Consider the following 71565-nt stretch of genomic DNA (forward strand, 5'->3'; position numbering starts at 1 on the left):
CTATGGTGAACTCCTTTATATTTTAAAAAAAATTATCTACATTTACACCCACCCACCCTCCTGCCCCCAGGAATTCCTGAGTAGAGGGCCTGTGAGCCCGCCCCCTTGCAGGCAGGCTTGACCACATTGAGGGTTGGGGCTCCAGCTCTCAGGCCAGGTTGAGCCGGAGTATTTTGTCGTCTCGTCCCCCTTAAACTCCTGGCCTTTCGCTGCAGCCAGGCGGCGGGAAAAGGGGGCTTTCGCCGGCCCGAAGAGGCGGCGCACGTGGCTCTGCTGGAAGCGCGCTGCTCGGCCCCCACGCCGCTTGCGCTCCCCCCTGGCCAAGCTGCAGCCTGGGCGGAGCCGCTGGTGGCGGGGGCTGGGGCTGAAGCGAGGGCTCCCTCCCCGGAAGGCGGCGGCGGGCCATGGCGCTGGAGGCGCGGCTGAACTGCGCCGAGTACAAGAACTGGCTGAAGGCCGGGCACTGCCTGCTGGTGCTGCGGGACGCGCTCAGGCGCTTCGCCGGGGAGCAGCTCCAAGCTTTCCACCGCCAGCTGCTCGCCCGCCTGGCGCCCCTGGGCTGCTGCCGCGGCCGCTGCCGTCCGCGGAGCAAGCAGGTGAGAGGCGGCGCCCGGCAGCTCGGGGGGGTGGGAGGCCGCGGAGCGGCTGCTTGCGCCGGGCGGGGGGCAGCGCCCCGTGTTTCGGTCTCAGCCCCTGGGCGGCCGTGACACGTGCTCGCAGCCAGGGCCAGCCTGCTGCCCTAGAGGTTCCTCTTTGGGTTGGACGTATTCGTGGAGGCGCCCTCCCCTGCCAACCTTTAAAGATGGATTCCCGGAGAGGAGGAAACTCCTGAAAAGTTGGCATCCTGCCACCGGGGAGTGCACCAGCCTTACATTGGCCATAGGAAATCAGCAGGGTGATGTCACTGTAGGTTTAGCAATGACAGTTTATTCAAGTCCTAATTTCTGCAGTGGGGTGATTAGGGATGCCAGCGTGCAGACGACTACATGATTAACCTGATCTTATTGGCTAATGTGGTAGAGACTACCCACATTTTCCTCCCTTCCCCTGCTGCCTCTGCCCCTAGAGACTACTGAATCAGACTATTAAAACTGGAAGGGACCTTGAGAAATCACCAAGCCTGTCCCCAGGGCCGGCTTTAGGAAGTGCGGGGGCCCAATTCGAACCATTTTGGTGGGCTCTCCCTCCCCCCCAGATTTTTTGTTGAGCAAAAAACAAACCAAAAAAAAAAAAACCCCAGACAAACCCCACAACCCACACAAATATCACATCAAGTAGATCTGATCAAAATGTATATCTATATAATTGAACATTTTCAAAAAAAAGTGCCATCCTTTATTAAGCAAAATTTTACACAAAATTAAATCCGTTCCTTTAAGCATAGGTCAAATATTTTCAATTGCAAACTATCCAATTTTTTCAATAAAGTTTGATTTTCAAAAATTTACCAGAGAGCGTTGCAGTTTTCTGTTACGTTAATTTACTTTTTAAAAATTGAGTCTTTGTTAAGAAAGTGTCAGTTCTGTGGTCAAATTCCAGTCCTTAATGATTTCAGCACCAATGAGTTCACCAGGTAATATGGTACTTCACCACCATTACCTCCTTTTTACCTTGTGGTCTATTATGATCCCTAGATCTCTTTCTTCAGTACTCCTTCCTAGACAGTCACTTCCCATTCTGCATGTGTGAAATTGACTGTTTGACTTCATTTGTCCTTATTAAAGGTCATCCTGTTTACCTCAGACCATTTCTCTAGTTTGTCCATTTTGAATTATGACCCTATGCTCCAAAGCACTTGCGCAACCCCTCCCAGCGTGGTCTCATCTGCAAACTTAATAAGCATACTCTCTATGCCAATATCTAAATCATTGATGATGGTATTGAACAGAATCAGTCCCAACATAGATCCCTGCAAAACCCCACTAGTCATGCCCTTCCAGAATGATTGTGAACTTTTAATAACTACTCTCTCAGAGAACAATTATCCAGTCAGTTATGAATAGTTGTGTAACTGCTAAAATTTGATGCAGTTACACAACTATTCAATTATGCTGAGAGATTTTGGACTGTGATTTGAAGTAAGTTTTAGCTCCCTTGGTTGTGGAAAAAACCTTGAAAGCATGATCTGAGAGTAGCCTAAAGGCTGCAGAACCAGCAGGCAACTAACCCTCCTCTCTCCAAGCATATTACTTTTTAAAATTATTATAATTTTTAGATGGCTGATTAATGAATTTTGAGCAGTCACCGTCAACAGTGTTATAAATGGCACTGCTGCTTAAAAGAAATGTAGGAACAGGGCTTCTTTGGGAACAGATGTTTGGGAGAAGTGTTGAAAGGCTTAGGAGAGAGCACAGGGTTGTGAGAAATGTGTCATGTCATCATCCTTTTCTATTTCATTCATTTTTTGATTACCTTAATTCTTGAAGTGAATATGAAATTGAAATTCTTTTTCCACTGGTGGTGGTGGGGAACTGCTTCTTTTTTCTAGCACTATCTTCAACTAGACCAGAGCTAGACAATAAGCAGCCTGCGGGCTGGACACTGTTTGCCAGGCTTGGCCCCTAGTGGGTTGCCAGACAGTTTATTTACCTGCGTGTTTGCAGGTATGGCCGCTTGCAGTTCCTCTTGGCCACGGTTCACCCTTACCAGCCAATGGGAACTGTGTGAAGTGGTGTGGGCTGCCACTGCTTCCTACGGTGAACTGCGGCTAATAGGAGCTGCGAACAGCCATACCTGTGAATGTGCAGGTAAATCAGGTGTCTGGTAACCTGCCAGAGGCCAAACTTAGCTAATGTGCCTGGCTCACTTACTGTCCCTCCCTAAACTAGATGCACTTGAGAGACCTCAGAGTTTTTCTAGCTGCAAAAATCTATTTACTTAATCTCAACAACAGTCACAAGAGGGCTGCAGGATTGGGTCCTCCTGCCTTTCTTCACATTAGAGTTCCCTTATTGTTAGTCCAGAAAACAAGTTGTAGGTGGGATGTTAGGAAAAAAATTAGAAGATAGAGAATTTTTTTCTGATTAACAGCTTTGTGGCCCATTATTATTCCAGCCATTCAATTTCCGAGTCTAATATTGGCTCAGAAGAGGGTGCTATGGGACTTACTGGATTTCAGCTCTGCTCCTTCTGCAGCTTACTTTGTGTCTTCTACAAGGCACTTAACTGCCTGCCGTGACTCCTGTATTTGCTCTCAAACTCCTGTCTCTTTGCATGGCATACATAGCAGTTATAAATACATAGGTGTCATTTTGTTGTATGAAAATCAGTTATGATTGGGTTATCAGTTAATTACAGTTAACTGTGCAATTAACTCAAAATGAATCATGATTAAAAAATTAATTGTGATTTATCTGCATTTTAATCACACTTAATTTCAATTGGTATTCTATTGTTTAAATGTTTCGGATATTTTTCTACAGTTTCAAATGTATTTATTTCAGCTAAACAGAATACAAAGTGTACAGTAATATTACTTTTATTTTGTGTTTACTGTGAAAATTATAAAATGGCATTTTTCAATCCACAGCATACAAGTACTATAGTGCAATCTCTTTATCGTGGAAATACAATTTACAAATGTAGATTGTTTTGGGTGCAGTTCTGTAACAATGTAAAACTTTAGACCCTACAAGTCCTTTAGTCCTGCTTCTTGTTCCTTGTTCAGTCACTCAAACAAGTTTGTTACATTTATGGGAGATCATGCTGCCCACTTCTTATTTACAATATCAGCTGAAAGTAACAACAGGTGTTTACATGTCACTGTTGTAGCTGGCATTGTAAGGTATTTGTGCCAGATATGTGAGATTTCTGAAGATAGGTACTGTACTGCATTTGACCCAAGGTTTAAGAATCTGAAGTGCCTTTCAGAATTTGAGGGACAAGGTGTGGAGCATGCTTTCAGAAGATTTAAAAGAGCAACACTGTGATGCTGAAACTATAGAACCTAAACCACGAGAAAAGAAAACTAGCCTTCTGGTGGTAGCATCTAGGGATGTTAAATATCGATTAACTGAATAGTCAATTAATCTCATGAATTCTTATTGGTTACTCGACTATTCTATAGTCCCTAGGGGTGAGGACAGCAGCCAGTGCGTTCCAGCCTCACCTCATTCCCAAGGAGCCCCCTGATACAGAGGCAGCAGTGTGATGAGGTGCCAGGTGGGAGCTGGTCCATGATGGGAGCCAGTTTAAAAACCAGCTCCCCTCATGGACTAGCTGCCTGCCACCCAATGCTGCTGCCTCTGATACAGAGGCAGCAGCACAGGGTGGCAGCAGCCCTTGTCTGGGGGCATGTCTGAGCTCTCGGACCCGGCATGAGCTGGAACTGAGCCAGCTTGCCTGCCTGCCTGGCTCCTAATACGCTTCAAATGCAGAGCCACAGAGGGAGTAGGTCCTGGACCTGGCGCAAGCCGGGACTGAGCTGCACTACTGGTCAGCCTGGTAAAAAATTTACTGGAGGTGGGGAAGGGGGAGAATGTGTGTAGTTTATAGCATTAACCTATAAGCTTTTGCTTATCGGTTTATCGACTATACTATTACATCCATAGTGGCATCTGATTCAGATGATTAAAATTAACATATCGATCTATACTGCTCTGCATCATTATTGAGCAGAACCTGTCGTCAGCATGGGCACCAGTCTTGCTTTCAAGTGACATTTTAAATTAAAAACCTGTAGAATTAGTTCTTGCAAATGTAAACAAACTTGTTTGAATGATTGGCTGAACAAGAAGTAGGATTGTGTGGATTTATAGGTTCTAAAATAGGGGTCTCAAACTCCCAAGTCCTCTTCCTCCCCGTCTCCCCTCCCATCCCTGGGGTGGACAGGTCGGGCGGGCAATACCTGTGAATCCCAGGCCAGATTGCATAATTGCTCTGGCTGGTACTGGCCCATAGGCTAGGAGTTTGAAATCTCTGTTCTAAAGATTTAAATTGGTTTGGCTTTGAGTGCAGTTATTTTTTGTGCATAGTTCTGTATTTGTAAGTTCAGCTTTCATGATCAGGAGATTGCACAACTGTACTTGTATTAGAGAAATTGAAAAATACTAGTTCTTTTGTCTTTAAAGTGCAAATATTTGTAATTAAAAATAAAGCGAATGCTCTAAAGTTTGTGTTGTGTTGTAATTGAAATCAATATATTTGAAAAAGCAGAAAACAGCCAAAAATACTTAAATAAATGTTCTGTTATTTCACAGTGCAGTTAATCACAATTAATTTGGCAGCCTTACTTGTGATAAAACTGTTTCAGTTTATATGTAGGAGAAAGTAGAGTGAATACAGTAGAACTTCAAGAGTTATAAACACCAAAGCTGTAGACTAACCAATCAACCACAGAATACATGTGGAACCAGAAGTACGCCATCAGGCAGCAGCAGAGGTGACCCAAATCAAAAAAGCAAATACAACACAGTACTGTGTTGTAAACAAAAGTGAAAGGAACATTTTTCTTCTGCCCAGAATAGTTTCAAAACTATATTAAATCAGTGTTCAACTGTAAACTCTTTGAAATAACAACCATAATGGGTAGGGTTTTTGGGGGGTTTTTTGCTTAGAGTTATGAACAACTTCTCTTCCAGAGGTGTTTGTAACTCTGAGGATTTACTGTAATAAGTGTTATTGCACCATGAAAGTGAATGTTTAATAGCACTGGACAGATTTGAACATAGTGAAGTCTTCTTGCAAGGCTTCTTTATAGTCGTCTCATGAGGAAAAATTGATGCTTGTACCAATCTATGTATAGTAGTTTAAAATAAAGCTTTCCCTAAGCACCATAATGTGATTTCTAATCTCATTTTCACTAATGTTAATTTATTGTAACAGTAACATTAAAATATGACTATTGTGTTAATTATGATATATCCACAACTGTGTTATATTTAAAAATAAGCACGATCAATCCAGGAAATTCAGAGTTCTGCTTAGTTTTAAAAGAAGTACAGATGAAGGTATGGAAATTCAGTAACTACACCCCAAAGTAGCTTGACTGCTCTGTAGTAACACCATGAAGAAGCTAAATAAATTAAAATGCCTTTAAAAATCAGTTTAGTCTAATCTGGGACAATATTCTGAAATGTGTTAATAATGACCCTAATGTTTACGAGGGTGTTTACATTATTCTGTTAGTAAGCATATAGGTTCAGTAAGGACTGACTCAGAATGGTAGCTGTTAGTCTGTAACTGAAAAAACCTAAACAATTAATTTTTGTTGTTTAAGTTTGACAGAATGACTATCTTAAAGGACCTATTTTAATTAACAAAAACTAGTGAATGGGTTTACTTGTACGTTCTCAGAAAACTCATTCTGTGCTCAGAATAAATTCAGTAGTCTTGTAGAGGGTATCCTGTATTTTTCATAGATAACAAAGAGTTTGAAACTTTGCATTAGGTACAAAGCTAAATTCAATCTCAACTGTGGAGGCATGACCTCTAACTCGATAAAATACAGTAGTAATAGTAATAATTAATTAATATTATTATTTTATTATATACTAGAAACAATGTATTGAGAGCTGGCAGCTCACTGATCCTCCTCAGAGTACATTTAAAAACAAACCATGTAACATAATTCAAGATGATAAACATTCTCGTTAGTGTTCTTCAGTATCACCCACAATTATTTATTTGTGCAGCCCTATAAGAATGCTGGGCACTACATGAGACCTAGAAAATAAAATAAAGATTCTGTCTTGGGGAGTTAGTCTAATTCACATGCACATTTAATCCCTGCACCCCACAAATTAATGGTAGGTTGTTGGAGTATTTGTATGCACACGGAGAAAGAACAATCGGAAAAGTTAAATTGGAATATTTAGTTAAATGTGTTAGCTGTTAGGACCTCCTTCGCAGTGAAAATTCCCTAAGGTTTCAGCCATGTTAAGATATGTGTTTCATTAACCCTACCGTAAACTGTGAAGAAAAAATGCCTGACTGCTAAAGTATTCTACTCTTTCATCATGGAGTTGTCAGGCATGCCTCATTTGAGACATCTGTTTAGTAGTGGCATCAACTCCTGATAAAAGAAGCTTTAGACACCTTTCCATTTGAGTCCTGACTTACACTTGAACCCAGGTCTCTAGAGGCGAGAGGCTACTGACCTAATATTATACCTAAAGTCTCAGTTACACCTTTGTGTAACAGTTCAGCACTGCTGCATACAAGAATCTGTGCATTTGATAGGTTTTTCTGAATGAATAGCCCTTGAATCCTTTTTCTAGCCTCTACTTAAATGTAGGAAACTTTTTAAAGTGTAATTTAAAGGATGCAAATACGAAGATAAATTACTTAGGTTTCTTCCCCTTTTTTCCCTTTTAGTTTCAGTCTAACTGTTCAGTGTGTGCAGAGTGGAAAAAGGAAATTTTGAAACATCACACCAACAAGAATGGAGAAATTCACTGGGAAAATTGCAAACCCGAGCTCTGGCCTTCTGATTCCTGGGAACTTGCAAAGGTAATAACGCAATTAAAATAATTTGTTTAGAATAATCAGGCTTGGGGTCAGCTCCTGTCCCCACTTTCATCCACATGTAGTTCCATGCAGAATTCAGTTTGGCTGCATAAGAGTCTGTCATGGTGGGATTTGGATCTATGGGGAGATCCTGGCCCTGTGGAAGATAATGGTGAAACTCCCATTGTCTTCAGTGGGGGCCGAATACCATCATCAGAGAACAACCTGTTGCACACGTATTGTCCATTTTTCTTACAAATGACAAAAGGGAAGATTGCAGGGGCTAATTGTACGTTTTCATGATCTGAACATTGAAGTCACTACCCTTTTGGGCTTGACTAATTTGATTTTAACTCTTCTTTTATCCTGGATTTGAATACACATTGACTTGGCTTAAATCCAAGTGTATAACAATTTTTCTTTGGGACGAACTAAGAAATACAGTGGAAAATTTATTAGGAGTAGTATTTGGTGGTAATTGCAGCGTTGTAAAGTTCAATGGTACCATGCAAAATTGCTGGCATTTCTATTCTGCTTCATGATTTGTTGAACAGCCTCTGCAGACCATGTTTCAGTTAGTGTTTGTATTAAAGTATTCAGTAATGTGTTTGTACATTCTCAATTAAATAACTACTTGTCTCACAAATCTCTTTAAACTAATTAAAAAAGAAAACCCCCTTCAGAGTAGCAATATAACACACAATTTTACACTAAATAGACTTTTCATCTTTGTGAACCAATGGCTTAGAGCTGATGGTCTGTGCAGGCAGGTGAGTTGACTAAGGGTTCAGTCCACTTATAATCCTGGTGCTTCATTCTAGAGAATAGTATAGCTGGGTAGTGTTCAGGGGACAATGGTGGTATGTTGTGCTGGTACATATGATCTGCAGTGCCCCTGAAGCGAAAAGTGATGCTCCTCCCCACTTCCTAATTTTGTCTAGCATTGCAAATGTGTATTTAAAATATGCTTTGCTCTTCTCTCACTCACTCACCTCCCACCTGAATGGCTGAACTTGTGCAGCCCTATGTTCAGCTCAATGGGATTTGTTTGTAAGATGATAAGGCATTGGTGGGGAGAACATTGATTTGGGTGAAAATCTGTCCTGTCCACTTGGAAAAGTGGGAGTACCATGGCTGCTTAGCTTCCCCTGTTCTGGCTCCCCTTAAGTGGGGCACAGAGTACCTAGTAGGGGTGGGGGGAAATGGGAAACATAGAAGGTAGGAGGGAACACCGAACCTTTGACATGATGAAGGGAGTTGGAGGTGTGGGGTGTCCCTGAAATAGAGGGAGATAGGAGGGTGGCATAAGAAGCTTTTGTGGGGTATGGCGAGAAGAGCAGAGTTGACATAAGCTGCAAAGTAGGCAGTGAGGTAAGGAAGTCATGTGTATAACTATACATTATAGTGTGCATACCATTGTGACTTCATTGCAGAATCGAATAATTCAATTGGGGACGATTCAACGATTGTGAAGGAAATAACCATTTGCTTGAACTCATTGTTAACTGGCAAATGTAGCAAGTGGAGCTGTGGAAGACTGTTCTAGTTTATTGCATTTACTTAAGGCAATATCATTTTGAAACATTAACAACGCTTATAAGCAGATAAGGAAATGACATAGTTCTGTACTTCCTGAAACCAAAAATGACATTGGTATTATGCACTTTTGTTATGCAGGCTTATATGCCCCGTGGGCAGATGAATATTTCTGGACCAGAGAAGTGTGATGCATCTGCTCTTCTAAACCTTTTCAACTTTTGTAATCACTTCAAAGGTATTGACCAAAAGAAAGTCAGAGAGGTACAATCTACCATACCATTTCTAATTAATTTTAATTAATATATGTTCTGAAAAATTGTGCTATGGGATGGGCATGATGGTAATGTGGCAGTGCTGTTTTTCTTTATATTCTCATGTTTAGGTGATTAGGTGTCGCAATGAATTAATGCATTCTTCAGAAATGAAAGCTTCTTCTTTATGGATGGAAGAGTTTGGAAAGAAGGTTGAGAATTTATTAAAGGAATTCCAGAATGTTCCAGAAGTTATGGAAGCTAGTAGGAAGATAGAAAAGGTAAAAGAAACATTTCTGATGTATAGTGTTGTAATAAATTGCAAGTATAATCCAGTATAATAGAGATCTGCAAGGACTTTTTAAAAGTGTGTGGAATTTCACTGGAGATTTAATTTTTCTACTTTGTGTCCAGTCTCATTGCAAGGTACAGAGAGTCAAATACCTTATGTCAATGGGACTATGAATTGTAGGAAGCACTAAGCTCTAATGTTCTCAGGTTTGGGTCAATGGTAGCAGCCATGGTACTGCCTTTCCCCTGCCCTCAGCTAGCCTTGGAACAGGGAGAGGGATAGATGCTCTGGCCAGGGGACCCATAAAATGTGAGCCCTCCATAACAATCTGCCCTGCGCCCTCCACCAACTTTACTGCCCCTTGCTCTCCTTCCAGGAATGGGGATCAAGGAAAGGGCTTGCCCCTGTTTGCCTGCCTGCCTGCCTGCTGCTCCAGGGGAGTGGGGTCAGGAGCTTGTTCTGTTCCACCAACTAGCACTCCTATCAGGGAAGTTGGGTTGGTGCACAGAGTCTTGCAAGTCCCTGACTCTGCTCTCTGTCGGGAGTGCTGAATGTGGACTGAAATGTGGGTGCTGTTGCTGGACCACATGGGGACTAAACATGCAGTTGTCTTCAACCATGACAAAGCCCAAAACGAGTTTCTAAAAGCCCCAAGCTTTAGAGCCGGGGTCAGCAACCTTTCAGAGGGGGAGTGCCAAGATTTGACTTATTCACCTCTATGTATGGGTCCGAGTGCTGGTGATACTTTTTATAGTGAATGGTAGTCCAATTTGCAGCAGCTTCATTAATAAAGAAAGATGCGGATCTTACCTTTTAGTGCAGGGGTTGGCAACCTTTCAGAAGCAGCGCACCAAGATTTAACTTATTCACGGATCAGTGGGCGGGGGGGAGGAGAGGGAAGAGGAGGCAAGAGCAGGCTGGGTAGGGTGACCATATTTTCTGAATCAGTTGCAGCTAGGGAAAATGATTTAATTATTAAACAGATTAAGCGTTTTAACTTTCTCATGTTAGTTTAGCAAACTTCATTTTAAATGAAGTAAATTATAATGTACAACATACAAGATATCCATGTTTTCTTTATGTATGTCAGGGGTGGGGAATCTTTTTTGAGTTGAGGGGTCATTGACCCACAAAAAAATCAGTTGGGGATCACATAAGTGAGAAGCAAAAAAACTCCTCCAAAACCCCCCAACCCTCAGTAATGTGGCCCCCAACTGAGACACCTCACTCCTCTGGTGCCCCAGCCTCAGAGGGTGAGGGGAAGGTACAGGGAGGACTAAGGTTGAGGGTTTCCCATGGGCCAGATTTACTCTTCTGGCATGCTGGAGTTACTGGATTTTATGGACCCCCTTAGACTCTGGGGTGGGGACAAAAATGAGGGGTACAGTGTGTGAGACTGTGCTGCCAGGAAGTAGGATAGGGTTGGGGGTACAGGATCTGGGAGGGAGGTGGGGTGCAGAAGAGGGAAAGATTGCAAAGTCTGGATGGGAGGTAAGTGCAGAAGCAGGCTGGGAGTAGGATGTCTGGCCAGGTGGAGGGGGCAGGAGTAAGGGAGGGGGCAGTGTGGCCAGGGAAGAAGGTGCAGCAGCAACTGTGGCTGCAGGAGCAGGGTGGGAATGTGTGGCCGGGCCAAGGGGGAAAGGAGCAGGGTGGGGTGCCCCGGCAGGAAGGAGGGAGCAGGAGCAAGAGAAGGTGTCAGAGCAAGCTGGGGGTGTAGGGTCTTGGCGAGGGAAAGGGTGAGAGGTCTGGGCACGAAGGGGGACCTTACCTGGCTTTGCGCCCCTTGTAACAATGGCTGCAGCCATGCTGTCCTGGGCTGCCCTGAAGGTGGTCCAGGCCCAGCCCCGGAGGCCCCACTGTCACAGCCACATGGTCTAGGGCTGGCCCTGGAGGTTCCGCTGCTGTGGCCACGTGGTCTGGGGCCAGCCCTGGAGGTCCCGCTGCCATGCGATTTTTGGTCTGTGCCTGGACCAGGTGGCTATGGCAGAAGCACCTCCGGTCTCAGCTGAGGAGCCTCAGCCCCAGTGCTGTTTCCTTCCACTGAAGCCTAACCTGCTGCTGGGAGGTGGGGGTGCTCTCCAGCAGCTGTGCAGGGGAAAGGGGCAGGGCTGAGCTTCCTCCCGCATACCACTGAAAATCAGCTCACGTGCCATAAGTTGCCGACTCTGCTCCAGAAAGAACAAATGAATTTTCTTTCCTTCATCCTTGTAAGGGCTGTATGTAAAATCCAAAACTGTCACCACAGCAAGCAGGTAACTTCTGATACTCGGTAGGCTGAACCTCCTAAATGTCTGAGACAGCCCTTGTCTCTCCTGTGTTTTTGGACTGAGGCTATAGATTGAGAACGATTCTGAGCTGTTCACTTAAAGGACAATATAGCTTTTGTAGATTCTTCCTTTTGTTTATGATATCGCCAGAAATCCCCAGCAGACCAGGGAGACGTGGAGCAAAGCTGCGGAGGACCCGGGCCGAACTGTGGCGCTTCCAGATCAGCGCCGCGGTCCGGCCCGGGTCCTCCGCGGCTTTACTCAGCGTCTCCCTGGTCTTCAGACCAGGGAGACGCTGAGCAAAGCCATGGAGGACCCGGGCGGACCCGCGGCTTCCAGATCAGCTGAAAGCGCTGCGGGTCCGGCCCGGGTCCTCCCCCGCTCTGCTCAGCGTCTCCCTGGTCTGCAGACCAGGGAGACGCTGAACAAAGCGGCGGAGCATCCGGCCGGATCCGCGCCGCTTCCAGCTGATCTGGAAGCGGCCGCGGGTCCGGCCCCCGGTGCTCTGCTGCTTTGTTCCTGTCTCCCTGGTCTGCTGGCTCCGCCAGCAGACCAGGGAGATGGGGAGCAGCTTTTCTCGCCCCGGAGAAGGCGGGCGGCGGGACTAGGCGTCCCGCTGCTCTAGTTCTCCGGGGCGAGAAATCCCCGTTCGTAACTGCGGATCCGACATAAGTTGGATCCGCGTAACTCGGGGACTGCCTGTATTTTGTAACCAAATACAGTCTTTATACTAAACGTGGTACATGTTCTTTGCTAATCAAGATCATATGTTTTATTTATATACATTTTATTCAGATTCTTAACTTTTACATTTTTTATTTTTAGAAAATGGTGAATGATACATTTCTTATTTACTGGATTACTGATTTTTTTTTAAACTTGTGACTTGTATCAAGCTCTATTTAGATAGAAATTCAATTAAAATGCACAAAATAGCATTTTAGGAATTTTCTGTGCTGGCTGCATGAGAAGAGTTTATCAATAAAGTTATCAAAATAGGTTTACAATTAAAATGACTGATTTATTAAATGAAGGAAGTTTTATATGTATTTAGAGAACTGAATTGATTTTGTTTCTGATCACCATGTCCTTCAATATTTTAAAACTGCAGGTTTAATCTCTCTAGCCCGGGACTCTCTGGTCTGACAACATCCATGGTCTGGAATAGTCAGGGATTCTGTGTGCACTCGGGGTTGCAGTGCTCATGGGGGGAGGGGCAGGGGGAGGAAAACTGGGCAGCAGGACCACAGATGTTGCTGGGAGCAGAACCTGGGGGCTGGCAGCCTGTGGCTGTAGTTGGAGCTTAGTAGCCATCGGGTGGAGCCTGCTGGCTGGGAGCGGGAGCAGGAGCCGGGGACAAAGGCCGGCAGCAGAGGGCCACCCCTGGTCTGGACTAGCCTGTAGTGTATCCCATCCTCTCACATCTAACTTTTATTCATAGATCTTGAAAAAAGAAAACAAGCTCTTATGCTTTTTCAACTCCTATTGTTTCCCTAACTTTGAATGAACTAGTTCAGTTCAATTACTAGCTGAATAAACTTGAAGTGAAAAAATATTCTTTCTGCACCTGCTGTTGTCAAAAGCTGGTTTAACACTTCAACGAAATTAGATTACAGCGGCTTAGACAGAAACTACTATTATTTCAGTGGTTTGGCTTTCATTAAAACCTGGCAGCAATGTGGACTGCTTCTTGTTGTTGGTTTCTTTTTTTTAACTTAATTGATTTTAATAGATTCTAGTAAATGTAGACATTAACACAGGTTTCATAATTTCAAATTTTAAAGGTTTATTTTTAAAAAATAAACCTGCATTTAATGCAAACTTTTAAAATAGGATTTAAATAATTCTTTTTCTATCAGATTTTTTTTTTTTAAACTAGCCTGTTTCTTTTACTTCTCCCTTTGTTCCCCAACTCTCCCATCCTGTTTCTTACAATGGAATATGAGAGCAAGCACCACATGATCCGACAGCTGTTTAAGAATATCTACATTTGATTGCATATGTATGTTGGAACAAATTAGCTAAAATCCTGAACACAAATTTCATACGAATCTCCATATATTTTAAATTATGGAGTTGGTGTTCCATACATCAATTCCATATTCTTAGAGCACGAGACCTTTAACCTGGTGCCTGGTGCAATCAAGACATGACACCACAAGTGCTTGCTTTTTGGTGTTGGAGTTGAAAAATTACTCTAAAATTCACTGTGTAGTTACAGAAATGAAGATAGAAGTGTTCAGAAGAGGGATGTGAAAGGATAACCAGTTACCTTGTAAGCATCACCTATACTGAGTGATGATGTTAACCAGTTTCCCTGCCTGCAGTCTGCCCCAGCGCGGGATCCAGCAGGCGGCAGGCTTGGGAGCTGGAGCCAGTTAGTCACTTAAATGTTAAACTAATGTAAAGTGTAACCCAGGAGTGTGGAACATTCGGGCCCCAGCTTGCCTGGCTCTGGCCCCCGAGGCTCAGGGCTTCCCCCCCACAACAGCAGGGAGCCGGTACTGATACTCCAGCTCTGTGACCCCCATGTGGCTCCTCCCCATGGCATTGGAGTGCCAGTACTGGCTCCCTGCTCGGGGGGGATCTCTGAGCTTCAGGGGCCAGAGTCAGGAAAGCCCAGGGCTGGATCTGACCCATGAGCTCTGTCTGCTGAGGAGGAAGTATCTCCATGTACTGCCACACCCTGTCCATCTGGCAGGGGAGCAACATGTTGCTCATCACCCAGATCCCTTACCCATTGCCTGCTCCTGCACCCTGTTTCCCACCCAGCTCTCACCCCAAACCCCTCCTGTCAAGACCCCACAGCCCACTCCTGCCCCCTCCCTCCTGCCCAGACACCATAACCCAAGCCCTCTTCCCAGAAGCCTCCTCCCACACACTGAACACCTCATTTTTTAGCATCACCCCAAAGCCTGGTGAGACCACAAAATCTAGTAGGCCAGGCCTCCCTAGGCTCTCATGTGCGAGGGGAATGTGGGGAGTGTCTTTCTGCTTCTTAGTTGGGGTCCATGTCAGCGTGAGGTGTGTTGTGGTTTTGCTTCTCACTTGTGTGTGGCCCCTGACCCAAAAAGGGTTCCCCAGCCCTGGTTTAACTGGTTATACCACTGAAACCACAAAATGATTGACTGCTTTCTGACAGTAGCAATAACTGGAGCCCCCTCTGATGCCAAAAGGGTGCCTTACATAATATAATCACTTATTTTATTTTATTTTTCTGAACAAACAGCTTTTGTCATCAGATTGGACTGTTCTTGTAAAAGTGGGAGAAGATCAGCTAGATGGATTGGAAGGAGACATAGAAGTTTGCCTGAGTCAGAGACAAATAAGCGAAATAGAAATGGAGTTAATAAAGGAAAGACTTAAAGAGTTCTGTCTTCTGATAGAAGAGCAGGAGATGCTATCTGAAGAGGTATATTTAAAATTTTAAAAAACCATGAAAGCAGATTTAACATATTAGATATTTAAAGGAAAGCAGTTAATAGTTCATTCTAGGTGGTGAACAGCATCCTTCTTTTGAGTTTAAACCAATGTTTACTGGAAAAGGCTTAGACAAATGAAGGTAGGTTTACAGTTTACTATATGGAAAACTTGAAATCTCTCCAGGAGCACAAGAGATGTTCCAAAAATCTTCCACTCTAGTATTACATCTAGGTAATTTATCACGGAATGAAATGTGATTGCCTGCTGAGAATACTTTTCCAGAGACTCCTAAACTTCAGTATTGAAGACTGGCTAGTTGAGATACAGAAGATGCTTGAAAATGTGAATGATGTATACATACATTGAGTTTCCCTGATCTAACATGGCAGTAATCTACCTACAAGATCTCTGAGATGCATGTGTCTATATAGTCTGCTTTTTAAGATGTTCTCATCCTCTTTTAATATAGTCACGTAATTACCTTTAGCATTAGTAGGTTACATATTTGTACCTAGAATGCATCAGTTTCCTTAAGTAAGCAAAATATCTTTGCTGAATTTTCCCTGCATGTGTTCTGAATTTACTTTAAATGTTTGTCCTAAAATTAGTGTTATGTTTGAGTTATCAGAATTTCTAAAGGTATACAGGCAGTCCCCGGGTTACATGGATCCGACTTACATCGGATCCCTACTTACAAACGTGGTGAACCAACCCCGCACTAGCTACTTCCCCCAGCAGACCAGGGAGATGCGAAGCTAGCGCCTCCCCCCCCCCCCCCCCCCCCCCCAGCAGACCAGGGAGACGCGGAGCGGCTTTTCTCAGCAGACACCTCAGCTTGAGAATAAAGGACTGAGGGAAGTGAGGTGTGGGAGAATAAAACTGAGCTCTGGAGAAATGTTTGGCTAGAGTTTCCCCTACAATATGTACCAGTTCCGACTTACATACAAATTTAACTTAAGAACAAACCTACAGTCCCTATCTTGTACGTAACCCGGGGACTGCCTGTATTTCAGAAAATAACCTTAAAGTTTTTTAGATCAAACTTCTAATTGTCTTAGAACCTGTTTTTTGCATCTGTAGCTAAAAGGGATGCAATTGGGCATTTAAAAAAAAAAGATTTATTTAAACCAAAACATTTTGACAAAATCTAAAATTGATGTATTTAATTTGTATGAAAAGGTTTTATAAACAGAAACATCTCCCTTCCATGTTTGCAAACATGAGCATTGTATTAGCTAACAAAAACTAAATGAAACTGACTAGTATGTTTTCCTTTATTGTTATGTGTGTGAAAATCAGATAGCAAAGACCACAAAAGGAGAAGTAAATTAGTTTGAAATTATTTTGCTTTAAGTACTTCAATCATTTGTAGCAGAGATGAGGGAAGACTTTAAAAAAAAAAAAAAAAAAAAGTCTTACCCTCACCAGTATTTCTGTCAATCTTTAAATCTCTTTTCCATTTAAGTTACAAGAAAATGTTAAAAATGTAACCTTTGTCTCAACATAAAGCTTTGCTTGAGCATGCTGAAAGCTGAGACAAATTCTGCAGATCCTCTCCAGGAATGAGTAGGAAGCAGGTTAACAGTTACTGTAGTCAAGACTACTGGAACTAGCTTGATATTAGTAATTGTCAGAGTAACCAGACTGGGCCAGCTATTCTGTATTAATTTCCCAGGTTACTAAGAGGGAGGTACCCTGAAGGTATTGAGTGCCAGCATCAGGAGCAAAATGTTCCTCTGAGGCAAAAGGAGGAGGACCATGCTATCTAAAAAGTCCTTTATTATTTTAAATTAAGACTGAATTGTTGGCTGCACAAAGCCTTTTGAGCCTTAACTAGGGGAAGAATTGTTTACTTTTTACAAGGCTCTGAACCCAGGGTGAAAAGAAGATTTTTCTCAGTTTAAATTCTGTGGGAAGGTATTAAAATAAACAAAATAATTCCCAAGGCCTGGGAAAACCTGGCTGAACCCTTCTGCCTAGTCAGTGAGACCCTGTGAAACTCCCAAACTTCATCTGACTTGTCACAATAGAAGATAAAAGCTTTGAAGAGGTTTAGTTATTCTAGGGTTGGAACCCAAAGATAGTTGGGTGTCTCTTGAATTTTTTTCCTCCCTTACATATCTTTATATCATTCTTGCATCTTCAGGTTACCTTGAAAGAATCTAAAGTGAAGCCTTAAGCAAAAAGCACTTGTAAAGTAAATGCAACTTTTGGGCCTGACACCTAGACATTGTCCAATACTTATGTAATTTCTAGCATCTCTGTTTTTTCAATGTCTTCTGTGAAAAGCATATTGTCTGGGTCTCCATTTTCAGCTGTAGAAATGCCTCCCCTTTTCAACTCCTGAGTCATGTACAGATCTCATCTCCCATCTCCACTGTAAATTAGGAAATTAAACAAATGTCTAACAAACGTAGCATTTCTTTATCCTCAGTCTTCATTCTCAGTGACATTTTTATTGTGAAAACTCAATTCTACATTTTGCAAGAGTTTTTTGTATGAAGAACTCTCTTGTTCTCTGCAGTTCAGTAGTCCTCTTGGGGAAAATGTCCTTCATTTGGCTTTCTTTTCTGTTTCCGTTTAGCAAGCAATTTTTTTTAAAGTATATAGCACCCATATTTCTCATATAAATTTGGATGCTTCTCATCCTGAGAAGCACACATGATATGCTGAGCATCCATAAGAAAACATTTAAAAAAGAGGGAAAGACTTCTTCTCTTTGCTGGTCATTTCCATGTCACACATTTCATGTTTATACCCCAGTTCTGCTTTGCACCCAAAGTTAAATTGAGACTATCTCTTCAATAATTTTAAATGGTGTCATGTTTTCAGATTCATCTTTCTTTTCGGTCCAGGTGTTTTCCAATTATCATTTGTTCTGGTCCACTTTGAGAGAGATCCTTTCATGGTCAACTTCTTTTCTTCCTCCTCCAGTCACCAAATGTTTGAATACGCGGGTAGAAATGTTGACACCGTTGTTGGTCCATGGATGTACACAGATTCTCTGAATACTGGTGTATGCTCCTCTCCGCCATCATCAGCTGTTTTTAACTTTTAAATTTAGTTCTTTCTGTATTCCAGATGTAAAAATCCCTGTCTTAACCTGATGAGAATTTTTTTAAAGAATTGCACCTTTTCAGATAAACTAAACAATGGTTACATTTTAAAAACTCTTTATATCAGATAATTTAAACGTGTATGCCATGCAAAGATATAGCCATCACAGTGGCTATAATTTGGCTTCCTTGCATATGTGTAGTGTATGCTGCCTGCTGGTTTCTGGCAGAATTGGGAATTGCTTTTCCCAGGATCTTCTTGCTACATGCTTGAGCTTCTCCAAGGCTGCAGTTGCTTGTAACATCTGGAAAGATCTCTTCTGGGATCAGCTACCTCCTGTAGTCTCCCTCTGCTAGAAAGGACAACTTGATTACAAAAGAGTGGATTTTCCTTTCACATGATCATGTAATGAAAGGGGGAAACCTGCCAAAAATTGGAAATATTTTTTTCATTTGAAACTGCAAATAGGCCAGTATTTTAAAAATTAAACTGAACTCATTTCATCCTCTCTTAAAAAAGAACAACCCCACAGTGAGTTTAGATAGGCTTAACAGTCTTTACATTGAATTCTCTTGTGGGAAGAGGAGGAATGAACTTGGAATATACATGTAGCATGTGCTAGAACACATAGATGAGTCGGGATGAACTGAGGTTACTGTAACAACAATAAGCTATAATTTCCTTGGTGTGTGTTAGCATCACTGCAATTTTTAAAAGTACCGGTATATTAATCTACAATTATAGTTTTACGTATGAGATAATAAAAAGTATTGTGCACGTACCATAATAGGTTTGGTAAAACGCACAGTGGATTTGTTCTGCTGTGAAGCTGTTTGACTCAGACAGGTTTACAGTCCAGTCTTCCATCAGCTTTCACTTATCTTTGTAAAATGTTTATCTACTTACATAAAAATACTTTGTTTGGACCATCTTGGTGGACCAGTGTCTTAAAAACAACAAATAGTTCTATGCACCTTAGAGGTATCAAAAATAGATATAGTATCATGAGCTTTCATGGGCAAAACCCACTTTTTCAGATGAGCTGGAGTGGAAAAAAACAAACAGGAACCCAGAATTTATAACTGAAAAAAGGAAGGGGGGGAGGGGGAGAATGTACCTGTCATTTGTTGTACTGGTGCTAATGAGGCTAATTGAGTGTGCTGGAAGTGTCCCATACTTAGCTTTTGATGTAAATGAGGTATTAAATGACCTATCATACCTGAGTTTAAATTCCTTTCTCTGAGAGGACTTAGGCAATCTGTCATCAGCTTCACATGTTTCCCACATCCTTTGTCCTCATTTTGCTAAAGCTACACTCCCACTCACCAGCTTTTACTCTTGAAAAAAAAAATAACCCCACACCTTAAAAAGAATTAGTTCTTAAAATACATACAGAGACAAGGAGAAATTATCTTTTATTGAACCAGCTTACAGAGAGCTCTTTTTCAGGTCAGCTCTGTGTAAACTCAAAAGCCTCTGTCTCTTTTAACAGAAGTTGGTCCAATAAAAATATTACCTCGCCAACCTTGCCTCTCTAATGTCCTTGGACTGATACAGCTACACCAATACTGTATACTTAAAATAAATAAGCATTTAATAGCAGGACTATATTTTTCTGGCCAGAAAATGCAGGAACCCTAAATAAGCCAACAAAAAGCCTTTTATAATTAGAGTTCTCAGAGGGGTAGCTGTGTTAGTGATATCTTTGTTAGCCTATGTGCTTAGTTCCTGTGATGCTGTCACTTGTCTGTAGGCTATGATTGGTTTTGGGAGACAGGCCAGTCCTCGCCTACAACAATCCCTTAACCTGAAGCAAATTCCTTCCAGGAGCCACACATAACACCTCAAATACTCACCCAGGATCCTATCCCTGCAATAAATCCCATTGCCAACTCTATCCACACATCTATACAAGTGACATCACGGACCTAACCACATATGTCACAATGTCAGGGGCTCATACAACTGCGCATTCTCTGATGTGATATATGCCATTAAGTGCCAGCAATGTCCCTTTGCCATGCATATTGGCCAAACTGGACAGTCCCTATGACACACGTCAAATATCATAAATGATAATACACAAAAACCTGTAGCAGCATATTTTAACATACCTGGGCATTCATTAATGGATTTAAAAGTAGCTATTCTTCTAGAAAGAAAAAACAACTAGAGAAACTCCAGAATTGGTCTTCATATGCAAATTTGACACTATCCTCCTCATGGTTGAACAAAGACATGAACTGTATGGGCCATTATAAAACCTGCTTTCCTTACATTCAGCAGCCAATTGACATCAAAAGCTAAGTATGGGACAATTCCAGCCCACTCAATTACCTCATTAGCACTGGCACTAAAATTGAACTTTTTTGCCTCTCCACTCTTCTTATCTGAGGAAGTGGGTTTTGCCCATGAAAACTCATGATACACACGCTTTTGTTAGTCTCTAATGTGCTGCAAGATTACGCTTTTTTTAATAATTAGAGAATGTGAAAATCACATGCTAAAGAGCAAATATAAAGAAAGTGTGATAGGTTAAGCAACTTATATTGTAATGATTTGCTTTCATCAAGATTTGTTTTTGTTTTGCTGTTGCTAAACAACAACAGAACTTAAATAGGATCCAAATGATAAAGGAATTCTTAAAGGACAACAATGATCTCCAAATAAGTCTTCAGGCAGATATGCAGAAGCTAGAAGGTGGCCTTGAAGAAATGGTGTACAACCAAAAAATATCTATGAAAGACAGCAGGAAAGAATCTCCTAATCCGGAGGAAGATGAAGGCAAGTTTACTCATTTAGAAAATGTGCTTTTCCTCTCTGTTAAGCTGCCTTGGGTGTTACAAGGAAAAATTTGTAAAGGAGTTAGAAGAAAAGAGTACTGTTACGCAGAATTGTCTTTATCAGGAGATGCTTTGTTGATACAAATGCTTTAGTGGGGCATCTCCCAGGAGACTAATTAAGCTATGATAAAAATGAATGGCAGATACTACTGCATATAGTGTTTTGTGAAATTTTTGTTTAATAGGGACACGTTTTATCAGTGCCACCAATTGTACTATTTCTGCAGGTGTAGAATTGTTAAGATACATTTGTATTTATAGACATGATCAAACGCAGGTTTAAAGAAGGAATAAAGGTAATCTGTTTAAGGATTTTTCTCCACAGATTGGGAACCATCTAGATAAAAAACATAAAAATGACTGAAGAAATAAACATGCAATGTCTGATTACAAGAAGATTCACTGATGTGTTTTGTTTTAATACAGGTTGTTAAAACGAAGTGTATTTCTAAAGAAGAGTTTCTGTAAAAGTGCCAGTGACTGCATTTTGAAGGGAAGTTCCTGTAAGTGATAGATGTGCCAACAAGTAGTTTGTCCTTCACTTTGAGTGAGGATGCATTCAGTCTCTTTAGTGGCTGGGAAAACAAACTTAAATGGCAAATAATCATGAGATGTTTTTCTAAAATTTCAAAACTTCCTATTGCAGTTTGATTTTTTTTTCTTGGAAGAATGTCATGTACTCCACTCCACGCTACTCCACCCCACCCCAATCCTTTTTCAGTTTCTAGAATGTAGACAAGCATTGGCATTGCAAGAGCTGGGAAATAAACTGTATGTAGGCTTGAAGGTCTTGATCTTGAAAGGCTATGGAAGGCTGAGAGAAGACACTACTGAACCACTGGGGAGTCATTCTTATTGATCCATTAAAGCAATTAACATACATTCCATTCAGTTTGGGCAGCAAAAATACAATTCCTAGCATATACCATGATGCCTTGAGCAGCTGGCAGTAAAAGATAGTTACATTTGTTTCTGTCTCTCATGGCACCTCTGTTCTCAGTTTGACATTGGTTCCCTTGGTGTAAAGCAGCAATACTTAAGGGTGGCAGCAAAGCTGTCTTAAAATAATTAAAATCATTTCTTTACAACAGATTTACACGTAAGCCACTGCTTCCCTGACCATGCCCTGTCTTTCAAGGTTTGCTTACGTGATTCAAAACTGTGTTTGTGTCTCAGTAGTACCACATGCAAATTGCTGCACACTTCTTGAGAAAAATGCTCAACATCTGTTCATGTTTCTTTCTGTGGTTGTTGCAGGGTCAAGTCCTATGTAGTCACTTAACCCTGAGAAGAGTGGATTCCGGATTTCTGTTATGTTGTAGCTGTCCGAATCCTGTAGAATCGATTTTAATGGAGCGAAGTCTTGGCTCTTCTGTTTTAAATCATTTTTTTTGCAAGCACAAGTATAAAATATTAGAAATGGAAGGTACCTCGAGGTCATTAAGTCTTCTGTACTCAGGGCAGGACCAAGCATCATCTAGATCATGCCTGATACACGTTTGTCTAACGTGCTCTTAAAAATCTCCAATGATGGAGATTCACAACCTCTCGGGGCAATTTGTTCCAGCGCTTAACCACTCTGACAGGAAGTTTTTCCTAATGTCGAACCTAAACCTCACATTGTGCAATTTAAGCCCGTTTCTTCTTGTTCTATCATCAGAGATTAAGGAGAATAATTTTTTTCTCTCTCCTGTTTGTAACATCCTTTTAGGTACTTGAAAGCTATTATCAGGTCCCCTCTCAATATTCCCTTTTCTAGACTAAACAAACCCCATCTTCAATCTTCCTTCATAAGTCATGTTTTCTAGATCTTTAATTGTTTTTGTTCCTCTTCTCTGGACTTTCTCCAATTTCTCCACATCATCTTTAAATTTGTGGTACCCAGAACTAGATATAGTTCTGCAGCTGAGACCTAATCAACACAGAGTAGAGCAGAAGAATTACTTCTCGCGTCTTGTTTACAGCACTCCTGTTAATGCATCTCAGAATGTTGCGTCATACTTAGCTTGTGGTCCACTATGACTCCTAGACAGTAGACAGTCACTTTCCATTTTATACATGTGCAACTATTGTTCCTCCTTAAGTGGAGTATTTTGCATTTGTCCTTACTGAACTTTATCCTATTTACCTCAAACCATTCTCTAGTTTATTCTGATCATTTTGAATTGTAATCCTATGCTCCAAAACAGTTGCAACTCCTCCTTGCTTGGTATCATCTACAGACTTAATAAACGTACTCTCTATGCCAATATCTAAACCGTTGATGAAGATATTAAAATGAACCAGTCCCAAAACTGACAGTCACAGAACCCCACTTGTTACGCCCTTCCAACATATCCATGAGCCTTTGATAACTACTTTCTGAGAACAGTAATCCAACCAGTTAGTCACCCACCTTTATATTAGCCTAGTAGTTATATAAATACTACATTGTATTTCCCTAGTTTATTGATAAGGTCATACAAGACTGTATCACATGCTAAAAGTCTAGGTATACCAGGTCTAGTGCTTCTGCCTTATCCACAAGGCTTGCTCTCCTATCAAAGAAGGCTATCAGGTTGATTTAACATGATTTGTTATAGGTGACCGCCTGACTTATGACACCCCCCGCCCCTCCCTGGTGTTTACAACTACCCTGCTCCAGCCCAGTGCGGCCTCTCAAGCCCATCTGCACAGCAAGCCACTGGGTCAGTCAGTCACCGGCTGCCTCTGGGTGCAGCTTGCAGCACTGGCTCCAGGACATGCCAAGCCACCTCCACCCATCACAGTCTCCGGCCAGCTCTGGTGCAGCCCATACAGTGTGGCTGGCTCTGGGACACACAGACCCGCCTCCACAAGGCATAGCCCCCAGCCATCTTTCGGCCCAGCGTGCTTGGGACTACAACTCCCAGGAGGCAGAGCGGGCCAGGAACTGAATGTGGGTAGTAGAGCTGACTACTCACATTGCCCCTCTCCCCACGGTTGCTGCCTCTATATCAGAAGCAGCAAGGGGCGGGAGGAAGTGGGAGTCAGCTTAAAATCTGGTTTCCCCCCCCAGCACCATCTCCATGCTGTGGGGGAGGGGAGGGAATAGATAGCGGAGACGGGTGCAGCAGGGAACCCAGTGTGAGCAGGGACTGAAGCAGTCTCTGCATGTAGTTGGTTCCAACTGTTGCGCCTCTGCCTTTGAAAATGTAACAAGAGCTGTGGGGCAGCTCTAATTACATTTCAAAGGCAGAGGCGCAGTGGGGATAGAGAGTGCCTCCCTCCCCCCTTATTGAATAGTTAATGGAAGTTCCATGGACTACTCAATTAGCTGATTAATTGAAATGTAACAACCCTAGCTCAGATGCCTCCTCCATCAGCTCCTTGAGTATTCTATGATGCATTTCATCAGGCCCTGGTGACTTGAAGACCTCTAACTTTTTTCTAAGTAATCTTTTACTTTTTTCCTATTTTAACTTCTGACCTACCTCCATTTTCTTCAGCATTTCTTATTGTAGGCATCCAGTCACCACCAGTCGCTTTGGTAAAAACTGAAACAAATAAGTCGTTAAGCACGTCTCCACATTTTCTGTTTTCCTTCTTCACTGAGTAATGTTCAACCCTATCTTCTTTATCCACACAAGAGGGTAATCAGAAGGCTGAGCAAGGGGGGAAAAAAAGGCTCAAACAGTCCCAGACACACAATCCCAACTGACACAGTAACTGAAATAACTGAAGTCACTTGAAACAGAAGAAAATGCAAACAGTCAAGCAAAGTCATTCACCCAAAGTTGTTAGTTACATCTTGTTCGTTCATCAGGGGGATCGCCTTCTTTTCCTCTCAAACTCTCCTGTTTGTGGTTCTATATTGGCATAAAAAACCCTGCCAACAGATCTGCCCTTAGTACTGGCACAGCATAATTCTGCTAATGTCGAGATTATCAAAATCACCCAGTTTTTCCCACTAAGAGCAAAAATATTGAAAGTGAGGCACATGGTTGACTAAAATAATCATACATTTATAATTTTTTAATCAATGACATTTCAGATTACTGACACTGATGTATTTATAAAAATAGGCACTTAATCCTTTTTGTTTTTTCTATTTTATTTTCTCTTGAAAATAATGAAAATCAGTTAGATTGTTGGTTTTAATATTGTGCAGTCTATATTACAGTATTATGCTGTTTTTATTTAACTGTTCCCTGCGACTGTTTTCATTAGATTTTATTTTTAATGGAAATAGTTCTATTAGGCTTACGTTTATAAAATCTCATTTTTACAAAATTGGAATGTTAATGTACATTTCATTCGCCAGAACCCTGTAAAGGATTGGCAGCAACATAAATATATTTAATCTCTTAGCATCTACCATTTCTTTTAGAGAAACTGAGCTTCAGGGGGTAGCCGAGTGAGTCTGTTACAGACAAAAACAACAAATGGTCTGGTAGCACTTTATAAACTAACAAAACATGTAGATGGTATCATGAGCTTTCGTGGGCACAGCCCACTTCTTCAGATGACTGGAAGAAGTGGGCTGTGCCCACAAAAGCTCATGATACCATCTACATGTTTTGTTCGTCTATAAAGTGCTACTAGACCATTTGTTGTTTTTTTTAAGAAGGACTTTGTAATCAATAAAAAGAACAAAAATTACATGTTATCAATGTAATGTTTAATATTTTTGTCTCCTTCTCAGATTCATAATGTTTTGTTGGTTTTTATGTGTGTATATATAACTGCTTTTGGGTGTTGCTGAAATTCACCAACCTACCTGTTTGGTTAAAATAGCGGAATAGATGCATGGGAAGCAAAATGAGTAGACTGTACACTTTGTACTCTTAAGGAGATGGTTTAGCCTCATTTCCCTGGAGGGACCAGAGGCCAACGATATCCATTATTACTATAGTTTGCACTACCATAACTGCTCAGTGCAGTGTCAGATTCAGAAAATTATTGGCTATGGTAATAACTAGAGATGTTCACTTTATGGAAGACAGGATCAGGCTCTTTTTCTAAAGTCAATAGAAGTTTAGCAATGGAGATAAATGGAAGACGAATCTAGCTCCCAGTTGCAGTTCCAACTCCTTAAACATTTGATTTTGAGAACAATTGGCACACTTAATTTTTTTTCCTATAGCAGAGAACAGGGATGACAAGTAGATAGTAAGAATCTATTATATATTTTGAAGAGTTTGTGCAAAATAAAGTCCTATTTCGCGATTACCTACAGATGCCAAATTTTGCATAAACAATCCTGCCACTTAAATTACCTGAAAGTACTACTTCTTATACCAGAATATACTGGGTGAAAGGTTTAAATAATTTTTGTTTTTCATTGGGGAAAAAAGTCATGATTATTATTATTAGAGTTCATACAAAATATTTGCTAACAAAATTAAAATTGAGTCGCTCGCTCAACTGTCACTTCAGTGCAAAGAAAATGTTTACTGTTACAAATCACAAAGTAATTCAAATTAGTTATGGAAAGAGTAATGGAAGCTTTGAGTTTCTGATTCAAATGTACTATGTATGGTAATTATTCAATAAAATGAATAATGTTTGAAGTTGAAATCCTGCAAATTTAAAATTGTTTTTACTTCCCTTTTGAAAGCACACTAATAAAATTCTATTTAATATATATTTAATTTCTTGAACTTTCCTATAATGTAATTACGCAAAAATGACTCTGCCTGGTCAATGACAAGCCTCACCTGTTAGTTTGAGAGAGTTGTCTGAGCTATTTAAAGGGTTGTAAGGTTCAGTGCTGAAGTTCTCCATTAGCTAGGTTTTGGATTGACAATATTCTGGGCTTATTTGCTTTCCTGTATGCTATAGTAATAGTTGTCAGTTATGCTGTGTTACAAATGCTGTAATATATTCTACAAATGTAGCAATTGACGTTTTTTCCTGTCTGTTGTTCTCACAAATGACTTTGATTCCAGCATGATAAAGTGAGTACTAACAGGGCAGGGCTTACCATGTAAATAGAAATATAGTAGCATGGGGGTCTTTCAATAAGCAGTAACCTCTTAATGAAGTATAGCTCTTAACCGTGTGCTTTTAATGAAGCACGCAACCTTTACAAAACACGTTTTGGCAAAACACGTTCTAACCAAGAAACGTAACATGACATTCAATGGAGTAAAAAACCATTCTTGTGATTAACTGTATTTTAACAAGAAATCCTGACATCAAAACCTGATGGCAAGAATTAAAGATTCTGATGATTTTTCAGATGCAGTTTATTGCTTTAAATTACCAAAAAGCCAGGGACAGGGACAGGAACGGAAAATATCCTACACCTATAGTCTGATGAAAAGGTATCAACTACCCACCTTTCTTTATGGAATTAGGGCGTCTACTTAAGTGATCAGTTTATAGAATCCTAAGTTTTTTTTCATTAAAAATAAAGATTCATAGCTGTGATGAAAAATAGCCATATCTGAATATTGAAACCTGCTGCAGTATTTAAGTCTGTGGAGTACCTGAAATAATTATTCAGACCTGTGATCTTCCTACCCCACATTCAACTCATTGGGGTTAACACTAAATAGATTATATTTAGACATCAGAATTCACTTTTTCATGTCTGATGATCTTAGCGGAAGGGAAGGGGCAAGAGGTGGGAACTAATGGGCAATGTCTACACTGGAATGATTTTCCGGAAATGCTTTTAATGGAAAAGTTTTCTGTTAAAAGCATTTTCGGAAAAGCGCGTCTAGATTGGCAGGACACTTTTCCGGAAAAGCACTTTTTCCAGAAAAGCGTCCGTGGCCAATCTAGACACGCTTTTCCGCAAAAAAAAGCCCCCCATGTCATTTTTGTGATCCGGGCTTTTTTGCGGAAAACACTACTGTGCTGTCTACACTGGCCCTTTTCCGGAAAAAGACTTTTGCCCGAACGGGAGCAGCATAGTTTTTCTGGAAAAGCACTGATAATTTTACATTAGATTGTCAGTGCTTTTCTGGAAATTCAAGCGGCCAGTGTAGACAGCTGGCAAGTTTTTCTGGAAAAGTGGCTGATTTTCCGGAATAACTTGCCAACATAGACACAGCCATGCAGCGTAGGAAATGAAGAGGGAAGAAAGAGACAGATGTAGGAGGCAGAGAAACTGAGATGGATAAGGACACACACCCATCCACAGGAGCAATGCTGTTTATTTTTATTTACTTAAACAAGTAACTAAGGTAAACTTTTATTTTTATTTAATATTAAACGGCCATAGTCCACCCTTGACTTTGTACAACCCCAGTCCCTGGATGAATATTCATACATTTATGAATTATAATGGATTATAATTCAAAATGAAATATGGCCCCTATGATTGAGTTCGACACACTTGTGCACTTCGTGCTTAAACAGTGTTCTGGAATATTATGAAAAAAATCAGCAGGAAGTAAGTGATGTGATCATAGGTAACAAGATATCTTTGCTGGGTTGCCATACAATCCATCGTTGTGCTGTCAAACTTGAGATTCCTAAACAACAAGATGGTTCTCTTTATCCTCTGGTCCTGTAGCTGATGATCTATCTCCAGGTGTTTGGAAGGGGAGTGCTGATGTTCAGAAAACTGTCATCAGCCAGCATTTGCACATAAATGCACCCTTGTTGTGTCCCCTCCATTATTCCACTCTGTCGCAGAAGGGTTTTCTTAAGATTAATTTGAGATGAGTCATTAACAGATTTTTTTTCCTTAAGCTACATTTCCTATCCAGGTTCAGAGCCCTGTTTATCAGTGTCTTGTTAAGCCATAAGGTGGCGAGCATGTGCCAGAGAGAATCACTCCCTGGGCTGTTGTAAAAATTGATTGATCTCACCAGAGGCTGCCTATAAAAGATGAGGGAGAATGTCTGCAGAAACATCATGTGGGTCTCTGGATTCTGGGAATGAAATGAGTTTCAGCAGCAGCCAGTCTGTCTCCTCTCTTTTTTGTACAAGAGCATTGTTGCACAGAACTTCCACACCATATATCCTGTTCCGAGAGAAGCCCCAAACCAAAACCTAGGCAGCCAAGGTAATTTAACTAAATTCTTCACAAAATCCAGTTTCTCAACATGACACATGTAATGATTTTCTGGTGCCATAAAGGGATTCCTTGAAACCCTGAACAGTAGCCGTGTTCTATGGAACCCCACTCATGATCCTTTCCCCAAATCTTCAGAAGATGGGTGCAAATCTGTCATTGCCACATCAGCTATAGTCACTTTGGCTGTGCCTAGACTAGCAAGTTTTTCTGCAAAAGCAGCTGCTGTTGTGGAAAAACTTGCCAGCTGTCTCCATTGGCCGCTTGAATTTCCACAAGAACACTGACTTCCTACTGTCTGAAATCAGTGCTTCTTGTGGAAATACTATGCTGCTTCTGTTCGAGCAAAAGTCCTTTGCCAGTGTAGACAGCTCAGATTTGTTTTGCGCAAAAAAGCCCTGATTGTGAAAATGGTGATCGGGGCTTTTTTGCAGAAAAGCGCCTCTAGATTGGCATGGACACTTTTCCACAAAAACTGCTTTTGCAGAAAAGCATCTGTGCCAATCTAGACGCTCTTTTCCACAAATGCTTTTAACGGAAAACTTTTCTGTTAAAAGCATTTGTGGAAAATCATGCCAGACTAGACATACGCTGTTGATTTTACTGTAAGGGTAAGTGCTGCGGGGCGACCCAACAACAGAAGTGGAGTGGAGCACAGGAGCTTGTGCCCAGGAGAAGCCTGAAGGTTGGGGAATGCTTGGGTCTTCACTTACAGAGCCAATGGCTTGTGCGTAGGGGTTATTTGAGACTAGAGTGGGCACTAGCTGTGGGAGGCTGCTGAAGAAGTAAGTACTAATGCTTCGGGGTAGGTGTGCTTGTTTTTTGGCTTTTCTTCTGACTTGCTTGAAGTTTACAATGTGGTCTTCGGGGATTGTGTGGGCCAAAGGCTGACTAGCAGCTGAGTGTACATTAGCAGGACTCACCCCCTGGCCTTTGAGCATAGATCACCCTTTCTCAGGGTGTTAATGGTTGGGGAGGAGGGTCCAGAGCTGACTCTGAGAGGGGACCTTAAAAGCCAGATGCTAAATAATGAAGGGTCAGCAAACATAGAAGTTTGAGAAGGATTTTATAAGGGGGAGAGAGAATAAGATCATGGTTTAGACCAGAGCTAACACTGCTCCTGCACCCAGCCAGAGAAAATTATCCAGTGTGAGAGGTACCTACCAGTAGGCATGCTGCCTGCCAGGACCTGTCTCTTATACATTTCAGAGGACTGTCAATGATCAGCCAGTCCTAGGCCCCTATACCATTCATCCCCCTAAGTATTAATACCTGTGAGGTAGGATGCTGAATTCTGGGAGTGTTGATGGAGTTGGACACAGGTGCTGTTCTCATCCTTCTGGTTAAGAGTAGGAGCCAAGGCAGAGAGAGACAGATAGATCCTGGAGGTGAATGCTTGGCTGGTGTCACAAGGAGGTCTTTGGCTTTCTTAACTATGGGCTACTTTTCTGTGACCTACCCATCAAGGAAAGCTTTGAATATAGATTTGTCACCTAGTGAGGCAAGTTTAAAGTAGGCTAGCAGGAAACAAAAGCCCAGGGGTAAGTCCAGAACATGAATTTGTGGTGAACAGAGGTGAGACAACAGCGAACATAAAATAAATCTAACATCTTAAATGTCTATTTGTGATGCAAGTAGTATGGGGAATAAATAGAAAACTTGAAATGCTACTGAACTTAACTGGCATTCAGAGACTTTGAGATAATTCACAGGATAAGAGTCTTTGTCTACACTGCTGACTTACCAGCAGATAGTATGCAAATGAAGCACTGATTAGCATTGTCATGCTTCATTTGCATAATCTGAGCCATTGTTGCACAAAAACAAGCAGTGTGGACATTCTTTTTGCACAAAATCCCCTTTTTGTGTAAGATCCTTATCCCTCTCCAATGAGGGCATGGTGGGGGGCATCCATAGATTATTGTACTACAGTGGCATATTCCTGTGCCTTGACTGTGGAGGATGAGTCCTGGGCTGATTAGAAGAAACAATCAATAGGAGGGGAATTTTTTTTGGGGGGGGGGAGGGGCGGGGGGGGGGCAGGACGACACCAACTTCCTCAGTTGATGGAAAATCTCTCCAGGAGGAGAGCACAAGGTCTCTGTGCTGCATGTACTGGTGCTAGGTGGCAGAGTCAATGCATGGTGGTGCATGTACTGATGCAAGATGGTTTACTCACCCCTGGGGCTAGGTGAGATGCCGGCACAGTAATGTTGGTGCTGAGAAGTGCCATGGCAGATGAACAGGAGGCTTTTGAATGACCCGCTGTGCATCATAGGTACTGAGACACAGTGCTGGTGCTGATCTCAGCACTGTAGGCAGATACCAGTACTTCTGCAATAGTATTTGATAAGTGATATTCCAAACATCCTGGCCCTTTTAGTTAAAAGTAAATTTCTATAGTGGTTATCTAGAGCTGAAGTCACAAACTCAAATCTAACAAAGAACTGACAGGTCCCTCTTTAATTTAATAGATATAAGATTCTCTCTCCACTCCCCTCCCCCCAGCAACTCCTGACCACAACACTATGCCAGCCAAAGGCTTGTTTGCCTGAGGCTTGCAGTTTAGGAAGTATTGCTGCTCCTGTCCCCCCAAAAAACTATGCCCATGTTATAAAGGGGTGTAGCTGGTAACCCACCTTCTTCTAGCACCAGTAGTACCCTTACTGTGATAAATTAGTGAACCTAGTGCATCACTGGCTTTTAAACAAAGTTTTAAAACTTCAGTCTTTTGTATTACAATACAGAACATTTTAGAGTTACATAGCATAAGAGGAGGATAAGGTTAAAGAAACTACATCTCATAAGCCTTCATTCTAAGGCCAGAGGTGAAAGTAATGCAAATGTAAGTGTTCCTGAAACTTTCACTTTATCCCATATTTGGGGTTGTAGGAAATTATAGTTCCACATTTGAAACCCCATTTAAACTTTACATCAGATCCTAACATTTTCCTTTGGGGATGATATATTGGTAATGATGTACAGATATTCAAAAAGGCACAATTTAGTGACTATCAGTGGGGCTAGCTCTGTTAATCTTTCCTAGCAAATATACTGAATTTGAGGTGGAATGCAGTATACAGGATTCCTTTCACATCTGCCCAAGTCAAAAAGCAATCCAAGTTAAACACCTCTAGTACTTATTTCAATTGCTAAGCAGGTTTTGACTGTCAAGTATATTTGACACAATCCTACTGACAAACTGGAGATGTAGTATAACTGAGGTATAGTAATACCAAATGCCTAGTTTTATACTTAAATGATAGCATATTCAATAAATGTCTTAACTGAGTTCAGCTTTGAACAGGTAATGCCTCTAGTTGAGAAAACTGAACAACTGTGCTGTGCCTTCTGGGAGACAAGTATATTTTACTTTTTTCAAGACTACTAAGTAAACTGTCAACCTAAACTCCATTACATAAACTGCTGCTGACTTGTCTGATGGAAGGAGATCCAGTCTCACTAAGCTGCAGAATTTACCTAAGACTCTTTCTCTCATATACTAACTGTTCCACCCAATTTCAGTTTCCAAACAGATGTTGAATAATTTCCTTTGGCTAGTTTGTTTTGGGAAAGTCTCCACTACTGATGGGAGTTAAACAAGTGAAGTGAATCAGTCTGTTATAAAACAGTAATCTACACTGCTGCTCTTGTATTGCAGACAGCAACTGCCACTTTCCTGCTACTACTGAAATAAAAGTAAGCCAGTTCCAGTTGTTTAATTGCAGCATGCTAATGGAGTTATTGGCACAAGCCTCTATGTAATAAGATTTCCCATATGTCACACTGAAGCCTAGAATGGTTGTAGAGGCAAAGTGAAGCAATCAAAACAGCTACAAGCATGGTTGAGGGCTCTTTGGTTAGACTTATCACCAAACTGAATTGTTGCCTTTTACAGCTGGTTATTATTCAATTTGAATTCTCATCCTTTTCTGATTTTAAAGTGTAACTCACTACAGTACATGCATCTACATGAAGGCATATCTCTATCCTATGCCAAGCGTCCAGTTATGGTAATTTCTTTACAGCTAGTTTACAACCAGAGAAATTTGCAGCATGAGAGAGATTGCACAGCTGCTGGATTACTTGGCCAGCTGCCACTGTCTTTCAAAACTATCATCCACACACACTAACAGATAGTCTAGGACTGTCACTCTGAAAAGATGGAAACAGCTATGAACAAGTCTGGGTGCTTTTTGTTTAAAGTATCAGCTAGTTCAATCACACAGGCATGCAAGAACTCAATGGAATATTGGGGGCTAACGGTTGCATGGCAGTTGATCAGTTTACCCACAGTAACACAGCTCACTACAGTTTAGGCAAACAGTGCACAGACACAGACACCCTGCCACAAATAACCTGCTCTATGTACACATGTATGGAGGCACTATTACCAGTACCACTCAGCTTTGACAATACACACTGGCAAGAAAGCAAGCTACCCTCACTGGTCACTGCACCCCCTACGGAAAAATTAACCAGACAGAGCACAGATGGTAAATTACTTGGGCCACTGCTACACCAATATAACAGCACAGGCTTTCAACTACTTGTTACCCAGGTAAAGGTTTTATATCAACAATACAGACAAAATAACTTCAAATACTTAGAGCTTTATTGGCTTGTAAAAGCCTTTCAGTATTAACTTTCAAATCACTCTGAGATCTATGCATGAAATACTCTACTTGAGTGGTCAGTAACATCCCAGTTTTTTTTACATATGGGGAAAACAGAGGCACTCTGATGGGAGTGACTTACTCAAGGTCACCCAGCAGGCCAATAGCAATCAGGAGTAGAAGTTACAGCAAACTTTGTTTAAGGTGGCCTAATGTAATTACACACATCTAGCTGCCTACATTTGCTTGGTTTAGCTTAAGTTCCTCAATAGGAAAATAACTCAAGTGCAAGTGTTACTTGTTTTATTTAGTGAATGGGTTGAAGTAGTAAAAATGGAGTCTGGATGAGTGCCAATTATTGGTCCACTTTCACCACCAAAAGCAGGTGTTTTGAATAGCTACAACACACACAAGAAAAAAAATAAGCATCATACTGTAAGTTTCTACAGTATGACATTCCACTTAACTATTTCTACATTTGTAGTTTCCTGACTATTACAGACCAACCACACCAATGTTTCTAGCTATCATCTCTCCAGAGTCCTTCTAAATGCAGCAGTGAGCTAGTAAGATCTACACCAACCCTCATGTTCCTTAAGGTTAATGGTGGTGGTTGGAATGTTAAAAAACCCAACCCCAAATACGGTTTCAACCCAGAACTGTTTTTGTGGAACTATTCCCATATTGAAGGTTTTTACACAAAGGGCTAATCTGTTTTTCCCTGAACACTTCATGTACCATTAGAAATATTTACATCAACATAAACATTTACATCTGGTTCATAATATACAACACAGCTTAATAGTTTAACTCTCCAGTGTAAAAAGCTTAAATCAGAAAGTTGCTGTCATTTCAGTGCATTTCCCCCCACACATACACACAATATCACAAGCAATACAGGGTATTATTTCTAAAATTCATTTTGCATTACTAAAATGGAATGAAGTTTATCATTTAGTAACTAGTAGACCATGGTTTTATAGCAGACTATAGATTCAGTTTTGTAAGTTCACTCATCTAAAGCCTAAAGAAAACACAAGGGATCGTTAGTGAAATAAAAGCACCTTAAATGTGGACTTCCTTAAATCATGACAAAAATATTAATTTTTGTACACATTTTGGAAGTAGCCATACACTTCTTTCCCTGGACTGAAGTTCAATCCATTCTTATCTTCTGATTTGTCATCCTGTAAATAATGCTGTCATAGCCAGGATCCATGTTCCAGAGGTTGTAGGAGATTACAATCACAGCTAATGCAAGGCCTATCATGAGCCACAGAACTATGTTAAAGACCACAGCGTAGTTGAAGTTGTATGGATATCCTAGGTTATATGAGGTGCTCTGTGGAAAAAGTAGTAAAGTATGGTTTAAGTGAGACAGCTGGAGACCAGCAGTCATAATGCTTCTGAAGTCACCTTCATACAGAACATACTCCAATTACCCTAACATTCAGACTGCCCATACCAAGAGATGGAAACTCTAAATCCCTTAGTACTAGGGATTTAAAATCCCAGTTAATCAGTTAACCAGTTGAAGGTTAAACAGGGATGGGCCCACCTGCGTGCAAGGGTCTGCTCCAGCACCATTTGTTAATTGTAATCATCTTTGCCAAATGATGCTTACTGATGTTACCAATTAACTATCCACATCCCTAGTTTGTACAGGCATCTCTGGAATTGCTGGGACTAATTACTAATGCACTTAAGTAACTGGCATCAAATGGACCCTAGATCAGGATTTTACTTGCTTTTTGTTCATCTAGTGTCTAAACTAAAAGTTTAAAAGATTGCTACTTCATCAAGTTAACATTCTAGTTCAAAAAATGGAGTGATACAGCTGTCACATTTCTAATACCTAATCTGCAGAATGAGAGTTTAAAGCAAGGGTGGGCAAAATCCAGCCCACCAAGCCTTTGGATGCAGCCCAGGCTCCCTGCCTATAGCCCCAGGCTGCCCAAAGGAGCCAGCTGCTTGGGCCTGGTGCCTCCATGTGCCCCTTGCGGGCGGGCAGGCAGTGTCAGAGAGGGACTTCACACAATGCCTCAGGACAATCATCACAGCTCCCACTGGCCAGTAACCAATGGGTTCTGCTGGGCTGTTGGCTGGGAGCCACCTATGTAAGCTCCTCCAAGTCAGAGCTTGAATCTGGCACCCTCCCTCTTGTCCCTCAACTCTCTGCCCCAGGTCACCACTAAAATCCTCTGCAGCCCTTCCCACAGGTCAGAACTCCCTCCCAGACCCTGTGCTCCCTTCCACACCCTTCCCCCAAGTCAGAATCCTCTCCTGCACCCATGCCCTCTCCTGGACCTGGCACCCAAATCCCTTTTCCTAGGTCACTACCTCCTCTTTCACCTGAACCCCCTCATGCCCCACATCATCTTCTGCATCCTAATCCCGATCTCCCTTCTCCACCCAGCCTCCATACCTCCTACACAGAGAAATGCAGCCCTGGCCACTTAATCTTGGAGCGCCCCCGGCAATCAAAAGTTATTTCCCACTCCTAGTTTCAAGTGCACTCACTACCTGTGAAGACTGGAGAATGGATCGACTCTTCCTCACAAGGGGCGTATCAAATGTCTTTGCAGTCACCACCTCTACTACGGCATTCCCACCATAGAGATTATACATCTCATCGGCAAACTGAAAGAGCAAAAATAGCTTAGTTCCAGATAGTTTGTAGCTTCTGATCATCGCATATGAGTATTAGATTTACTAACAAATGAGGCATCAAAGCAGCAGATCTGAACAGTGTGAAGAAATCTCAAGTCTCCAATGGATTTGAGTCTGCTAGGAGTACCAATTGTGGGCTAAAACAGTTCATATCTTTACAGAGCACTGGAAAGTTGCCCAGGATCTTCAGTATCTTCTTGACCACCACTGGATACATATGCTCTCATATGAAAGCTACTATATCCCATTACACTTACTTTGGGCCATCTATTTTCCCAGTTCTATACTTCATCTAAAATTTCTACTCGAGCAATTCTGAGAAAATGTGAACATTTGATATACAAGCTGAACTGCTGTATATGAATGGAAATACTTTACAGAAGAGAGCTGTTTGATTTTGTGAATTAAGACTCTAGAGTTTTGCCTCACTGTATTTTAGCATCAGGCTTTGGATACCAGCAGGATTGGAGTGGTCGGTCTTCTTGATGAAGATTTGTTTAGAAACAAACCACAACTGGCAGCCCGCTCAAGAAGAGGAGTGAAACAGCATGTATTTAGGAGACCTGAAAATGGTAGAGCTGCACAAGGTGGGGAAAAACCCACAGTGTGCAGACACATATTGTGCTGGCTAGCACCAGAGCTATGTGCTTCATATTTTCAGCCAGTTTAAGAAATGATTGCCAACACAAGTATCTGTTTTAAAACCAACTCATCAGGACTGATTTACACACTTAATATCACCCTCTGACTCCTTTACAAATAGCTCTGACCAGCCAAAAAGTCCCTCCAATACTTTTCTTCCTGAGGAGTGACCAAAATACGCAAGTTAGATTTGATACTTGACTAAGGGACATGAGTTTACCCAACCAAGGGATGATGAGGTCAATGAAAAGGAATGGCAATTCACAGCATTGCTGCTGAATGACCAAATGAATGTAGGCGTTCAGCTCTCTTATTAAACCAGTACTGCAGACTTTCTTCCAGAACAATATTGATGGAAGATTTCCTTTTACCTTTTGCAGGGAATCAGCAAGAATCTGAGAGGCATCCTTGAATTGCAGAGAGTCTTCCCCATACCGTTTCCCAATTTCTTCTAACCCAGCCAATTCCAGTGAATAGAGATCTGGAGAGTGATCCTTTGCCAGATGTTTATGTCTTGACAACTTAAGGGGAAAAAAGTGAACCATGGGGGGGGGGAGAGAAGAGTCCAATAGAAAAAAAAAGAGTTAGTTCAAATACTCAGTGTAATAAGATTTAATCACTGACTGAGTCATTTTCCTTTTTGCCTGATATAGTCCATGCAGACTTGGAAGTTTTCCAGAGCTTGCCATCTTGGATCAGATCAGTGTCTACAGCTGGGTATATTGTTGCCAAAATGGGAGGCAGGGTAGCAAATGCCTGGGTAAGCTTATGCCAGAGATCATTTTAAAAAGGCACATGCAACAAGAGTTACAGTTCAACCCAAGGGATCTTATTCATAAACTTAAGGAACACCTATCATTTATATGATAATCCTGATTCTAAGACTTTTATAGTAAGTAGAGAGTTGCATAACAGCATGATGGAAAATGCATAGATTCCATGGATACCCATGGTTTTCTGTGCTATTAATAAAGTTCGCAGCAAAGACCAGTTTAATTTTATTTTTTCTGCTGCCACCTAAATAAGCAGTATTTCTTCAAGATGTGAAAACTAAGGTATTTGATTCTTCTTTCTCCCTCCCCCATCACCACAGAAACAGAGCATTTCACAATTGTAATTAATGTCCCTACGCCCAGAACTCCATGCTCTATCTGGTAGCCCCACTCCTGCCAGGGGCTCTCCCCAGAAGCTCCACTGCAGCCTGGGACTCTGCCCTCTGCCTGCCCCAATTTGGCAATGCTCCTGGCCCCATGGGGTCACCCCAACGATGCCAGACTAGGGAAGTCTGTATTACAGAATATCAACCTGTATCCCACATTTTAAGGCCAGGAGACGTTTAAGACCAAGATCTCTAGCCTGACCACCTGCACATTGCAGGCCACAGAACCTCTAATCACTCCTGCAATAGCCCTCTAATTTCCACCTAAGTTACTGAAGTTCTCAAATCTTGATTTAAGACTGAATGCAGAATCTACTGTTTATACTAATTTTAATCTGCAAGTGACCCACACCCCATGCTGTAGAGAGAGGCTAACCCCTCCCCTCATGGCCCTGATGAAATTTCCTGACCCCAAATACAGTGACCAGTTAGACCCTGAGCATGTTCTCAAGACCCATCAGTCAGAAACCTGGGAAAGTACTCTGTTGCAACTCAGAAGCCTCAGGGGAAAGATGTGGACAAATTGGAGAAAGCCCTGAGAAGACAAACAAAAACAAAAAAATCAAGTTTCGAAAACATGACCTATGAGAGGTCGTGGAGAAGACAGAGGGGACATAACAGTTTTCAAGTATATTAAAAGAGCGAGGGAGAAAGTTTGTTCTTTTTAACCTCTGGAGAGGTGACAAGTAGGAATAGGCTTAAATTTCAGCAAAGGTGTTTTAGATTTGACATTATGAATAACTTCCAGGCAGGGTAGTTAAGCACTGGAATAAACTGCATAGGGAGCTTGTGGAATTCTCCATCATTGGAGATTTTGAAGAGCAGGTTAGACAAAACACCCATCAGAAAATGTCTAGATCAGGTCTACTCAACTTTGGAAGCCCTGGGGGCCACAATGATACTCACAGCACATAACGAGGGCTGCAACTTAAGTGTGGCTGAAAGCAAATATATGCAAATAGCTTCTTTCATACTGACTGGCATGTATACAAAGATTAAGGCAAGACTACACAACACACAGGTCCCATTTAAATCAGTTCTGCTGATATTAATAAAATGCAATATTTACTCAATTTCCACCCACGTGTTAGCACTTTTAATTAGTAACAGCAGCTCAGGAATTTAACTACTAAAACACACATCAACAGAAGACCATTATATTTGGCAGGGGTGGTGCTTGGTCCTGCTGTGAAGGCAGGTGACTGGACTCGATGACCTTTCAAGGTCCCTTCCAGTTCTAGGAGATAGGCAATCTCCATTTAATTAATTAATTAATTAATTGGGCTAGTTTTTTGTTTTAGATCCCACCTGTGGGCCACAGGCTGCATGTTGAGTAGCTCTGGTCTAGATAATACTTAGTCCTACCATGAGTTCAGGGGATTGGGCTAGACGATCTCTCAAGGTCCCTTTCAGTCCTATGATTATATGATAACCCAGGACTGAAATTTAACCTACACGGCCAGCTATGGCTTTTGATTACTAGTTGTAGAAACAGTCACTAAACCTCTTCACCGAAACAGAAGATTATTTCCGTTCACAGAATATTAGAACCAGAAGGGACATTGAGATCATCAAGTCAAGTCCCCTGCCCTCATGTAGGATGGACCAAGCACCATTATATCAGGGTAGACAATTTTAGAAGGGGGGCCACTTCACAAATTTTTGAAGTGGCCTTGGGCCACCCCGTAAGGGACAGGGCCAGGATACTTCCGTGCTCTGCCACTCACAGACTATTGGCCTGGGTATGTGAGAGCATGTAAAGTCTTTGCCCCCTGCCCTCCCAAGAGGAAACTGACAGCTGTTCAGAACAGCTGGCAGTTCTCTTTAGGTGCCCACACCCCTAACGGCAGGAGGAGACTTTGCACTCCCCCATCCCCAGTTCCTGATTGATTGGGGGCGGGGAGTGGCAGGGCATCCACTGGCTGGACCCAGCCCATGGAGACTCTCTTGTCCATCCCTGATAGATGTCTATCCAATCTGCTCTTAAATATCTCCATTGTTGGAGATCCCACAACCTCCCTAGGCAATTTATTCTAGCATTTAACCACCCTAAGAGTTAGGAAGTTTTTCCCCAATGTCCAACCTAAGCCCCCCCTGCTGCAACTTAAGTCCATTGCTTCTTATCCTAGCATCAGAGGCCATGGAGAACAATTTTTCCTCACTCCTCCTTGTAACAGGGACATTAAATTTAGTAAATGAACTAATCGACTAGTCATTGGATTTTCCATTGACTTGACAATTAGTTGATAAGGATGGGAGCCACAGCAGGGTTAGTGCCTGGTCCTTGCAGCTAACCCTGCTGCGGCACTGCCTTTTAATACATTTAAATGGCTGATATGCAGCAGAGGGGACCTGGCCCGAGCCAAGAAAGCTGATTCCTGACTCACACCAGGTCCCCCGCTGCGCTTTAGCCCTTTAAATGTATTAAGAGTCACTTACCTCCCTACCTTGTAACATCCTTTTAGATACCTGAAAACTGCTATAGTGTTATGATAAAATGTTGTGCTTAAACATCTGTACTCTCTTTTCTAAACTAAACAAGCCCAATTTTTTCAGTCTTCCCTCACAGGTCATGTTTTGTTGCTTTTCTCTGGACCTTCTCCAGCTTCTCCACAACATTCTTGAAAATGTGGTACCCAGAACTGGACACAATTCTCCAACTGGGGCTTAATCAATATTGAGTAGAATGGAAAAAATGACTTCTCGTGTCTTGCTCACAACTCTCCTGTTAACGCATCCCAGAATCATATTTGCTTTTTTTGCAAGTGTCACACTGACTCATTTATCCTAGTTGCTTCCCATTCTGTATGTGAGAAACTGATTTTTCCTTCCTAAGTGGAGTACTTTGCATTTGTCCTTATTAAAACGTCATCCTATTTACCCTCAGACTATTTCTCTAGTTTGTCCAGATCATTTTGAATTATGACCCTATCCTCCAAAGCACTTGCAACCCCTTACAGCTTGGTATCATTTGTAAACTTAATAATCATACTGTCTATGCCAATATCTAAATTGTTGATGAAGATATTGAACAGAACCAGTCCTAAAACAAGCTCCTGTGGAACTCTACTTGTTATGCCCTTCTAGTATGACTGTGGACCATTAACAACTAGTCTCTGAGAATGGTTATCAAACCAGTTATGCCCCCACCTTGTCATAACCCCATCTAAGTTGTATTTCCCTAGTTTATTGATAAGATCACGCGAAACTATCAAGATGATCAAGGAAGCAAGGAAACCCTACTCTAGTCTACTCCTATTGCACCATTAGGCAGCATAAAGGAACCACCCACAAATCAAGCAGCTGTTCAATGTCCCAACTCACAACAGGGCTGATGCAGGGAACAAGAAATCATGCCATCTCTCGCCAGTTTAGTGGCAGAGCTGATTCAAACACTTCAGTGTAGAAGCAAAAGGAAGCAGCTCGTGGAACACATTTCCAACCTCTAAATACACCTTTTTAAGTCATTTTTAAGGCCACAGTTCAAATCCCTACAAACTACAACAGGCTTCTGAGAATACAATTTGGACACCACTGTCTTAGAGATCTTTACACATAAGATGTCAGATTTTAATAAAACTGTCTTTCAACTGCTGAGGGAGTTTTCGGGGGGGGGGGGGGGTGGGAGGGGGAGGGGAGAAAAATCACACTTTACCAAGCTGGCGATATCATGCAGGACTTGTAGTTCTGATAGAAAGAGCAGGTCAACCTAGGGAAGAGAAATAGGTATTTTCTGAATACCAATTGAAGATTATGCAGCCTCTTTTTGAAAAACCACATCTCAGCAGACTGCTACTGTAAGTAATAGCTTTATTTTCTGCAGTAATAAAACAATGCCCAAAAGCAAATCACTGTTTTCTAGTACTTCAAGTTAAATATTGACTTGGGGGGGCAACTTCCACCTTAGACAACAAGGAGATGAACAATGCATGAGCATATTTCTTAATATGGTTTGAACTCCTAAGTAGATCAGAGGCAGTTTAATTAAAGCAGTATTCATCAGCCACTGTTTCTTACCTCATTGTTTCTGCTGAGGGAGTTGAGGGGAAGAGAACTGAGAATGGAATTATCCTGGAAAAGGCGGTTCCGTAACTGTCGCAACGTGACGGAAAGGTCTTCAAATACAGAATTTGCCTTTCCCACCATATACACTCTCTGTAAGAACAGCCATTGCATAATATGAGCATAGCTCAGTTTTGGATTTTTCAGACTTCATAAATCAACTCCATCACAGATGGAAGTGCTTTTATAATACAAGATATTCATGCACATCGGTTTCCAATTGCATGATTTAACACTTATTTTAAATGGTTTAGGAGATGAAACAATACTCACTTCTTCACTAGGAGCCAACTGTAAGACTACAGGGGTTTCTTCAGAAAACAAGGTGTGAATAGCATTTGCAACACTGTCAAGACTGAAAGGAACAGCCTGAAAAACAACACCACTCTAATAAGGAATTCTGGCCAAAATGGTGCTAAACCAACATATAGAAAGGAATAGAAATTCCTTGGCACATAAAATATGACTTTGTTTTGTACATTACATACTATGTTTAAACACACAGAGTTATACAACAGCCTGCATGCAGCCAGCCTTAACTGATAAAAGTGCAACACATTTGTCTATATCAGGGTTTCCCAACCTATGGGTCACCATTATATTTCAAAAGGGTCGCCAAGTGTCTCCGCAGGTACCTCTGCCCCCTCTCCTTCCCCTGTTTTTGAATTGCCCTGGGTCACTAAGTCTTCCTGAATTGTCAAAATGGGTCCCCATCTGAAAAAAGGTTGGGAACCACTGATCTATATGTACTGTAGGCATATCAGCATCTTAAAGATTTTCCCCAGAAGATCAAAAATAAAGAACAATTCTAGAGTCCCTTGTTAAATACAAATTAAGTTTATTAACCCTTATTAAAAAGGGAAGATGCATAAAGGAATGCACACTATCCACCCTACATCAAAAGTTTTTTTTTAATTTTAAATCTACAAAGGGTGCTAGGAAATTCAGAGGAATAGTTCCCAAAGCAACCTCACTAGGACAGAGTTCATGAGTTCAACAGTAGGCAACTTGACAAAATATAAACTAGTTAATTATGTCAAGATAAAGACATTCCTTGAGGGATTTGGAGAACTAAGCGGCTTACAAAGCTAGATGGCAAATTTAATGAGGTAGTATTATTTTGTTCCCAAAACCAGCTCAGCTTTTCAAAATTTAAATCGTCATTCACTTTTTGATGACTATGTAAAATATGAACTACTTCAGCATTATGATAAAGGTGAAATAGTAGATTTTCTACCTACTCAATTTCAGTAAGAATTTGCAAAGGCTGACTGCTCTTTTAAGAGTCTAAAGGGATATTCTGAATTGTTTCACTTCCACACCTTCAAAAGGGAAAGTTTTCCAAAGCAGAGGAAAAGTTACCAAAATTGACTGAGGAAAAAAATAGACAGAAATGTTAATGAAAATTCAGAGTTCTTGAAGAATTTATAAGATGGCTCAAAACACCTGATTCTACAATCAAGATGACAATTTTAGCGAAAAAGCCCATCCTGATTCCGTTGCAAAGTGATGGCAACTAATTAGAAATAAAACAGTAATACGTAATAAGTAGAAAAAGGAAGAAAGAAATTAGAAGTCACATGACAATTTATGAAGGATGGTAAAAATACAGAAGAAAAAAATCCATCTAGGAAGGCTAAGAACAAGAAATTAAAGTTTATTAGGAACAAAATAAATTATAACAATGAAATAAGCCCATTACTAGACAGATAGTTAAAATGTTAATGGTGTAAAACAAAATAAACATTTGTTCTGTAGTTGAAAGAAGCACGATGATGTACGCTCATCACATGAGGACGAAGAAGTATTTTCCAGTCTATTAGTAACTAAGGAGGATGGTGAAGTATCATCTACTAGGGACAACACATTTTTAATTGCCATGCCTAGATTATATACATCCAGGAAGCATCAAAGAGTTTGTTGAGGAGATATGGTTTGCGAACGTTAGTTTTTAATAAATCTTGAATTGTGGGGCAATACCACAAAATTTGAAGAGGACTAATGTTGCTCCAATATTCAAAAAGAGCACCAGGGTCATTTGGATAACTATGTACCAGTCAGTCTGACATTAATCCCCAGGAAAAGAATGGAAAAGCTAATACAGAATTCAATTGATAAAGAATTAAAGGCTAGGAATATAATTAATGCCAGTCTCCTTGATTTCATAGAAAACAAACTTCAAACAAACCTAATTTAATTCTTTAATCAAATCACAAGATCAGTTGATAAAGTTAAACTACACATTTGTAATAAGGTGTTAAAATGCAGATAATTGACTAGTCAGATCAGCTGTGCTGTGGCTGTCCCTTTGAAACACCGCCTCTGGCATTTCAAAGGGGCAGCAGTGGAGCCAGGGTCAGCAGGGGAGCTGGGATCAGCTTTCCCCAGCTCCACTGCTGCCCCTTTGAAATATGGAGACAGCATTTTAAAAGGGCAGCCTCTGCACAGCTGATCTGTGGATCAGCTGTGCAGTGACTACCCTTGTGAAATACCCCTTTGGGATTTCAAAGCAGCAGCGCCACACCACTGTGCAGTGCTGCCACTTTGAAGTATCTGCTCCCCCCCCTTTGCAGCAAAGGGGCTGGGGGGGAGGGGGGAAGGAGAAATCAATTAGTCTAAATACTATCCTATAAGCAAATGCTCGTCAGATAGTCAACTAGTCTTTAACATCCCTAATTTGTAACATACTTTTGGTAAAGCAGATTTTGGTAATGCGTTTGACTTAGTACCATGTAACATTTTGAGTACTAAAAGCATCATTTTTTTAAAGCACATGCTGAATGGATTAAGAACCAGCTAACTGATCTCTGAGTATTTGACAATGGGGAAAATAATCATTGAATGGGAGTGATTCTAATTGTGTCACGATCAGTATTAAGTCCAATGCTATTCAACATTTTCATCAATGGACATAAGTAAACATTAAAATCATTGCTGAAAAAAGGGGACACAAACATTGTCAGAGTGGCAAACAATGAAGATGGATAATCATATAGAGCAATCTAGATTGTTTTGTATACTCGGCCCTTTCAAACAAATAGATTTAACACAGTCAAATGCAAAGATATGTATGCAGAAATAAGGTGTGGGGGCCATACCTGCAGAATTGCTCCTTGGGAAGCAGTGTCTCTGAAAATGATTTAGGATTCCTAATGGACAAGCAACTCAATATGAGCTCCCAGTTCAATGCTGTGGCAAAATGGGCTTGTGATTCTTGAATGTATAAATTGGTGAGTAAACAGTACTAACAAGGAGATGATTTTACCTCTGTACATGGTATCAGTAAAACTAAATCTGGATAACCACATCCAGTTCTGTGTCCACATTTTAAAAAGAATTTTGAAAGACTTGAGAGGTTGAAAAACCTCACAAAAATGTATTGGAGGGCTGGAGAAAATGCTGTATACCGTATATTCCGGCGTACAAGACGACCTCTGAAGTTAAAAAACATCCCCCAAAAATCGGGGGTCGTCTTGTACGCCGGATGCCCCGCCGCCGGAGCCCCTCCGCGGCTTTGAAAGCCTCGGGGGAAGCCGGCGGGGGGGCATCCCAGGCGCGCATGGGCTGCCCCCCCTCCGGAGCCCCTCCGCGGCTTTGAAAGCCTCGGGGGAAGCCGGCGGGGGGGCATCCCAGGCGCGCATGGGCTGCCCGCCCGCCGGAGCCCCTCCGCGGCTTTGAAAGCCTCGGGGGAAGCCGGCGGGGGGGCATCCCAGGCGCGCATGGGATGCCCCCCCGCCGGCTTCCCCCGAGGCTTTCAAAGCCGCGGAGGGGCTCCGGCGGGCGGGCAGCCCATGCGCGCCTGGGATGCCCAGCCGCCGGCTTCCCCCGAGGCTTTCAAAGCCGCGGAGGGGCTCCGGCGGGCGGGCAGCCCATGCGCGCCTGGGATGCCCCCCCGCCGGCTTCCCCCGAGGCTTTCAAAGCCGCGGAGGGGCTCTGGCGGGCGGGCAGCCCATGCGCGCCTGGGATGCCCAGCCGCCGGCTTCCCCGAGGCTTTCAAAGCCGCGGAGGGGCTCCGGCGGGGGGGAGCCCAGGCGCTCCTGGCGGCTTTGCTCCCGGTGCCTCTGGTCTGCTGGGGACCATCTCCAGCAGACCAGGGACACCGGGAGCAAAGGAGGCGGAAGGGCGCTGGGGTATAAGATGAAACCCTATCTTTTAATTAAAAAGATAGGGGGTCGTCTTATACACCCAGTCGCCCTATACGCCGGAAAATACGGTAGTTAAAGATTTAAAGGGAACCTGTTTAATTTATCAAAAAAATTGAAAGGTGACTTAAGTACCCAGTTTAAGTATTTTCACATGGAGAAGACATCAGGTATGTTAAAGGGCTCTAACCTAGCAGAGGAAAGCACAAGAGCCAATGGTTGGAGGCTGAAGTCAGGCAAATTCAAGCTGGAAATGAGACAATTTTTTAACAGCGAGGGCAATTTTAACATTGGAACAAACTACTAATAGTAGTAGTGGATCTTTCATTTCCTGATGTCATCAGAACAAACCTAGATGCTTTTCTGGAAGACATGCTTTAGTCAAACAAGTTATTCAACTCAACGCCAAGATAACTCAGTGAAGTTTACTGTGATATCCAGGAAGTCAGATTCAATCTAATGGTCCCTCCTGGTCTTAATTCTCTGAATCCATGAAAAGCTATGTGACTGACATAAAAAGCGTAACTGGTGAAAAGTTAGTTTTTGGAGGGTTTTTTGAACACCAAGGAATACTTTCAATATGAACAGAAGTATAAACAACAGAGGGATAAAAATAAAAAAACTGCAGATACTTACATTCTCAACAGGATAAGAAACTCCATCTTTAGGCATCACCAGCTTGTCTACTCCCTTTACAGTCACAAGAACAGTAGCGCGAGGACGATGGAATATATCACCCACTGCAAGCCCAGGCCAGGAAAGATCCTGGAAACAAATTTTAAAGCAAAAACTTTTGTTTAGCTTTTAAATCAAAGGAAAAAGAAACAGCTCAAACAATATCAAAAGATTAATGCAGAGAATCTGCAGTGGTATATGACTCTTGATTGGAAAACCCACTGGAAACTTAGTAGGGAATCTAAACATTTGAAACGATTCTTCACCCCACAAAAAATTGTGGTCCCCCCCAGGATGTTTCTTCATTAATTCCGTATGAGAAAGCCCTCCACAACTTTACTGTAAGAAAAAGCGCCGTTCACATACTGTGCAATGTTGACTTAACTGCTTTGTAGCTACTAAATCAGATTTCACAGCCAAAACTGTTAAATTCCACAAGATTCACTGAACAAGTCCATTTACTACAGTAGTGATATTAAAAGCAACTTCCCATGATTTGAAGAACTCTGTAGGCTTCTCTAGAATGCACCTTGCTGGAGGAATATTTTTACTCAAATACATGTTTGTGATTGAATAATATCTAGTCACAAAGGAAAATACATTGCCATGATGTTTCTGATACAACTATAAACAATAAAAGGTTAATGATTCTGACATTCAAGATAGATCGATCAAAGGCCTAATTACTATATTGATATCTACTTTCACTCCGTGTATTTGTTTTTCTGAGAAGAGGATTTGGAGAGTTCTCCTTCCCCATTCTTGACATTCTGTTCTTTGTAGGAAGGGAAACAAGGGGCAGCCAATTTTGGGTGGATCCAAGGGACCTCACAGTTAAGGGGGGGGGGGGGGGGAATACCAACCTTAGAAGAAAGAACAGACTGCCACAAAGAGTATACATTTTCCCATTTCATATCCCAGATACCCCAGGAAGAGCAGCGTGTGAAAAATCAAGATGCCTCTTTTGCCAAAGAGCATTTGATTTTACCTTGTGCCTCAAGCAGACATTCAGCACGCAGAGTACATGATCAACCCTAATCAGTGTAATGGATTAAATTACCAGAACTATTCTATATAAGTTCTGCTCTTAATTTCAAGATAGCAAGTGTCAACAGGGTGTTTTCATAGTCCAAAAGACAGAACACAAATGGCCCAGTAGACATTTTATTGTTAAACATTTATATTGCAGTTAGGCCGTTAATAACAGTTTCGTTGGAGAAGAGGGAGACCACGAGTTAGATTCCCGAGGTTTCTGAATTTCCTCTTAGTCCGTCTTACTAGTTCCTACTTTATTTCTACCACATTTAAAAAAAAAAATCTGTGCACAACTATAATTCAAAGCTCTCCAAACCAACTAATGTGAATTTTACAGCTTTTTCAAAATAAAAATAAACATACTTCTTCAACAGAAAAGCCCATGGATAATGCTGCTATGTCTGGGATCCGCTCCCCTGGTATTGGCCAACTTCCATCTCGGAAAATGACAGATTGTGGTGATCGTAAGACACTAAATTCATCACCGGAAACACCTAAAAAGAGAAATAATAGACAGGCAAGTCTGGTAAAGCATGTATCAGAAGGACAGCAATGTTAGTCTGTTCCTGCAAAAACAATAAGGAGTCCTGTGGCACTTTAAAGATTAAACAGATTTATTTGGCCATAAGCTTTTATGGGCAAAGACCTACTTTGTCAGATGCGTGAGTAAAGCATGTGTTTCTTAAAACCTTGTGAGCAGACATGAATTGTAACAAACTCTTTCTGATTTTCAGCCTTCCAATGCACATATCTACCAAGTTAAGAGAGACAGCTAAAGAGAGTCATTAATTTCAGGTATCAGGACACCATGGAAAATTCCAGTATAGAGTTGTGTATAGATAAATTAAGGTATCAAACAAAGTGAAGACACAAATGCATAAAAGAGACTCTATTGCTAAATTATTCAATTAGGTATACCATTTTGACCTTGTGGGTAGGGGGAGGGTATGCTCCAAAACCTAGTTCAGAATCAAATTCTATGTGAGTGTTGACAGTAAATACATGCCATATTATGATATATACACCAACAGAACAGTGTGATTCAAGGATGTGCACCTAATTCAAACAAAAATTTCACATTGTTGCCTTCAAAACAATGACACAGGCAGAAGAACAAAGGAACAGGTCAATCTACAGACATTTGTCAAATGCATTTTTTTATTGATAGCAGCTCATCTTGCTGAGCAGCTGCAGTTTTAGTTGAGTAGCAACCCTCCTTCCTAGGGACTATTTTCCTGGGTCAATGAGATGGGGCAAACTATAGTCAGGTTAACAATAATAATATTGGTAGCCTGTTGACTTAAATATGTTTATTTACTACTTTACAATAGGCATGTAAAATCTTGATCAATCAGCTAATTGATTAAACATTAGGTTAACTAACTAAGCACTGACTCCTGGCCCCAGCCACAACACGCTGGCTGTGCTGGGGTTAGAGCAGCCTTCCAGCGGCAGCAGGTTTCAGGGAGGCTGGAGGGGAAAAGGGGCTGCTCCTGGGAACCAGCTTACTGTTACCCAGTCACATCTCTACTTTTCAAGCTACCAGACATTCACACAATTTACTTTGTGCAATTTGGCTTAGATATGCTATGTGACATTGGATTTTTTTTAAAAAGAAAAAGCTCTATTTTCCTTGCCAGGTTGTCAGGCACAAATTAGTTAAGTAACTTGTTCAAGGTCACAGTGAAACAAAAACTGCATTTCGGGATCCAACCGTTTTTCCAGCTATGCTATAATCATTTGACCAAAATGACTCATTGAGCTAAGCAGTCAGTTAAACCTGCAACACAGCTGTGGGTTGCAAGTCATCAAGCATATTTCTATCTGAACATCCAAGGGGTAATGTAATCACAAAGAGTCACTTTCTGGGTTAAGAGGAAACTCTTCGCTAGGCCAGAAATTTCTAGCATTAACACTTGGGGTCACGCCTATAACACTGACGTCTCAACTTGCGGCCCTCAAGGGCAGCTGTGTGAAGAGAGACGGTCCGTGTCCCATACCGAGGGCACTTTTTGAGCCAAGTCCCTTGGAAAGCCCAAGCGCAGCACCTCCGAGGAGCGCGGGGACGGCTCCCAACCGCGGCTGTAGAGAAGGGCTGGGCATAGCTCGGGCATCAATTCCTAACGCGGGCGAGGCACGAAGCACCTGGGGACCGCGAGAACCCCCAGGGCCGGGGTGCCGATGCGGCTGCCCGAGCGCGCTCGGCGGCACCGCCAGGCTCGGCTGCAGGCACCCGCGGCCGGGTCACGCGCGAGGAGCCGCCCGGCTCGCCCCGGGAAGAGCCGCCGCCGGCTCCGAGGGGAGTCACGGGGGCGGCGCCGCAGCCAGCGGGGCACAAGAACCGGCAGCGCCGGGCCCCGAACCCGCCTCCCGCTGTTCCCCAGCGCTACCGCCCCGCGTGCCGCGCCAACGGCCCTGGGCCCCGCGCTCTGCCCCCTACCAGCCAGGAACGCCGCCAGGGCCCCGAGCAGCATCCCGGCCCGCCCCATCCCGCACCGCCGCAGCTGGGAGACTGAGCCGAGCGCCGCCGGCCTCCCACACCCAGGCCACAAATCCCGCCCCTTGGATCTGCTGACTGACAGCCCCGCCAGCCACTCACAGAGCGCCCGTCCGGTCGTTCCGTGGGATGAGGGGCGGGGTTTTTCTCTGAGTGACAGGAAATCCGACCACTCATAGTGGTCCCCTTTCACCTCTTCGCAGTACGCCACTGCCCCGGAACTTACAGCCCGCCCCTGAGAAGGAGGCGGTGCTTTTCTTTGAATGACACCCGACGTGGCCGTTTAAACTGTGAGGGATCTCCGCACAGCCAGTCACTACCGCCTGGGCGGGGTCTCTGCAGCAGGAAATGGGATTGTCTCATAAATGACAGCTGATGTGACCACTCACAGTAGCGATAGAGATGCAGCCGAGTTAGGCTGGTGTAGCGGAAACAAAAGAGAGGCCCATGCAGCACCTTAGAGCCGTGGTCCCAACACGGTGCCCGCGGGCGGGGGCATTCGTGTGCGCCCGCCACGTGTTCGGGGCTGGCCTGGCCCCGGGCGCGTGGCGCTTGGGGCGGGGGGCGCCGGCCCCGGGCGCAGCTATGGGGGGGGGGCGCGCGGCTATGGGGGGCCCCGTCCCCGCCCCCTGGCGCCCGGCCACCACCACAGGTTGGGGACCCCTGCTTTAGAGACTGGCAAGATGGTTCATTAGGCGATGAGCTTGCGTGGGCCAGACCCGCTTCCTCAGATCAACTAGTGGAAGAGAATTGGCATGAGCAGAAAAGGCCCTTTTCATACGTGCTCACTTTTTGTGACTGTAGCCCGTTCAGTGTCCCCAACCTTTTGGGGCTGCCGGGCGCCCAGGGCCGGGGCTGCTCACATGCCGGGCACGCGGGGGCGGGGCCGCCCATATGCTGCATGCCTGGAGCTGGTGCCACCCATGCGCCAAACGCCCAGGGCCGGGGCCAGCACTGACCTCTCCCGCGCCCCCGGGGGTGGGGCCGCCTAACCGCCGCGCGCCCAGGGCCGGCACTGACCATGTGCTGAGCGCCTGGGGGCGGGTTCGGCCCCGATCATTTGACAGGTGCACAGAAATGGGTCGGTGGGCGCCATGGTGCTTGCGGGCACCGCATTGGGGACCACGGGTATATATGGTCATGCCTATTTTCTTCCACAATTTGATCTGAGGAAATGGGTCTGGCCCACAAAAGCTCATCACCTAATAAACCATCTTGTTAGTCTATAAGTGCTACATAGTCCTGTTTTTCACTCACAGTAAGGGAGATACCTGCCTCTCTCCTTTTACCCCCTCCCCACCATAATAGGGCAGGTGACAGGCTTTGCAAGTCAGGCATTAATTTGATTGACAGTTAAGTTAACCACTCACAATGTAAGGGAGTGCCGCTCCACCCTCTACTATACAGCAGTGTGGAAAGGGTCAGGTGAGAGTGTGAGGGGCAGCTGAGGTCTGCTCTCAGCATGGGGGCATCCAGCCATTTCCTGGCTCGGCCATGTGTCTGCTCAGGGCAGGGGCTCTGTAGCCCTGACTGCTGCCCTAATCCCGCCTCCTCCGGGAATGATGTGGGCCGGTGACAGTTGCTTTGTGGCAGCGCTGCCTGTGGGGCACTGAGATTGGGGCAGCCGCTGGGCTGTACATGGGCCTGACTGTAGTGAAGGGGAGTGGGAGCTTGGAAACAACGCCCAGCATCCTTCAGCATGTTCTCAGCCTTTGCTCATGGCTCTGGCGGCCTTCTCGATGCAGTGACTGATTCTTATTGGTCGTAGGAAGGTGCTGTTGGTACATGAGCCCTGCTTCTGTGTGGTGGTCATAACCGGTGTAGCAAGAGTTCGATAACCCTCATAGGTTTGGATAGTATGAAGGACTAGCTTCCTCACACAACTGTGTGAGTTATGACTGTGTTGGCACATTCATTTCGGCAATGTTGGCTGACCTAATGCTTACAAATTCAAAAAGAATTGCAAGGTCAAAAAAGAGCTAGATAGTCATGGACGGGTCTATCCTCCATGAATCTATTCGCCAGGATGGGTAGGAATGGTGTCCCTTGCCTCTGTTCATCTGGAAATGGATGACAGGAGAGGGATCACGAGATGATTGCCTGTTGTGTTCTTTCCCTCTGGGGCATCTGACATTGGCCACTGTTGGCAGACAGGATACTAGGCTAGTTGGAGTTTTGATCTGACCCAGTATGGCCAGTCTTATGTAGATAACAGTTTGAAATTGAGGTCTTAATGAGCTCTCCACTGATCTTCAGGACCTGACTGTATTTACATAAATGCACCTACTTTGCCTATGTATCCAGCAGACTAGTTGTGTTGCCCACATAATCAATTTTGGCTGTTGTTAGGTTACAAATTACCTTTTGCTTTCCACAAGCTGCACTTCATTTAACTTTTTATGTGTGATATAGCCAAATATTTGGATGATAGTATTTAAACTGTAATATTAAATTAACTTTAACTTGGGATGTTGCAGATCATGTACTTTATTTACTTTAAGACTTTTCAAACCAAATTTTATACTTTTGGATAATTTAAGTATTGTACCCATATGTATAAAAAGCTTTTCTTGTCTGTATATTAGATCATTTTAATGTTAACTTTAATAAAAAAATTAAATTGAAGGTAGGGATAATGAAATGTTGTTATCCCTATTGTATGAGTAAAGGGCAGAAAATTTGTACTTAGCCTGCCCTGATTAAGGGGCCAGTCTCAACTTCTGCTTCTGTAATTTCCACTCTAGTTCATCTGATGAAGTGAGTTTTACCCATGATAGCTTATGCCCTAATAAATCAGATAGTATCTAAGGTGCCATAGGGGTCTTTGTTTTTGAAATCACCAAGTAAAGAGTTCAGATGCCAGATTCCAGTGGAGAGTGAGGACTGTTGTTTTGGCTAGTAGTATGGGCCCTGCCTAAGAGTCATAGGTATCATTTGATCTGCCTCTCTTCTGTTTAAAGATAGAGTTGATTGGGCTCCATTGAGAAGCTTTTGTTTTGTTAAGGGACACTAGAGCTGATAAACAGATATAAGTGCTTAGACCTTCCATGAAATAATGTTTCTGTGGAAGACTCTGCCTAGACTGCACTAGCAGGGAGGTTTTCCCACTCTGAGCTGAAATCGTTGAGAGCTGGCTGGTACCGCAAGAGACCAATGTCTTGTGTATACTACTGCAGGCCATCGACCCAAGTGACACAACTTCAGCTATGTGAATAATATAGCTGAAATCAATGTACTTAGATCTGTTTACTGCGGTAAGATGACAGCTGACACTCTCTTATCAACTCTGCCTACTCTTCTCATTTTGGTAGAGTACCAGATTTGACAGGAAAATGCTCATTGGTCGATTTATCACATCTATACTAGACACAATAAATTGACTCTCGCTGGATTGATTGCTGCCCATCGATCCAGTAGGTAGTGAAGACATGCCCAACTCACAGAGGTCACAGGAGCGAGGCATGTGGCAGCAGAAGGTAATAGTGCAAGGCTAAGTTCCCTCTAAGCTGCATGACTGCACAGCTATTTTCTGAGCCCCCTCAGAGGTTCACAGCTCCTGCACAGGCAGGGAGATCAGCTGACTGGCAGGGGGGTAGTGGGGTGTCTCTAAGCAGCAGCTAAACAGAGCTGCTGCATGCTGAACAGAAGAACTCCCAGAGCAGATAAGCAGGACACACCTGTCTTGGGGGAGGGAATAATTAATTAATTTGCTTGGGGGAGCGGGAGTTTTGAGAGTCCTGTCTGCCCCAGGAGGGAAAGAAAGAGAGAGAAAGGAAGACAAAGGCAGAAACCCAGCACTCTGTTCAATCCTCCTGGGCTGGGAAGGGGGAGGTAAGGGAATGACTGCATGGGGTAGGTGGGGGAAGAGAGGCTGGTGGGTGCTGGCATCTGTGCAGGTAGATGGAGGTAGGGGGCAGTTTGTTAGGGTGTCCTGATTTACTTGCAGCAGTCCTTTCTGGCTGGGTTGGAGGGAGTGGGGGAAAGCAGGCTACATGGCAGGGGTTGTGTGCCAGGAGAACATTTTCATGATTACATTTCAAACAAAGTTTACAGAGGTGTTAATGGCTCAAGGTAAGAAAGAGATTTTTAACACTTTTTTTGGAGTGTTGCATCTATCTAAAATTCGGATCTTAATGTTTTTTTAAAATCCTGTGTTACTAATTAATACATGGTAGATTGTATTGCATTAATTAATACATGGTAGATTGTATTGCTTACTAATTAATACATGGTAGATTGTATTGCTTACTAATTAATACATGGTAGATTGTATTGCATTAAGGTCAGATCTTTGCTATGTGGTAGAGTTTTGACTCTTATGAATCAGAAATAAAAAGTACTAGGTGTGATGCTAGTTTTGTAGAATGAAACCTTATTTGCAAGCTTTTTGAAACATGCATCTGTCTACAAACTCTGAAGCCATGTGTTAATTTCCTACCTTTGTACAGAACCTTTGTAGTCATTAAGGGTACCTTACAGCAACTAGACACAGGTGTCTTGTTTTAATATATCTTTCTTCCATACATATGGACTGCTTAAAATATATATATTTGTAATGTATGTGTTTTGTTTGTAATGGTGGTGCACATCCATACACTACCTCAATATTGGTGTTGTACATAAGAAAATTCAAGCTGCCCAAGGAAAGAAAATGTTAGAGGGAATTCTGGTGCAGAGCCATTGACAATTAAGTAGATGATGGAACAGTGGCACAATGAACAACAGCAGTAAGTTCCCTGTAAGCTGAGCCTTTGAGTGGCTACCCAGGAGAGATTCTACTGCTGCCCAATTGACTAGCAGAGCACCCACAGCTAGCAGCATGGATTACTACTGATGGTGCACATATGCATATGCCTTGGTGCACATAATAAAATGTAATCAGTACATGGAAGAAAAAAATGAGAAGGAACATTGAGCAGCAGTTGGAACAATGAACCAAAGTGTCTTCTACCCTTCTCTTCAACCCTGATTCTCCAAGGTGGAAGATGAACTCAGGCAAAAATACCTTTGAACTCTGGGTCCCCACTGACCAAGGATTATGAGTGGGAAGGGGAATGTTAAAGGAACATTTGTTTGTTGAACTATATTTTAGTGACTTTGCTCCAGAATGTTAGATTTCTGGCAGGGAAACTTGTATAAATGTGTTTCCCAGGGGACAAAGATTTTTAAAATGCACCATTGTTATCTCAAGAAGTCATTATCTTGAGGAGTTTCTGTATTAAACATTTTTATTTTTACACTATAAATTATTTCAAAAGTCATTTACATTAAATACAGTTATGATATAGCTTAGAAATCTAAAAACTATTATGTTTTAGTGAAATTTGTATTGTTATGTTCAATTTGCATTATCCTAATAAAACTTACATTTTATTTATATTCTGTGTGTTTCAGGTCAAAGTGAAGATAAAACGCTTAAAAAAGCTAAACAATTTTTCTACTCAAAAGCCTAAAAAATAATCAAGATGAAAAACATACTAAGAAGCAAGAATATGCGTACATGTCACATCAAGTTTCAAGTGGTATATATACATCTAAACAGCCCACAGCACAGTTACATCTGAAGAAAAAGTGTCTCTACAACCTAACTATAGTTCCTGGTTACTGCATGTCAAAATTTTCCCATTTCTTGAAGTTACAAAAGACTGGTGTATCTCATGGAAAAGAGCTTATGCTTATGCTCAACAGTAGTAGATTTTTTTTTTATGCAAGTGCAGGTTTTGTTGCTGGATAATCGGAGGAATATCCATTGAAAACAAATGGGAAGAATCAAAGACTTCATTAGGTCTGGACTGAAGACACTTGAATCCTTAAGTGAAGGGGACAAGAAACATTGTTTTAAAGCCAGCTGAAAATGTACACAGACTTGATTTGAAATAATCATTAGCAGTGACTTCTGGAGTCTAATGAACCTCTATGTAGCTGTTACATATACCTGTTTTATAAAACACCTCCAGTTGCGTGGAGTGAAGCATTACCAGCAGTAGAGCTATTATGTGATCAGGACAGGGAATTTGAATACAGAGTGGAATATCATATAACAAATAAAGATTTGACTTCTGCTTCCTTTGTTTTATCATCACTAACAGCTTGACCTGCTCTTTGTGATGTTTCCTGGGATGACAGAAGTAGGAATTCATCTCTCACTGCTTCCAACAGCTACACTTGAACTTTTTGGGGGGTCATCAAGTATAATTTTTGTTCTAAAAGCAGTTGCCTTTAGCTGATTGTGTGAATGAATCAATGAACATCAGGTGAAGGACTAGAAGTACCAGACATATGAGAAGTCACAAAAGATGAACATACTGCATTTGAGAAGTTCACTAACAAAGTTGTGTAAAACTATAACAAGAAGCTAAGAAGGGTGTAGATGTAGTGCTGCATAGAAGGCTTGGGCAGTCATCTTTCAATTTATGTCATGATTCAAAATGTGAGTGCTCTGACAAACATTTTTCAGGTTTTTTACTATCGTATCACAGCCCACCTTCGCCCACATGGATTTGCTTTGGGACCTCGCCTCCTTTAAACTGGAATCCTGTACTCTATAGGGGGAAAAAGACTGTTACCTCAGGACATTCTGTGGCTTTGGTTCTGCAGTGAACAGCTTCAGTGATTTCAGGGGGGCTCCATGCTGCCAGGGGAGATGTGCCCTGGGTTTGAATCAGGGTTGCATAGTAGTATGCATCTACAGTAAGCCGTTATTTCAAAATAATGTTGAGATGGAGGACTTCTTACTCGACTCCTGTAACCCTCATTTCACGAGAGGTAAGGGAAGTTGAAGGAAGCGTGTTCTTCCTTCGACTTCCTGCTGTCTAGACAGCACCAAAAGCCAAATTAAGCTATTTCAACTTGAGCTACGCAGTCAATGTAGCTAAAGTTATGTATCTTAATTCGACTTCTGCCCTGGAGTGTAGACATGCCCTAGGATTCTTGCCTCATTTGTTGCAGTAGCTGAAAGGTATACAGCAAGTGAAATCATAGAACACTAGAACTGGAAGGGACTTTGAGAGGTCATTGAGTCCGGTCCCTTGCCTTGGCAGCAGGACCAAGTACCATATAGACCATCCCTGATAGACGTCTATCTTACCTGCTCTTAAATATCTCTAGTGATGGAGAATCCACAACCTCCCTAGGCAGCGGTGAATATAGGGTAGGGCAAGCGGGGCGGCTGCCCCGGACCCCGCGCATGCGCTAATTCCTGTTGGCTGTGGCCGTGGCACATGCACGAAATTGTGCTGCCCTGGGCCCCGCGGCACTCTCATATGCCCCTGTCCCTAGGCAATTATTCCAGTGTTTAACCACCCTCACAGTTAGGAAGTTTTTCCTAATGTCCAACCTCAACCTCCCTTGCTGCAGTTTAAGCCCATTGCTTCTTGTCCTGTCATCAGAGGTCAAGGAGAACACATTTTCTCCCTCTTCCTTGACACACCCTTTTAGAGCCCAACTTGGGAAATGGGCTCCCAGGAAGAGAAGCAGGGTCTGATAGATAAGGCAGTGGAATGCTGCCCTAGGAAACTGGATTCTACCCCTTTCTGTGCCACAGAGTTGTTGTGTGATTCAGGGCAAGTCACTCACATCACATCTTTCACAGGTGCTCATTAATTGTGTTCTGGTTCTGTAAAAACAATGGTCTTTTTGCAGCTATAATCATAGGTGCTCAGTGCAGCTGAGGCTGGGGAAAGCGGGCCCCCAGCCTCACCTACCGTCCTGCCCCCATCTGCTGATACCTCCACCCCTACCACAGAGAAGGAAGCAGGAGGAGCAGGCACCAAGTCCTCCCCCCTACCACAGGGTGGGGAAGAGCACGTACATCCCAACATCCACAGCGCAGTGGGCAGGGAAGAGAGCCTCCCTGCCCTCAGAGCAGTGGAGAGGGAGGTGGCCACAGCCTGAGCTGACCCAAGCCTCTCTGGCCCCAGGCGCAGCAGGGAAGGAGGAGGCCACATGGCTCCAGCCTCCCTGCCCCTGGAGCAGTGGGAAGGGAAGCGACCGAGCGCCCCAAGCCTTCCTGTCCCTGGGAGCAGTGGGCAGGGAGGAGGCCATGTGGTTCCAGCCTCCCCAGGCCCAGAACAGCAGGAAGGGAGGCGGCCATGGCCCAAGCCTTCCCAGCCTGGGAACAGTGGGCAGGGAGGAAACCATGTGGCTCCAGCCTCCCTGGAGCAGCTGCACGGCCTGAGCTGGCTCAAGTGTCTCAGTCCCCGGGAGCAGTGGGAAGGGAGGTGGCCATGGCCTGAGCTGGCCTAAGCCTCCCAGCCCCTGGAGCAGTGGGAAGGAAGGAGGCTACGTGGCTTTAGCCTCCCTGGCTCCCAGAGCAGCAGGAAGGGAGGCAGCTGCATGGCCCGAACTGGCTCAAGCCTCTCCGCCCCCAGGAGCAACAGGAAGGGCGGTGGCAATGTAGCCAGAGCTGCCATGGAGCATAGAGAGGGTAGGCACTGAGAGCAGCAAAGCTCTGCCCCCAGAATGCCTACAGCAGGCAGGGGCAGGGAGGCTTGGGCTACACAGCTGCCTCCCTTCCTGCTGCTCCAGGGCCAGGGAAGCTGGAGCCATGTGGCCTCTTCCCTCCCTGCTGCTTCTGGGGCCAGGCTGGAGGTTTGGGAAGGCAGAACCTTCTCCTGCATAAGCCACCAGGTGCCCATGGCTGTAACTGAAGACTATGGAAGCTGTGCTGAGAACGTTTAAATATATGTATAATGCTGAGTGCTCTGACAAGTGAGACCCACAAGTCTCCCAAAGTTAGCGGACATTTTGATGTTAATCTCCGTGCCTCAGAATAACAATATCACTTTTCAGAGGTGTTGTGAAAATACATTACTGATGTTCATGAAGGCCTGATACATAGCAGCATAGAAACTTCCATGAAGAAGTTAATAATTCTGTCTTCACAGCAGCATTTGAACAGTGTGCAGTAAACATGGCATGGAGCTAATCACTGAACAATGAGGATAAAACAAAATATCGACTCTCTCATCTATATCTTGGGTGTTGAATTAGGAAGGAATCCCGTGAAAAAAATAATACATGATCACGTAACTAAAATGTTGTCCTAGTATATATGCATAAATGGATTGAATTAAGGTTGCCTATGAAACCCTTCGTTCTGGCATGTCCTAAGCTTTGACTGTTTGACTTTGCAACTGTAATGATCTGTTAATATCTGGTGTATGTGTGAGTAAATGAATGATACACTTTATTTTACCTAGATAAGAAAATATATTTTGTGCACTGAGGAGCTTGTAATCTGAACTAGAGAACCATAGGACAATGGTTTAATAGATGGGTAATAATGAGCATGGAGGGGAAGGATGGCTTAATGAGCTGTTTTGAGGCGTGCTACAAAGTACAAAGCAGTAAGAAGGTGTTTGGAGGATGAGAATAGGTGTTCTAAGTGCAAGGGCCAATACAGAAGGAAGCACAAGGGAAAAGAAGGTTGAGATTAGGAGATACAGGAAAAGTTGTACTTTTGCATTTAATCTAAATCAGCAGTCCTACACAACTGTTATGTGAGTGTGATAGAAGGAGGGGGTGCTGTCTGAAGGATCAAAATGAGTAGGGCTCGACAAACTATAGAATCTACTTGCCTGTGACGAGTAGATTTCAGCCGCGCGCCCCGTTTACCGGCAGCGCGCATGCGCAATGCAGCTCTTGCGCATGCGTAGTGTGGGACTGGCGAGTGGCTTTCGCCGCCATTTGTCAAGTCAAGCCCTGAAAATGAGGCTAATTGATCTGTGACACTTATCACTTTTTTTCTTTGTTGTAAATCTATGTAATTAATCTGTGTTGTTAGCTTGCAATTTTTAGGAGTTTCAGGATACAGTATTTTTTGCTTAAATCCCCATCTCCTGAAGTCATATTAATACTAGGGCTCTCAAGCGATTAAAAAAATTAATTGGGATTAATTGTGCTGTTAATAATAAGACTTCAGCTGACCCCAGGCTCTGAGTTGCGCTGCCCCTTTGAAACGCCACTGCAGCGGTGTTTCAAAGGGGCAGCACCGCGGGAGCCCGGGATCAGTGCCACAGACACGCCTGTGATTAATGCGTTATAAAAATTAATGCATTAATTGAACTCTGCGTTAATCGCAGGCGTTAATGCATGTTAATTGACAGCCCTAATTAATACATACAAATCTCAGCCTAAAGAAGAACTCTGTGTGGCTCAGAAGCTTCTCTCTCTCAGCAACAAAAGTTAGGCCAATAAAAGATATTTCCTCACCCACCTTATCTCTCTTTTAGCATGGAACCAACATGGTTACAACAACAGAGCAAACAAATCTCAGCTTTCACTTAAAAGTTTCAGGCCCTTTATGTTGCAGAGCAGGGCATGAAAATGTGAACTCTGAATTTTGAACCTCTGACAAAAAAAAATTAAAAAACCAAAGTTGGTTTTTAAAACACCTTGTGAGTTTTATTCTAACAGCATGATTTTGGGGGGCTGGGTTAATCATGTTTTCAGTGGTTAGTGTTGCAATTCTGTAACATAACTGTTTTATTGCTGGAAACAGGAAGGAGAACAAGGGCCAGTAGCTGGCAATTCTGGCCTCTTACATTTTGTTTTTTTGGAGGGTTTGTTTTCCTCCACAAATCAGAATAAAATTTATAAAAACTTTCTGTTCCACTCACTGTGTCTTATTCTTGTACTCTTGTTCACTGTCATAAGTGTTTGTTTCTTCCATGGGAAAATATATTAGCAGAAACAAATTCTGTTATGAATTGAACTTTTGCTAACCCTTTACAGGAGTTTGCACTGTCCAGTGGGAGTCTGTTTTGTCAGTGAAGCCCAGTATCGGAGAATAACACCATAAATGTACAGAGTGGGAAATCTCTCTGATCCTTTTCTCTGGGATCTTGGTAAAGATCCAAGTTGTGCTTCTATGAGAGTGGATTTTTTTCCTCTTCATTCAGTCTCTTGTGATAAAACTTTCATGTCTTTAAATTGTCTGATGAAACTGACTCCACTGTAACTTGCTGCTTAGGGCAGGCCAAAAATGAGGTATAGAGACAAAGTCCATGCTTAGGACTTGTTTTCTAAAAATCTCTTGCCATTGTACTACTGTTTCAGTTCCACTATTGTTAGTAAGAGCAGGATAACTAATGACCAGTGACCACCAGCATTTAAAACACCATATTCTGCTGGATTAGATAATGTGGTGCTTAAAATGCTGCAGCAGTCTGGAGCCATAGCTCCTCTAGTATTGTTATCAGTGAAAATAAAATTGTGGGAGTGCAATGATGAATCATAAGAAAAAGCTTGAGGCTTGTCTCCACTTACAGTGATGCAGCACTGCAGCTGCATTGCTGTAGCACTTGGTGAAAATGCTACCTATGTTGATAGGAGAGCCGACTCTTTTAGTCCGAGACAGGTGAAACCAGGTTTTAGTTCACAAAAGATGGGCTGTCTGCTGTATCCTATCCCTTCCACATCTATCAGTGGTGATTGTGTAAACAAAGACAGGCAGGCTGAGGTTGCAAATAACAGAATGCTGTTTATTAAGGATAATAGCAACAAACTAGGACTCCTTGCAAGCTAAAGTAATAACTAGTAACTGCTCAAATGTTAACATGGGTGTTACAAACAATAAATCCCAGAGTCCAAACCCTTACAAAAGGAGATCCACAAGAATAACAGAAGGACTATGCCATGTCTTGCAGACACAGGGGTGACACAGATGGGAACCAGGACCCCAGGAACAGGTGGATGGAACAGGAACACACCCTGGATTGGAGTCCAGGAACCTTGGGACAGGTAAGTAGATCTTCAATGTGATGTCTTCTGCCTTCTCTTCTTGATCATATTGTCCTGGGTGCTGAATGTGAACACTACCTATGTGATGGTGTAACAGGTGAGTGGAGGTAAGTTGAAGGAAACTTAATAGACATTACTAGTCCACCTTTGGTTTTATTCCCTCAAAGCTCTAACTGCTAGCAAAGCTGATGCTCCATGGGAGGGCTTCTATGCTTCTGGGATGATCTGCTTCCACAGCATCAGCAGCATCCACAGACACAGAGCACCTTCAGTGCGTGAACACACCCTTATATATGTTCTCTGTTGCTGGGCAGATTTCACAACCAGGTGACACTATGTAGTCGGGCAGCTTCCCCGCTCTGGCTGAAAGGGTTTAAAGTAGGATGGAGGGAGCTTGCACAGAGCCCCAGCCAATGAGAGAGCAGCTTTCTGGAGCAGCCCTGTCTATAAGGGCAGAGCAGAAGGCACTCTGAGGCTGAAAAGCTAATTTCTGAGGAGACCAGCGGAAGGCGCTACAACAGTGAGTTACAGCCCTGTGACACGTGGTGGAGAATGCAGACAGTTGTGGTCCATCCCTCATAGAAGAGGGCTAGAAAGAGGATTAGGCACAGTTTGCCCAATATTCAGACAGTGAAGATGAAGAACTGAAAAAACTGCTATTGGAGCCTCTGGGTGGCTCAGCTTGTGGGGCAGCAGAGGGGACTGTTCTGGCCATTGCAGGGGTGGGCATCCAGATCTGGTGGGAGATCAGGCACCAAAGGTGGGAGGCCGGTGCCTGGCCGAAAGACTGTTACATCTGTGAACATAAGGGACACTTGAGAAGGGAGTGTCCCTGCTGTGGCTGAGCATGGAATCCCTGCCCAGACAATGCAAACAGTGGGAGAGTGCCACCTGTGAGGGTAGCAATGGGGTCCCAGCCCTAATGGGACCTGCAAGGCCCAGGCTAGTCCTGAGGGAAGGGCTAAGGCACACGTGGAGTGTAGGAGGGCTGTGGCACAGGAAAGGCACAGACAGTGTTTCCATTGCCACACCAAGAGGCATGGAATAGGCACTGCCCCAAGGGAGAGGGTCAGAAGCCAGAGAAAGCGACTCAACCTAAGGCTACCCTGAAGGAGGGGTGGTGAAGGCTGAGGCCTCTACCAGGGAATGTCTGAGGCAGAGGGATCCCTGACAACTCGGGGGACCTACTTGGGAGCAGGACAGGCTTCAGTGGGGACGCAGACGGAGAGGGGGACCCTCATAAGAGTGGAGAGGACCGCTGTGGGGACCCAGACATTTGAGGAGAGGAGCAAGGTGCTCCATAGGGTGAAGAGTCTGCAGAGAGAAAGAGACACCCTACATGCACAGCGGAGGGAGATGCTGGGGCTTTCGGGTAATCCTCCCTATGGGAGATACTTAAGGGGAATGGTAGGTAGTGGGGCAACTGCCTCACCCTAGCTGGAAGTGGTTAAAGCAGGCTGGGAGGAGCATGTGCAGAACCTCAGTCAATGGGAGAGCAGCTTGCTGGGACAGCCTTGTATATAAGGTGCTGCTCTGTAGAGCAGAAGGCTCTCCAACACTGAAGAGCTAATTCCTGAGGAGACCAGCAGGAGGTGCTCCGGCAATGAGTCACAACCCTGATATACATTACCTTTCCCTAAGCCTTTTCCTATGCTTTGTCTCCCTACTTGAAAAAGAGCACCAAAAAGAGACGGAGTATCAAGATGATGGACAAGTTGTTGTTATGCCAGTGCAAGATGGTGACCATATACAAGATGATGATATTTATTTAGTAAAACCAAACCTTTTCTGTCCAACAACTCCACCTCCCCGAGAGGCAGTAGCAATACTAACAGGAGACTCCCTCCCTTGATAGCACTTTCTACACCAGGGTGTCAGGATTATATAACTGTATTGCTCAAGTGTGTGGTATAAAGTGACATATTTAGGGAATTATTTTGAAATAATCCCCCTTATTTCAAAAGAATAAGTGGAGCGCCCATACTACTAAGCCTGTTATTTCGAAATAACGGGCTGGTTATTTTGAAATCTGTACTTCTGCTTTCCTTGGGGAATAAGCTTATTTCAAAACAGATATTTTGGGTGTTATTTCAAATTTAGTAATTTTGAAATAATTTCCTAGTGTAGACATGCCCTAAGTTTGTAGTGTAGACTAGGGCTTATTGTATGAGGCCCGACTATTGATGACAAGCTTGTTAGCAAGTAGTGCAGCTGTACTACTACTAACTGTGGTGCAACTGTAAGTATGGACAGGCCTAAATTGTATTTAGTTGAATAGGCTTGATCACGATTTTTGAAATGGTGCTGAATATAGTAGAGTCCCATCTTCACTTGCACTTACCTGTTTTTAGCACTGCATCAGCCTTGTTTCTTATCAGAAGTAGGCAGATAAGTAGACTGGACTTCTATGAATTTTTGCAATCCAGGGACCTTATTCTGCTGCCACACTGGTAAAAGTACTGGACTTTAGAAAGAATCTTGACTCCTATAGGACTGTATGCAGGAATTTCTGTGGCTGGGTGCTTTTTTTTGTAAATGTAAACTGCAATTTTTTTTAAATATAAAGGAGTTCAAAATAGTCATGCTTAGAGAGGTTAATGAAAAATTTGAGTGGAAACAGTGATTGGTAAAATTATTTTGTTATACTGTGTGAAAAATGTATACAGTAATAAAAGTTTTATAGAAATTACTTTCTGGGATCATGGTGGGCAGTGCGGTCGCCATGGCCCCCCACTCCCTTGGCTGCTTCTGCTTGCTGCTACTCTATTTACTCAGTGAGGCCAGTGCCGAGTGAGCGTGGGCAGGGCTTACAGCCAGTGGGGCTTGGCTTGAGCTGCTCCTCACAGGTGGGGGCGACATTCCACCAGCCCAGCCTGCCCGTCACCCTGCTGCACAGCGCTCTCTCATTCCCCTAAGAGAGTCCCCCTCATGCTTACATGGGGGATGCATTTTCACTCTTCATATACCCTCTGTGTACGAGCCTGCAACAGATCTACCTCTTCCTCCCTAGCCTATTGTCATCTGAGAACTGGCTGAGGGTGCAATCCATCTCCCCATTCAGGTCATTAATAAAGATGTCAAACAAAACTAATATTTCAGGACAAAGCCTGTAGAAGTGGATCTCTGACTGTGGTGAGTAACGAAGCAAGCACATATGTGCATGCCATTTGCAGAAGGGTTTGGGATTGTCCTGTGGTGAGCTCTGGGTTTGTGTAGGAAAGGTGGAGGAAAATGTGATCCCAGCAGAGTTTCCCTGTATACAGTCCAAGAATAAGAATGGTCTTGAACTTCAACAATTTATTTTTAATAAGTGGAGGGCAGGGAGTGCAATTCCCAGCTGGAGCTAATTTTCATGGAGCTAGCATGCTAAAAATGGAGAGGTGTGGCACCCAGGCTAGATGCCCAGAGACAGATGGGCAGTAGATGCACTCCTAGGCTGATACTCAAAATACCTAGTCCCTCATCTTCACTGCTGTTGTAGCTACCATGTTTAGCTTTCCACTCCATGGGTATGTCTACACTGCCTATGGGTATGTTCCACGAGGAGTAACGGTAGTTCGAATTAGAGAGCCTAATTCAAACTACCTACTCCGTGCCACGTGTAGACACGGGCACGGAGTCCGCACTAAGGGGGATTTAAAAATGGCAGCGCCCGGCAAGATGAAAATGAAGGCCGGGATATTTAAATCCCGGGCTTCATTTGCAACTTCGAATGCCTACATTAGCCACCCCAGTTCGAACCAGGGTGGCAGTGTAGACATACCCCATGAGATTAAGCTCAAGTATGTCTCCTCCAGTATGTCACAAATCCCCAGCTCTAAGTGTCCACTTCCCTTCAGGTTCATGAGGCGCACACTCTGCCTCAATAAACCCACTTCACTTTTACAGCTGGGAAAACTGGGGCAGAGAGCAACACAGTAATGTGCTCGAGGTCACTCAGTGGCACATCTGGGAAGTCTTGTGTCTCCCCTGCTCTGATGACTGAACAGCGTGCTACTGGAGAGATGGGGGTAGGGAGGAGAAAAAGCTACTTGGATTTGTTGGCTCTGTGCAAATATGGGGAACCCCGCAGGGACAGGACCCAGAAGTGGGTAGGTGTGGGCCACAGGCTGCCCCGAGCTGTTGCACTAGGGGTCTGGCTGGGAGTTTGCCTGGTGCAGTGGGAGCAGCCAGAAGTCGGAGCAGCCAGCCCTGCCCTGTCTCCCATTTGGCAATGTGAGGGCTTGGGGGAGTCAACGATCAGCAGGCTCTGGCTTTAGCCCCAGCCCATCGTGCCCTACATCCCCTCCTGCAGGGTCTCATGCCCACCTCACATTTCTTTTTATAGAGGTGCATGCACTTTCCCTAGTGCTTCTGTGGTCACCACTGGCTGCAGAGGAGGCATCAGAACCGCCAGGGGGCTGCTACTGTTCTACCAGACCCTCCCCCATGCTCTGGCCAGCCAGAGGAAGGCAGGGGCAGTATGTTGCTCCAGCCTCTCTTTCCTCCATGTTCTGGCCAGTCAGGGGAAGGCTGGGACTGATTCCCCACATCAGGCCTGCTCCGGTGGGGTGTGTGTGTGTGTGGGGGGGAGAGAATCAGTCCCAACCTTACCCTGGCCAGACAGAATCAGACCCATGAGGAACTATGAGGGACCGGGGGTGTTCGTGCACCCTGTCCCCCCCCCCCCAACACACCCATATACAGCCCTGTCCTAATTCCATGCTCCACTCACTGGGTAACACTTCATCCATCTAATAAACTCTATTCATTATTACCTGTCTGAAATGATTATTTCCTATTGCCAGGATCTAATTGTAAACACCAGTCCAAAAGTCCATTTACTGAGATTAGGGTTATAGCACCTAGAAGACTTATCTAAAACCTGCAGAAAGAGTAAATACGGGATTTTACATGAAACAGAAAACTCTCAGTGTGGGTTTCTGTCATGCTTCCTCCCTAGTTCCTGACATTCTTGATGCACTAATGGAATGTGTGCCTCAGCCTGTGAGGGCTGACAGCTCCTTTCCTACTGTGTCAGAGACTGGGCAAGTTCCACAGCCTTGCTCTATTATTAGCCTTCAGACTGCTGACATACTGAGAGACTCATCAGAAGGAAGATCATTTGGAGGCATATGTGCCTGCTTTGGGGATTTACAGTGTGACGGACAGGTCCTGTGTGAAAAGTTGTCAGCCTTGCCATTGAACTTTTCTAGGCACCCTGTCCTTGTTTGCAGCTTCTGTGTGAGCAGAGACAGTCGCATTTCTGTCGGCAAATCTGGGCTGTAGGACTGAGCTAATCAAAGAATGCTCAAATAACTGCCCAGGGGCCTCAAAAATGTATTACTGGGCTAACCCTGGACTGGTTCAGAGCTTAGTGCTTTGGAGACCTGTGTATTAGGTTAGCTCAGGTGCCCTTCTATCTAAATAGCAGTCAGATGCTTTCAGTGCTTTTGGAGGAAAGGCGGGAAGTACATTGTGCTTTTGCTCCTTCCCCAGCCAGCCTGTAAATAGCTTTATAATCTTGGAGGCTACTGGTCTTCTCTGAATCACACTGAGAGCCACCATTCATACAGGAAAAGTCTCTCTCTTTTTTAGGATTAGGTGTTATTCACATAGATTCTGTATAGTAGTACAAATATATAGCAACTTTAGGGGCTGTTAGTTTAGTATGACCATTGATGTCCCGTGCTTATTACTCTCCCCCCCCCACACCATATTTTATTATTAATTCGTATTATGGTAGAATCTAGAAGCCCCACCTAACAGCTGAGCTGCATTGACTATGAAACTGTAATAAGACACAGTGCCTGTCTTGAAGAGTTTACAGTCTAACTAGACAAAGCAGATAAATTGGGGGTACGGGGAAGAGGCTCAGCAAGGGGAAGTGACTTGCCCAAGGTCACACGGAAATTCAGTGGGCTCTTGACTGCCCTAGCTACCAGACTTTAGTACTCTTTTCTTTTGTCTCCTGTGAAGGATTGTCTTAGAAATTTAGAAAAGCATTTTTCCCCACATGCTAATATTTTTGGAATGTAGAGCATCACCCTGGTGTTTATTCATATAATTAAAATTCCAATTTTTATATATTATGTGTGTATGACAAATAACTCCATTTTGTCTTGCTAAAGATTCACAGCTTCAAAAGTCATGCAAGTTCCAATCCAGAGTAATTACAGGCAGTCCCCGGGTTACGTACAAGATAGAGACTGTAGGTTTGTTCTTAAGTTGAATCTGTATGCAAGTCGGAACTGGCATCCAGATTCAGCCGCTGCTGAAACTGATCAGTTTCAACAGCGGCTGAATCTGGACACCAGTTCCGACTTACATACAGATTCAACTTAAGAACCCCAGGCGTCCCCAAGTCAGCTGCTGCTGAAACTGATCAGCAGCTGATTCCAGGAAGCCCGGGGCAGAGCAACTCTGCCTCGGGCTTCCTGTAGTCAGCCGCTGGTCAGTTTCAGCAGCAGCTGACTTGGGGACGCCTGGGGCAGAGCAGCTTGGGTGCTGCTGGGTTGGTCCAGTAGTGCGGCCGCTCCTCGGCGCTACTGGAGCAACCCAGCAGCACCCCAGCTGGTCTGCCCCAGGCGTCCTGATTCAGCCGCTGCTGAAACTGATCAGCAGCGGCTGAATCAGGACTCCTGGGGCAGAGCAGCTGGGGTGCTGCCGGGTTGGTCCAGTAGCGCCAAGGAGCGGTGCTGCGGGACCAACCGGCAGCACCCCACCTGCTCTACCACAGGCCCCGGGCTTTGCTCCACGTCTCCCTGGTCTGCTGGGGGGGGGGGGGCACTAGCTGCTTCCCTCTCAGCAGACCAGGGAGACGCTGAGCAAAGCGGCGGAGGACCCGGGGCCGGACCTGCGGCGCTTCCAGATCAGCGCCGCGGGTCCGGCCCGGGTCCTCCGCCGCTTTTCTCCCCGTCTCCCTGGTCTGCTGGCTCCCCCAGCAGACCAGGGAGACGGGGAGCAGCTTTTCTCGCCCTGGAGGAGGCGGGCGGCGGGACCAGGCATCCCGCCGCTCCAGTCCTCCGGGGCGAGAAAATCCCCGTTCGTAACTGCGGATCCGACATAAGTCGGATCCGCGTAACTCGGGGACTGCCTGTACCATCTTTGAGTGAAATAGATCTGGTCTATACTCAGTTTTTGTACAAGTATAACTATGTTGTTAGGGGTATGATTTTAAAAAAAGATTATATAATTATGCCAGCACAACCCCAAGAGCGAGCAGCTATACTGGTTGTCTGCAGTTCTCATAGGGGAATAAGCTCTACTGTTACAAATGCATCCACACCAGATGTATTGTACTTCCTTTTACTATGCTGGTACAGTTAAAGGCATAGGAATTGAGTGTGAAAAAGGCTGTAATAATAATAATACATTAAATAAACAAGCTTGTACATTTTCCTGCCTCTCTGGAAAGTAATTCAGATTTCTGTGTGAGGCCTGCTAATTATCACTACAATATAATGAACAAACTATTTCAAAACATTCTTGATGAGTTTAGCAAACAAGTCCTTAAGAGTAGGCAAAGCAAATTTGACTTGTGGGGTGTCACAAGGCAGAGAGACCAGAAACAGTTCCACATGCCTTGATCAGATATTTTAAAATTGGTTTCATGATGTACAGAGCACTCTTCTAGCGCCATCTGATGGTCTAAAATAGATCTGCATTCTTTGTCTATTGACATTTCCCCCTCTATTACCGCCACTCCACCCAAGGTTAAATTAAACCAAAACTGTCCAGAGCAGCATTTCGCTTTATTAGCTATCCTTGCCTGTCAGGCTCCAGTGCTATCCCTCTACAGCTTTTTCTATTGTGTGTACAGTAAACATTGGCCTAAAACTGTCTAGGTAATGACAAGTTGAGTCAGATCTAAGGGTGATGGAAATCAGCAAGTAATTTTGGAGCAATGTGCAGGGTTTCCATCTCCTCCAATCTGCAGAATTTCTGTGGGGAGTTCTAAATTTATTTTCTACCCTACTTGACCCAGCGTTTGCATTTTCATAAAAGGTAAAAGCTCTTTCATAACAATTTATTATCTGCTTACATTGATGCTAGACTAAATTTTATAGGAAAACCTGCAGAATTTAACAAGATGGTGCATGCTTTGAAGGTAATCACTGCAGCTGCAAGGATGAGAGATTTAAGACTTGTTTACACTTGAAATGCTACAGCAGCACAGCTTCAGGGCTGAGCAGTGAAGCAATGCTTCAGTGTAGACATTACCTATACTAATGGGAAGAATTCTTCTGTTGGAGTAGGTAATCTACTTCTCTAATAAGTGGTAGCTAGGTCCATAGAAGAATTCTTCTGTTGACTTACCGTGGTCTACACCAAGAGTTAGATCATCTTAACTATATCACTCAGGGTACGTCTACACAGCACCCTAAACTTTAAATAAGATAGGCAATTTGTGCTATGCAAATTGCCTATCTTATTTCAAAACTATTTTGAAATAAATTTAGTGTGTCTACACAGCACCAAATTTCAAAATAACCTACTATTTCAAGCTAACCCTTATCCCTCATGCAACGAGGTTTACCGGGATGGTGAAATAATGAGCCCGCTGTTTTGGAAAATAGTTCAAAATAATGGGCAGCTTGTGTAGAAGTGTGGTAGCTATTTCGGGACACATCCGGTATCCCAAAATAGCTGTGAAGTGTTGACGTACCCTGAGGGTGTGGATTTTTCACACCTTAAGTGATATAGCTGAATCAAACTAATTTTTAAGTGTAGACCAAACATTTTTAAATTTGGATGCTAAAAGTCAATCTCCAAAATCCATATTTAGACACCTAAATAAAAGTAATCTGGGTTTTCAAAGTTTTGGGCACCTCCCACTACTGTTTACTTTCATGAAAATTGTGCGTATTAAATACTTCTGTAAATTGGCCCACTTGTATTGACATATGATCTCATTCTGTACTGGGTCTTGCCTATTATTGATACTTGTGGATGGGAACAACATACTTAAGTTGACCAAACTGGTTTGTGAAAGGCAATGTAATAAGTTAATCAGCCTGGGTTACCAAGTGATGTTTTTTGGAGGAAGAGAATTTAAAATATGTTTCGTATAATAAATCACAGAATATCACCCTCCAACAGTCACTTCTTATGTGACTAGAATTTGAGACTTTACAGAAGTCTCTCATCCTTGCAGTGATTTCCTTCGAAACATGTGCCATACATAAACTGCCTGAAACAATAGCTCTCTATGAACCACTCCCATGCATCTCACAAA

General features: G+C 43.2%; 2 protein-coding genes and 1 long non-coding RNA gene across 5 annotated transcripts; 1 reads left to right on the plus strand and 2 right to left on the minus strand.

Moving 5' to 3' along the window:
- Positions 1 to 207: 207 nt before the first annotated feature.
- Positions 208 to 21904, plus strand: C1HXorf38 (chromosome 1 CXorf38 homolog). Of its 3 annotated transcripts, XM_006133954.4 has the most exons (7): positions 230 to 596; positions 7315 to 7449; positions 9124 to 9246; positions 9368 to 9517; positions 15025 to 15207; positions 20885 to 21059; positions 21545 to 21904. In XM_006133954.4, exons 1-7 carry the CDS (start codon positions 405 to 407, stop codon positions 21550 to 21552), a joined length of 966 nt encoding a protein of 321 aa, XP_006134016.1. In that variant the 5' UTR covers positions 230 to 404; the 3' UTR covers positions 21553 to 21904. The 3 variants fall into 3 exon arrangements, with proteins under 3 accessions (XP_075769267.1, XP_075769248.1, XP_006134016.1); XM_075913133.1 differs by lacking the exon at positions 21545 to 21904 and having other exon boundaries at positions 224 to 596; positions 20885 to 21512; XM_075913152.1 differs by lacking the exons at positions 15025 to 15207; positions 21545 to 21904 and having other exon boundaries at positions 208 to 596; positions 20885 to 21516.
- On the minus strand, positions 16617 to 20885 carry LOC142821618 (uncharacterized). Its single transcript, XR_012898309.1, has 2 exons — positions 19495 to 20885; positions 16617 to 18627 (listed from the first exon to the last, which is right to left on the minus strand). It is a non-coding gene; the product is annotated as an uncharacterized LOC142821618 (long non-coding RNA).
- Positions 21905 to 33701: 11797 nt separating the features above from the next.
- On the minus strand, positions 33702 to 50703 carry ATP6AP2 (ATPase H+ transporting accessory protein 2). The gene is made up of 9 exons (XM_075913174.1): positions 50550 to 50703; positions 48473 to 48603; positions 47036 to 47164; positions 42531 to 42626; positions 42213 to 42350; positions 41851 to 41904; positions 37408 to 37557; positions 36248 to 36364; positions 33702 to 35066 (listed from the first exon to the last, which is right to left on the minus strand). Exons 1-9 carry the CDS (start codon positions 50596 to 50598, stop codon positions 34881 to 34883), a joined length of 1050 nt encoding a protein of 349 aa, XP_075769289.1. The 5' UTR covers positions 50599 to 50703; the 3' UTR covers positions 33702 to 34880.
- Between the last annotated feature and the right edge of the window lie 20862 nt (positions 50704 to 71565).

Source organism: Pelodiscus sinensis, chromosome 1 (genome assembly GCF_049634645.1).
Source record: "Pelodiscus sinensis isolate JC-2024 chromosome 1, ASM4963464v1, whole genome shotgun sequence".
Lineage (NCBI taxonomy): Eukaryota > Metazoa > Chordata > Testudines > Trionychidae > Pelodiscus > Pelodiscus sinensis.

Excerpts from the sequence above, each read along its gene's own strand:
- C1HXorf38 (XM_075913133.1), top strand. The coding sequence starts at position 405 with ATGGCGCTGGAGGCGCGGCTGAACTGCGCCGAGTACAAGAACTGGCTG. Across the intron at positions 9,247-9,367 it reads ACCAAAAGAAAGTCAGAGAG|GTGATTAGGTGTCGCAATGA; the intron begins GTACAATCTACC and ends TCTCATGTTTAG. Across the intron at positions 9,518-15,024 it reads CTAGTAGGAAGATAGAAAAG|CTTTTGTCATCAGATTGGAC; the intron begins GTAAAAGAAACA and ends CTGAACAAACAG.
- ATP6AP2 (XM_075913174.1), bottom strand. The coding sequence starts at position 50,598 with ATGGGGCGGGCCGGGATGCTGCTCGGGGCCCTGGCGGCGTTCCTGGCT. Across the intron at positions 48,604-50,549 it reads CCTGGCGGCGTTCCTGGCTG|GTGTTTCCGGTGATGAATTT; the intron begins GTAGGGGGCAGA and ends TTCTCTTTTTAG. Across the intron at positions 42,627-47,035 it reads TTTCTTATCCTGTTGAGAAT|GCTGTTCCTTTCAGTCTTGA; the intron begins GTAAGTATCTGC and ends GTTGTTTTTCAG.